Source organism: Nuphar pumila, chromosome 7 (genome assembly GCF_984573655.1).
Source record: "Nuphar pumila chromosome 7, dmNupPumi1.hap1.1, whole genome shotgun sequence".
NCBI classification, from domain to species: Eukaryota; Viridiplantae; Streptophyta; class Magnoliopsida; order Nymphaeales; family Nymphaeaceae; genus Nuphar; species Nuphar pumila.
Genome location: NC_143255.1, coordinates 6570392 through 6642480, shown reverse-complemented (window position 1 = coordinate 6642480; position 72089 = coordinate 6570392). Strand labels below are relative to the sequence as shown.

General features: G+C 36.7%; 2 protein-coding genes and 1 long non-coding RNA gene across 4 annotated transcripts in view; 2 read left to right on the top strand and 1 right to left on the bottom strand.

Moving 5' to 3' along the window:
* LOC149831007 (uncharacterized) overlaps nt 1 on the top strand; it is a 6151-nt gene extending 6150 nt beyond the window's left edge. The window contains exon 3 of the long non-coding RNA XR_016432979.1: nt 1. This exon is cut by the window's left edge and continues 253 nt beyond it. This is a non-coding gene — a long non-coding RNA (uncharacterized LOC149831007).
* Nucleotides 2–26466: 26465 nt separating this feature from the next.
* Nucleotides 26467–26793, bottom strand: LOC149831006 (uncharacterized). The gene has a single exon (XM_090012909.1). The coding sequence runs from the start codon at nt 26791–26793 to the stop codon at nt 26467–26469; it is 327 nt and encodes a 108-aa protein (XP_089869035.1).
* A 25055-nt stretch (nt 26794–51848) lies between these two features.
* On the top strand, nt 51849–54783 carry LOC149831005 (uncharacterized). Of its 2 annotated transcripts, none has more exons than XM_090011951.1 (6): nt 51849–52204; nt 52981–53062; nt 53794–53903; nt 54007–54082; nt 54179–54239; nt 54471–54783. In XM_090011951.1, the coding sequence occupies exons 1-5, from the start codon at nt 52028–52030 to the stop codon at nt 54193–54195; spliced, it is 462 nt and encodes a 153-aa protein (XP_089868077.1). In that variant the 5' UTR covers nt 51849–52027; the 3' UTR covers nt 54196–54239; nt 54471–54783. The 2 variants fall into 2 exon arrangements, with proteins under 2 accessions (XP_089868077.1, XP_089868078.1); XM_090011952.1 differs by having other exon boundaries at nt 54455–54783.
* The last annotated feature ends 17306 nt before the right edge of the window (nt 54784–72089 follow it).

The following is a 72089-nucleotide window of genomic DNA, read 5'->3' as shown; positions in this document are numbered from 1 at the left end:
AACAGGGGAAGTGAGGGGGAAGCGTGGGGGAAGCGTGGGGGAAGCGTTGGGGAAGCGATGGGGGAAGCGCGCTTCCCATTAAAGGGAAGCGCGTCCCCCATTAAAGGGAAACACGTCCCCCATTAAAGGGAAGCGCGCTTCCCAAAAAAGGGGGACGCTTCCCCCCACGCTTCGGAAGCGCGACGTTTCGCGCTTCCGAAGCGCGCTTCGGGGAAGCGCGCTTCCCCTTTTAGCTAGGCGCTTCCGGTAACTCTGGTTTTAACCAGCCCATTTGATAGGAACAAACTATGTGACAGTTCAAGGATGAGACAGGAGCAAATTTATGCAAGTTATGATGTACAATTGATCTTAAAGATCCAATGTCATATGACAATGCTGCAGAATACTGATTTAGTCATGTATAATGTGGCATTGACTTATTATAAGGGTAAAAACATGTAATTATGCAAGGCCAATTATAAGACCTTGTCCATTAGTTTATCTAGACTCTTTTGGCTTGCTTATTTTCTGCACTATGTTGTTGATAATTATTCAAGGCTATGTTGTTGTAAAATATCTTTCTTGATTTCGAAGGACGGTTTGTGTTTTGGCGAGCTTTTTGTTTGGATCACGATGATTTCGTGGTTCCGGTGAGGGTTTTTTCCTGTTAAAACGATTTTATATTTTAAATAGGATTCTTCCAATGCACAGTATTCTTTTTTTGCAGGAATAGGTCACAGGAACTGCAAGGTGTCCTCGGGATGTGTAACATGTGCAGTTGAAAAGAGCATGATAAAGGGTACTGTAATTGTCAATTTTTAAGGATACAGGAAACTCTGATAAAAATTAAGAGATTCTTGTCAAAGTTACTGAATAATGTAGTCGATTCATAAAAAGGTTGATGAATGATATTCATTTACAACCAGCTTGTTACTTGATTCTGTTCTTATTTCTGTTCTTCCTCTTCTGGGGGTTGGGGGTTGGGGTTGATGACATTTTACATAATAAGGTGGAGGAATTTTATATGCTTATATGTAAATTATTAAGAGTAGAAATTTGACTCTTGTTTCTACTGTCTTCTGTTTAACCTAATATATTACAAGGTTAAAAACTATCACAGTGACAAATCTGTGGAGGTTTTTGCACACCAGACTACAGTATGTTTTGACGATTGGCAATCTTTGAATTTTCTGCTCTACCATAGCACGCTCCTCACAAGTTGCTCCTTCATTGCTTCTTTGGACATTGGAATCTCATTTTTATGTGGCTTGAATTTTTTTCTCTCTTTATAATCATTAAACTTCAACAGAACCTGTCTTTTTATAATCATTAAACTTCAATGAAGTCAGTTTGACTCTCGGGTGCCTTACCGATGTGCTTAGGTTGAGAAGGTTGTTTCAATTACTGAATCAGACTTAGACAATTGGTACATAGTGAGATCTCGGTTCTGATCTTCAAAATCCATAGCTTAGGTTGCTAAGGTTATTTCAATTACTGAATCGGACTTAGACAATTGGTACATAGTGAGATCTCGGGTCTGATACTCAAAACCCATCAGTTATTTGCAAGACTTGAAATAACAGAAAAATGAAACCCTCAGGTTTCCTATTCGACTGTGGTGGATCTGCTGCTTCATAATCAATTTAAACCATATAACCAACCTTCTATTATCACTTCCACAGTGAAAGAACTATCATGAAAAGTGTGTACACTCAATCAGCTATAGACTTGCTTTCAAAACCGATATTTATTCTCAGTCAGCAACCTTGCAGACTCCTATCTTTGAGTGCATACTCTGTTAAAGCAAAAGCTTTAATAATATGCAAAATTTTACAGGGCCATTTGACATGAACTAGGTCAGTGAAACTAAATGCCACTGTAATAGCCTCAAATATTCCACGAACTGCTTGCAACAAGACAAGAATGCTTGTTAAATGCATCAACCACCTGAACATGTCTCACACACATCCACTTGTTATGAAACTGATCAGCGTGAAAAAAAATCAAACTTCTAACATTTTGTAACAGCTGCTAGAGAATAACAAAAAGCTTATGGAAGGCCTTAAACTGCAGGTAACGCTTCTTTGAGGTGGCTTTGTTCAACATTCATAAGTTCCCGACATGATTATCTCGATACCTCAACCTAAGCCCATAACTAACACACATTTGAAAATTAAAGCACCATAGATCAGAAACTTGCCTACCCATATCCATAATCAACATAAGGCACTTGAGTCAAATAATCATCATAAATCCCCTTGAAGCATGTGTAGAGAAGCCAACACAGCTGTTACATAATATGCAAAATTTTACAGGGCCATTTGACATGAACTAGTTCAGTGAAACTAAATGCCACTGTAATAGCCTCAAATATTCCACGAACTGCTTGCAACAAGACAAGAATGCTTGTTAAATGCATCAACCACCTGAACATGTCTCACACACATCCACTTGTTATGAAACTGATCAGCGTGAAAAAAAATCAAACTTCTAACATTTTGTAACAGCTGCTAGAGAATAACAGAAAGCTTATGGAAGGCCTTAAACTGCAGGTAACGCTTCTTTGAGGTGGCTTTGTTCAACATTCATAAGTTCCCGACACGATTATCTCGATACCTCAACCTAAGCCCATAACTAACACACATTTGAAAATTAAAGCACCATAGATCAGAAACTTGCCTACCCATATCCATAATCAACATAAGGCACCTGAGTCAAATAATCATCATAAATCCCCTTGAAGCATGTGTAGAGAAGCCAACACAGATGTGCATAGCATTTTGAAACACAGTACCAACTATCAATATTACCTTAGATGATAATACAGTCAAAGATCCATCTGGGTCTCTCATTCAACAGAACAATTCTGATGATATAAGTTCAAGATCATAGAAAGCAACAAGAGAAAGCCAAGTACAAAATTGACGTGACAAGAGAAAAATGCTCCATTCCACTCTCCCTCTCCGATTACTCATCTTGGTTCCCAACAAAACCTTCTAACAGTCGATCGTGGTGAAAATAGTATTCTCTCACAGACAAGGAGAGGCAACTATGGAACATCAGTAACAATGACCAAACACAATAAGGATCAACTTTACATTAGTATCTAGAAGTTCCACAATTAATAATAGCAAGCTCAATTGCCAAGCAAGAGCTTAAACCTGTAAATTCATGTAAATCAACAATAGCAGCCAAACCCAAGAAGAGAAGTACAACTCTTTATAAGATATTCTTGATAACTCTTTTCCACATTACGAAAGAGTTGACAAGTTCTTCATTGAAATGCTAGATTTCCCTCATATACAGTTACCGTAAAACTCTATCTATATGTGCAACCGTGAATCTATACTTTCGCATTAAAGATATTACAAATAAAAGATTTTGTACAAATAAAACTTTATAAAACAAATTTACACTGAAGTTAAGTAAGACCACCATTATAGTTCATCATTTAAACTTTTCATTCCTATAACAAGTTCTTTATGTGATTGAAGCACGATAAGTTTGCTGCATATCTTTGCGTGCTTGTACTATTTTTCTTCATAAATTCTCTAATTTAAATAGTAAAAATTATTCATTTTGGTCAAGCAACGATTTTGAGACAACACTACTCGAAAAACTTATAAAATTTTGCAGTACCTTATAATATTTTATAAAAATATTTAAAACAAGTTTTATTATAATTTTCAATTATATTATATTGTGATAAAGAAAACCTTACATAATTTTGACACGCATAAAATAGTCATCATGCATTTTATTTGTTGTTTGTTACAACAAGTATGAGTGCCAAAATTTCACAATGATAACGTCGATATCACTAAATACTTCTTTTTCGCATTAATGTTGCATAAACAACACTAAACAAAGATGCTTCAGAAATATACTGAAACTGTTGAAACAATCACATAAAAACTCAAGTTATGCATAAAAACAGAGTTACACTAACTATAAAAAAGGTTCTCAAATGATTTTATCATATGAAAAAATAAAGTGCATATTCTTGCCTGGTAACCACGCTCCCAACATTGTTTCCTACTTGCCATCAAAGTTCACGCTAGTTCAACACTGATTTGTCAATGCAAAGGAAATTTTCATTAACTCATTGTATAGTATGCAGTTTGAACTACACACATTATAAAAAGACAATGGATCCAAAGCAATATTAATAATTCAAGTCAATTATGGTCCTATATTGTTGCTCAATTATTGGTTATTTCAAAACTTTATATTCCAATACTACATTCATTATGACCAATAATTTGCTAGTACATTTCCATGATGTGAATATGCAAAATACAAATAAAGTAACACTTATTTTAATATTATCGATATAGTTCTTTATTGCAAAAAAAATGTTGGTCTTAAAGTGTTAGTTTTCTCGTAGGTCCTGCACTTGTCACTACAGGTGAGATGGTCACTGATTGGACGATCACTTTAACATCCCTCACTCCTACCTAAGGGTTAACGGGTACTCGTACCAAACCCTGTAGGGTCTGGGTATGGTGATAAATATGAAGACCTGATTAAGACTCGGTCCGAAACTGAAGGTCGGATTAATACATGGATTTGGGTATAGTTTGTAAAAATTTATACCAGACCCAGGCCCAAACCGACTTTCGATTAAGACCTGCAAATTTTCAATGTAAAAATATTGAAAAATAGTATTTTACTGGGTATGGCCTGAGTCAGGTTCATGTAGTTCTTATCAGGTATGGGTATGGTTACTCTTATGGTGGGTCTGATTAAACCCGGATCGGGACCTAATACCGTACTTGAAAATCGGGGCCAGGTTTGGTCTGAACCAAACCCGACCCCTTGACACCCCTATTCCTACCCATTGTCAGATGAAAATCTTAAAACAATAGTTGACTATATATGCTGACAAAATTTTAATGATAGCAAAAGACAATATTGATAAAGAATGTATTTCTTGATGAAAGATTGTCTGTTTGGGAGTCGAGATGATAGGGCATAATTAATACTACCTACCTCCACAAGTGCTTGGGAACCCCATTTTGAGAGATCAGACTGGTGTTAGAAGTAGAGATGAGATATTTTTACTCTTAATTTTTAATAATATAATTTTTTTAATTAATTATAAAATAATAACTTGGTAACTATTACTATTTACCTAATTAGTTGCTTTAATTTTATGAAAACTAAAAATATAATTAGTTGGGTACATGAAAAATTAAGAACTTATTAATTATTAGTATTTACAAATGAATTTGAGCCAGGCCGAGTGCTAAGCTCTAAACAGGCCGGGCCACACTTAAAGCCCGATGTGCTAAGCTCTAAATGTGCCCAGGCTGGGCCATCCCAATGCCCACCCCTAATTATGAGCTCATAGGTGTCATGTTGCCAGTGAACTTGAGTGGCATGTCTACAATGTAAAACTCTACCAGTACCCCTCCCTGGCAACAGGAGATTGTTTCCTATTTGGCTTAGGACCTGTGGCAAAAGACACACACCCCGGTATCGAACTCTTGACCTCGTTCAACTTCAAAGCCTTCAGTCATCGCACCTGACCAGGTGTGGAGCCCTTGTAGCTTTGAAAAGGTTAATTGATTTTATTTATTTATTTATTTTTTCTTCAAAGGTACCTAAATGAAAACTAAATCCCTATTTTATTATGTCAATAACATTTGCTTGATGTGTTCATGTGAATAGTGATAAGAGCAAGGTCTAATTGATGCAAAATCTATTTCAGAGTGCAGAACAGCAAATAATAGGGACCCTTTCATGCTTCATCAACTCTTGCATCATGTACAAGAAGTCCTCATTAATTTTCATGATACACTAGTGCTCTTTTGCACCATCTCACATTTACTGTAAACTGATAGTAGTATTGGCCATCACGCTGTACTAAGCTTTAAGCCAACATGAAATTATAATATTTTCAATGAATGGTTGATGTTTTGATTGGTCAAACTGGTCTAGTATTGATCCATTTGTTGATATATACCAATGGTGTCCATGTAAAAGAGTATATTAAAGCTAGAAAAGATAGGGAAAGTAATGGTTTTCAAGATTGTAGCAAACCCATTGAATTTGTGCATAACCATTACCTAAAAATGAAAGAACCATAACAAAATAATTAAGTGATTACATTTAAACAAAAAAAATATTATTTAATCTAGTAGTAGATTAAGTCCAACTATCAAAGTTAGGTCTTTTGGTTTTCTCAAAATAAGTTTAAAAATAATCTAGCACAACAAAGTAATTTCTTTAGCTTTTCTCTTTCTAAAGCACGTGAGAGAAGCAAAAATTAAAAAAATCATTCCCTAAAACAGGACAAAAGTAGGTATGATTTGTTCCTTTCTATCCAGTGTGTGTTTACACTCTTGGAGCTAGATACTCCATGTTTAAAGAAATTACTAATCAAATTATAACATAAAGGGTTTCTTATATTATTTTAAGTTTCTTGTAGATCAAACCAATTTTTGCACGTCTATGTAGGGCTGGTAAACCAGTTAGCCGAACAAACTGAACAAAGGGTGTTCAAACTTGGCTTGCTCTTGTGGTGAGCTGAGCTGAGCTCAAGTTCATGCTAAGCGCGAGTTAAACGAGACAAACACGAGCTAGCTTGTTTATAAAAATATACATCTTCTGAGTTTGAAATCAATAAAATTGAGCCGTGTGTCATCAGGAAAGGTTTATGATTGAATGGCCACACTATCATGAGTTTCCAGTCAAAGCAACATCACATGTTGGTAGCAGAAGTGAAAATCAATTTACTCAAAGCAACGTCACATGTCGGTAGCAGTAATACTTGGAAACGGATACGAGCATACCTACACCACAATCACCGGAAAAAGCTAGTATATACGGGTGCAGCTATACTCTCTCTCTCTCTCTCTCTCTCTCTCTCTCTCTCTCTCTCTCTCTCTCTCTCTCTCTCTCTCTCTCTCTCTCTCTCTCTCTCTCTCTCTCTCTTGCTAATGGAATTATTGAGCTGGAAATCATAGGTGTAAATTAAATCCTATAGATGGGATCGACAGGTTTTGTTTAGTGGAAAATAAGATTTGAACTATATGAATGCGACACAAAAACAAGTTTTAAAAGTTCTTCAAAAATCAACACGTCTACAATGCACTAAAATTTCATGAATGAAAAAATTATATTTTTAGATCGAAATAACACGATCCAATCTCTGATCCTTCGCAAATAAACTATCATGAACACATATATGATGAGATAGTCAATAAAGCTTAAACCTATGATTTTCAGTTCAATAGTTTCATATAATTTTGTGCCTTCAATATAGCACCAAATATTAACCCTATATATATATAAAGAGTAATGTTTGCTATCCTTATAGGTATAAAACTAATTAATAAAAAAATGTTATGTTTTAAATTTGTTAAATGTTTTTTATGTATCTAACCTTGCATATGTGATCGAGTTAATTAGTAGAAATCAGTATTTGGATTATGTTATTCCAACTTGCATGTAAGATTTTGCAAGGGTTGAAAAATCAATGGCATACAATGTACCGAATATTTAATTCTCATAAAATCATATTTTTATGTCAAAAAAATACAATATTTCAAGAGTTGGTTCTTACTATTTTGACCTTGTTGAATATATTCATAGGGTTAGATTTGGTTAAAACAACCTCTCACTATGAGTTTCAATTAGGGGTTCTTTACTCTCGAGGGTACCAAATACTTTCACATTAGAACATGAAAACTACCATGTGAACTGAGGTTTTCATGATTATTTTATTCTTTTTACTTAAATCTGATACATACTTGGTTTTATAAGAACCAGCTCTTGAATCATCCATTTATATACATTTGGAATTTTTTAAGGTCTGAAAATCAATGGCTCATAATTTTCCTAAAGATTCAAGCATCTGAAAATAGTATTTTTCATCGAAAATACAAGATCCATGCTATATGGTTGGATTTGCAGAAAAAATATGTTGGAAATGCCTAATTCACATGATAGTTCTCATATTTCTAGTTGCCCATACATATAAGAGAAAAAAAGGGGATTATATATCCTGCCTTCTTTTTCCTTAGGTTACTATTAAGACCTTCCAAAAATTATAGTTTTAGATGTTTATGCTCCATCTGAACCGTTAGATGTGTTTACCATTGTTTACTATTGTTTATTCAATGGAGAACATGTATAATTTCATCAAGTATCTTTATGCTCAGAATTGTATTCTAAAGAGGAAAAAAAAACAGTTGATATTGTACTAAAATTTTCATGATAAAATATTTAAATTTTACATCAAATCAATTTGTAACAAAGCTTGATTTTTAATAAATAAGTAATGATAAACACATCTAATGCTTTAGATCAAGTATAAAACACCTACTCTCATATTTATGTGTGTGTGTGAGAGAGAGAGGGTATTAAAGTTTGCTACAATTGTTTGTCTTTTCTTTTTTTTGATCCAAATGTCTTCATGGATGTGGTCTACATGCTGTTTTTTGTGGGAACTGACTTTTGAATCACCTGAATCTGACTTATGTATAGGTTTTTCATTGATGCAAAAATGAATGGTTATAAAAAGCACCGAATTTACCCCTCAAAAAACGTTTTCTCATGAGAGTTGTTCCCCACTAGATCGAACCTGATGAATACATCTACCAGATTAGATTGAGTCAAAACAACTTGGATCATAAAATTCCAACTAGATTTATACATATGCGTGTGTGATTTGGCGGGGAGGGGAGACAGATTTGCACATGTTTTCCATTAAAATGTGTATGGATTCAGAAGTCGAACAATTATCTAGTTAAACATCGATCTAGTTAGATTGGGCATCATTAGTGTATTGATATATAGGATCCGAAAAATAACCTCCTGAATGGTTTTAGTTCCATGAAATATGCAACAAAGCAACTGAAGCCAACTGGGTCTGCCTAAGCCCATAAAAAAAGGTCATTTTTATTTATCAACTTTCCCTACAAGAAGACAAACTTGTCTTTCGAAAAGGAATGCATTACTTAGTGAGGAGCTCCAGTTCAGTGACGTCTCTCCATTACGTGTCAACTTTATAAGTTCCCCAACAACAACATGCACATCCAACGGCCTTGAATTCTCAGAAAAAATGAGTTTTTCTCTTTGTGATGAAGATTTGCTATTTATGATTCTATACGTGAATGGAACATATTGTCAAAAACCATTTGACAGAGAATCACGAGGACCATGGAATGTCCCTTTCTGATGCTGCTTGGAGGCAGCAGACCACGTGGGCTTGTACAATGCCATTTTATTATTTAAAAAAATGATACTGATAGGGGCCGGCATTCTCATATTCGTCACATAATGAATCAACACCACATGTTGAAGGTGTCTGCCTTTTTAAGAATTATATGTACTCATGGTGAAAATTTTAGTTGGATTCAAGCCTTGGCGGGCTCATGCTTCTTTTCACAAAGAAACATGTTTTTATGGGTTGGAAAAAATGGATACATTCATAACTCATGATTTTTGGATTGCCAGAAAAACATGTATAGAGATCAGTTTTGACAATACAAAAGCCAGTTTCCACAAATAAAAACATGTAGATCACGTATATGCAAAATAATTGTTTGCTAAGTGATTCTCGCTTGTAGTAAACGTAAACATATATATATATATATATATATATATATATATATATATATATATATATATATATATATATATATATATTATTTATAAGAAAAATGGTAGTTGCCTATTACTTTTCTTGCTTACCGCAAGCGAACTGGTGTTTTGGAGTTGTTTTTCACAAATCTGACCATGCAGATATGTTCAGCACAATCGATTTGCTAGGAAACAATACTTGGATAATATTTTTTTGATAAAAAATATAATTTTTAAGATTTAAATATTTATAAAAATCTTAGACCATCAATTTTTAAACCTTATAAAAACCTACCTTCTTTCAAAAATCAAATATATAGATCTAAAAACATATATAGATCAAATATATAGATCCAAGAGTCATTTATCTATAAAATCAAATATATAGATCTAAAAACATGAAAAATCTCTTTCAAAAAGTCAGTAGGCCAAAGAAGTGGTAGGCAGCTACCATCTATATATATCTATATATATATATATATATATATATATATATATAATTTGAGCCTAGCCCACCATACTTCTGAAAGATTTTTTTCATGCTTTTCTCTAATCTAACCATTCAGATGTGTTCTACATGCTTGATTTTATCTGAATGGACTATTGGATTGTGTTATTCCAATATGTGGTTAGGTTTCAATTATTATAAATATTCAAGCTAAAAAAACTCACATTTTTTATCTAAAACATGATCCAAGTGTCATTTTCTAACAAATAAACCATTCCTAACACATTTGCGGGGTTAGATATGTAAAAAACGCCCTAAATTTCCTATTAGCTCATGGTTGATTTTTGAAGACGGTAAAAAACCTGCTTAAATGCCAAACGTTGTAGATCGCATCCATATAAGGTCAGATCTACTAAAAAAAATTCTAAAAAGTATGAAAAAAAATTATTTATACTAAATAGTTTCATGCCTTCAATAGCACCAAACACACACACACACACATATATATATATATATATATATATATATATAGAGAGAGAGAGAGAGAGCAAGGGTGTATCATCAAACACCCAAACTGTCCAATGCAAATCAGACGAATTTGAGCTGCTGATAGCATGCAGCACAAATTTTTTAAGTGAATATACTTTTTAGCGCGGTCTTGAGCGCTGCTAAAGTGTGTTTTACAAAACACCTACACATAAGGTGTGTGTCCTATTCCTGTCCAACAAAAGGGGGTTCAATGTTACCCCCTTTTGTGTGTGTGTGTGTATATATAGTAGAGGGTAGCTGCCTACATCTATCCATCCCTCTTTGCCTACGGGGCTTTTGAAGAATTCTTTTTCATGTTTTTATCGAATCTACCCATACAGATGTATTTTGCATGCTTGATTTTATAGTAATCGACTCTTTGCATCGTCTGATTCATGTGCATGGGTAGGATATAAGGTCTAAAAATCAACAACTTACAATATACCAAAATTTTATGACTTAAAAAAAACTAATTTTTATGTCCAAATAAAAGACATCATCCAAAACATGATTTCTATCAAATAAACTGTGCAAAGTACATCTATAATGTCTAATTGAGAAGATGCAACATGCAACTATGAATTTTAGTAGGTGCTCCTGTGACATTACTCTTATATATACAGCTGCTTAATTTATACATGCTTGATGAAAACGCACTCAGGCTGGTGCGGGTTGGTAACTTGGTTGACATTTTTTTATGCAAAAACGCCCTTTAGTGAGCTTCAAAATGCTGCTAAATTTTTTTTATTTAATACCGGGTGCATTCTCATAGGGGCTTTTTAGCGGTGTTTTAAAGTGGAGCTAAAGCTCTTTTTTGCATCTTTGTGAGTTTTGCACATTTTTGTGCATTGACCATTCATCGCGACTGTCAGCGCACATGCATTTTCATCAAGCATGTATATATGAATTAAGCAGCTCTCACTTTTCCTATATATAAATGTTAACTGGCAATCATTAATGTTGTTAGTGTAATTAGGGGTGGGCATTGGGCTGGCCGAGTCGGCTAATGAAATGAGTTGACCGGGCTATTGATCAGGCCGGCCTGGTCAATGGCCGGACCCATCAATGACTGGTCAGGCCGGCTGGTTGGGAAAACCCTGGCCCACGGCCGACCCATTAGCCCATGGGCCTAATCAAGCCAGACAGGTTCTATTATATATTATATATTATTTATAATATATTATATATATGATGTTATGTATATAACGGGCGGGTTGGCCCGCCGTCAGGTCGGGCCGTCCAATTGGGAAGACCCTGGCTGATGGCCCGCCCATTAGCACATAGGCCTAATCGGGCCGAACCGGGCATATTATAATACATATTATGCTAATGTATTATATATATGATGTTATATATAATATATAATAATGGGCTGATCGGGCCGGCCTGCGACCCAGCCTGTGTCGACCCACTTCGGGCCAAGCCAAGGCCAATTATATTGGCCCATGGTGGGCTAGGCTGGGTTGTCCCATAGATTGCCTACCTCTAAGTGTAATGTTGGAGAATTTTTTATAAATTTTTTTATAATTAATAAATAAATAAAAATAAAATTTTATCTTAATAGTGGTTCAAAATTGTATTAAGTATTTAAATTAAAATTTAATTTTAATTTAAGTTTAAATGCTCATTTAAAACTTAATTGGGTCTAATATGATATTTAGACCTAGTGGAGACCCAAGTATGGAATGCTTCAAACAATATCATCATCGTTCTATCAGTTGCTTACCGATTAAATTAAAGTTGACCTTGATGTTTCTTATTTCGAAAGTATCAAAATCGACTATTTGCATGCCCAAATTAGTCAGTTTTGATTAAATTTTTCAATACAACGAAAAGTTATTTTTTCTCAAGAGAGTTGTTTTCCACTGAATCAAGTTTGTTGAATACATCTACTGAGGTTAGATTGAGTCAAAAACAACTTGCATCATAAAATTCCAAATAGATTTATAAACCCTATATATACATATGCGTGTGTGATTTAGGTGGGGATAGAGAAGTGGAGAGATAGATTTGCAACATGTTTTCCATTAAAATGTTTATGGATTCAGAAGTCAAACAATTATCTGGTTAAACATCTAGCTAGATTGGGTATCATTAGTGTTGATGTATAGGATCCGAAAAAATAATTAACCTCCTGAATGGTTTTAGTTCCATGAAATATGCAACTGAGGCCTTGAACCAGCCAGGGTCTTCCTAAGCCCATAAAAAAAAGGTTATTTATTTATTAACTTTCCTTATAATAAGATAAAACTTGTCTTGGAAAAGGAATGCATTACTGTGTGAGAGTCTCCATTCTCAGAAAAAATGACTTTTCTTTTTTGGGTTGAAAAATTGGCTATTTATGATTCTATGGGTTCAGGAGCATATTGTGAAACACCATTTGAAAGAGAATCATGAGGACCATGGAATGTCCCTTTCTGATGCTATCTGGAGGCAGCAGACCACGTGGGCTTGTACAAAGGCCATTTTATTATTGAAAAAAAGAAAGTGATGGGAAACCACATGTTATTCCCATATTCGTCACATAATGAATCAACGCCACAAGTTGAAGGTGTCCGCCTCTTCAAGAATATGTATTCATCCTGCTAGGTTTATTAAAGAATCAACCCTTTGATCATGTTTTTTTCCGCAATGAAACATGTTTTTTTCCCCAATGAAACATGTTTTTATGGGTTGGAAAAATGAATTCATCTGATTTTTGTATTGCCATAAAAACATGTATACATGTCAGATTCAAGCGATACAAAAGCTAGTTTCCACCAACAACCAATAAAAACATGTAGATTACATATATGAAAAAATTGTTTATCAAGAAGATTGTAAATACAATCGCTTGTAGTAAACATGAACACACACACACACACACACACACATATATATATATATATAATGGAAAAGTGGTAGCTGCCTATCACTTTTTTAGCCTATTGCAAGCATGTTTTTGGGTTGTTTTTCACAAATCTGACCTTGCAAACATGTTCAGCAGAGTCAATTTGCTAAGAAATGATACTAATCATGCTTTTTTAATAAAAAATATGATTTTTTAAGCTTTGAATATTTATGAAAATCTTAAACTATCAATTTTTAAACCTTATAAAAAAGCTACATGATTTTTGGAATAGGACCATCCAAGAGTAGTTTCCGATAAAATCAAGTATGTAGAGAACATTTGTACCAGCAGATTTAAGAAAAACGTGATAAATCTCCTTCAAAAGATGGTAAGCCAAAAAAGTGATCAGCTACCACCTTCTATATATATATATATATATATATATATATATATATATATATATATATATATATATATATATATATATATATATATATATATATATATATATATATATATATATATATAGTAGGGTATATCATCAAACACCCAAAATGTTCAATGCAAATCAAACGAATTTGTGTTGTTGATTGCACGTGCGATCAACAATGCAATTTTTTAAGGGCACATTTCAAAGCGAGAAAGATGTAGGAAAAGTGATGCAAAATAAAAAAAATCCATACAGATTTTCCTACCCTTTCAAACCAGAGAGACTTTTCGCTAAGAGAGTTTTTCTAAAATGTACACTTTTAATAGGAAGCATTCCTTCATGGGCGGTAAAGTTATGTTTTCTATCAAGAAAAAATTTATTTTTACTCTCCACCACCCATTTCACCACATCTCACCACCACCACCACCATCTCACCATCACCACCACCATTCATCTCACCACCACCCTCCTCTTCCTCTTTCATTTTTTCACATTTTCCCTCTCTCTTTCTTGTGCTATACAAACAAGCAAAAGAAAATTCTTTTGGAAAACATCTCATAGGCAAAACTTTCTTTTTCTACGAGAGTTTTGCTTGCTTCCAAACGTATCCTAAATTAGTACACTTTTTAGCGACGGTCTTGACCACCATTAAAGTGTGTTTACAAAACACTTGCGTACAAGGCATACATCCGAGTCTTGTCCGATGAAGGGGGTTTCGACGTTACCCCTTTTCATGTACACACACACACACTATATATATATATATACTAGAGGGTAACTGCCTACATGGATCTGTCTATCGTATTATACAAGTCTTTTGAAGAGTTCTTTTTCATGTTTTTATCAAATCTACCGGTAAAAATGTGTTCTACGTGCTTGATTTTATAGAAATCGACTCTTGCATCGTCCAATTCATACACATGGGTAGGTTATAAGGTCTAAAAATTGATGCTATAAATTTTTTATAAATATGATAAATATCAAAAGCTTAAAAATCTTGTTTTTTTATTGAAAAAACATTATCCAAGTATAGTTTCCTAGCAAATCGACTATACCATACACATATGTGGGGTCAGATTTGCGAAAAACAACCCGGAAACCTCCCATTTGCTCACAGAAGGCTATGGTAGACATAAAAGATAGTAGGCAGATATCCCCATCTCTCTCTCTATATATATATACACACTTATATATAGAGAGATAGAGAGAGAGAGTAATGATAGGGTGCTCCCAGAGCACCTACTTCCACCTAATAAGAACTTCAAATTTTCAAAAGTTTTGAGTTTTCCTCATTGATCAGTCCCTATAGATATCATCTACAATCATTATTTAGTGAAAAACAAGTTTTGGATCATGTGATTATGTCATACAAGTAGGGCTTTTAAGATCTCTAAAAATCAATGACTCAATGTACCAAAATTTCATGACTTACAAAAACTTATTATCATGTCCAAAAACCATGATTCCTACCTATCAAATAAACTGTGTAAAGTACATCTATAATGTCTAATCGAGAAGATGCAACATACAACTATGGTTTCTAGTAAGTGAAAGTAGGTTCTCCGGTGCACTGTAGCATTGTGAGAAATGTAAATATGAGAACTAATGTGTGAACCATAATTTTCATATATTTTTTGTTTTTTTCTCTTGGTTGTTATACGAATCCCGTCTTGAATCATCCGATTTTGATCCATAAATGAGTTTTTTTTAAGGCTTTAAAATCAATGACTCATAATCTTTATAAATATTTAAGCATTCAAAAATCATATTTTTCATTAAAAATACATGATCCAATGGTTGATTCCTAGCAAATTCACCATGCCAGGTGCATCCACGTGGTTGGATTTGCAAAAAAAGTGTTGGAAATGCCCATATTTTTAGTTCTCTTATTTCAATTCTCATATTCTAATGACGCTTTCTCTCCCTCTCTCTCTATGTATAGTGAGTGGTAGCAGCTTAATCTATACATGTTTGATGAAAATGCATTGCGCATAAGATGGACTCTCAGCATTTGTTTTATGTAAAATGCCCTTTAGTGACACTTCAAAACTTTTATTTAATTATGGATACATCCTTGCAAGGGCTTTCACCAGCATCGGTAAAGGTCCCAACGGAACTAAGACCTTTAGTGGCTCTTTGAAAGCACCATTAAAGTCCTTTTCTATGTTTTTTGTGAGCCTTCCCGACGGTCAACACATGCGTTTTCATCAATATGGATTAAGCAGCTACTAATTTTCCTATATATATATATATATATATATATATATATATATATAGAGAGAGAGAGAGAGAGAGAGAGAGTCACTAGAATACGAGAACTAACGTGTGAACCGCAATTTTCATGATCTTTTTATTCTTTTCTGTTGAATCTAACCATACATATGTAATATACATGCTTGGTTTCATGAGAACACGCTCTTGAATCAACCAATTTTGACGCGTAAATGAGATTTTTTTAAGGCTTTAAAATCAATGGCTCATATTCTTCATAAATATTGAAGCATTCGAAAATCATATTTTTTCATCAAAATATGAGAACTAATGTGTGAACTGCAAATTTCATGATTTTTTTATTCTTTTCTCTTGAATCTAACCATAAGGATGCGATCTACATGCTTGGTTTCATGTGAACACGCTCTTGAATCATCCGATTTTAATGCATAAATGAGATTTCTTTAAGGCTTTAAAATCAATGGCTCATATTCTTCATAAATATTGAAGCATTCAAAAATCATATTTTTCATCAAAAATACAAGATCCAATGGTTGATTCCTAGCAAATTCATCATGCCAAGTACATCCACCTGGTCGGATTTGCAAAAAGCATGTTGGAAATGCTCATATTTCCGGTTCTCATATTTTAGTGATTATATATATAGATATATATATATAGAGAGAGAGGGAGAGAGTACTGGGTAGGTGCGAAATGATAGGTGCTAAATGAGTTTCTAGGGTTTTGCATTTTATTTTTTAAATTCTAACCTGATCTATGTACTTGATTATATGGGAATCAGCTCTTGAAATGTTTGATTTCAATACATGGGTCGGTTTTTATAAGGTTTAAAAAATCTATGGTCTAAAATCTTTGTAAAGTTTTTAGGCTGCAAATATCATTTTTTTCATCAAAAACATATGATCCAGGTGTAGATTCCTCATAAATCGACCATGCGTAACACATTTATTTGGTCAAAACTGCAAAAAAAGAGCAGAAACCCCCCATTTAGCACATATCAATTATGCACCTACCCATTTCTCTCTCTCTCTCTCTCTCTCTATATATATATATATATATAGAGAGAGAGAGAGATAGAGAGAGAGAGAGAGAGAATTGGGTAGCTGCATATCATCCTGTATCAGATCGTATCACAAGAAAATAGTTTTAAATTATTTTTTTAATATCTTTTAATTTTATTTTAATGGTTTTAACGTGTATCATGTTTCTGATTGACACCTAATATTTTTTAATTATTTTTTGGCTGATTCAGAACGAGACTTGAGTATCATATCGGGTGGATACACCTGAATCGTTGGCCAAACGATACAGGTTGGATTACGATACTAAAAGTGTTGATAGGTTCTGAAAAAATGACCTCCCGAGTGGTAGTTCCTTGAAAAATGTATGGATGCAATTGAACCTTTGGAACAGTCCGGGTCTGCCTAAGCCCACCAAAAAAGGTGTTCACTTAATTTATTAACTTTCCCTGCGACAAGATAACTTGTCCTTCAAAAACGTATGCATTACTGTGTGTGAGTGGCTCTAGTCCAGTGGCGTCTCTCAATTACAGGTAAACATTATGCATTGCCATTAGGGGTGTCAATGGGTCCGGTTTGGTTCGGACCCAAGTGAAAACCAGACTTAGACCCAATTTTCGGGTATGGTATCGAGTCCAGACCCGGGTCTTATCGGGTCTACTATAAGAAAAAACATACCCGGACCCAATAAGAACTACATGAATAAGACCCGGACCATACCCTGTAAAATAATATTTTTTTATCATTTTTACATTGAAAAATTACGGGCATTAATCAGAACTCTCATCGAACCTGGGTCTGGTATAAAATTTTACAAACTATACCTGGGTCCATGTATTAATTGGATACCTTTGGGTTCGGACCCAGGTCTTAATCGGGTATTCTTATTTGTCACCATACCCGGATCCTATATGGTTTGGTCTGGGTCGGGTCCAGGTAAACCGGACCCGTTGACACCCCTAATTGCCATCCATCCTGTGCACCCAACAAGCATATCCAACGGCCTTGATTTCTCAGAAAAATGAGTTATTTTCTTTGTGATGAAGATTTGCAATTTATGATTCTATACGTGATGGAATATATTGTCAAAAACCATTCGACAGAGAATCACGAGGACCATGGAATGTCCCTTTCTGATGCTGCTTTGGAGGCAGCAGACCACGTGGGCTTGTACAATGCCATTTTACTATAAAAAAAAAAGATGCTGATGTGGGGAAATTGACCACATGGCATTCTCTTATTGGTGAATTGAGAATCAACACCATACGTCCGAGGTGTCCGCCCCTTTAAGAATATATGCCAGATAGCTAAACAAAACGGATAGGGGACGCGCTATCTATGTGTGATTTTTTCTTAAATATAATAAATGATGGGGACAGACACGACACGAATAATGTGGTTAAGACTGTACTCGAGTCATTTGTAGCAGAAGTTTTTTAAATTTACGCGCATACAAATCTATAGTTTTAAAATTTTATGTTAAAATATATATATATAGATATATATATATATAAATATATATATATATATATATATATATATATATATATATATATATATATATATATATAAAACAATATTGCTATGCGCATTCAAATAACCCTTTTGGTAATGACTTTAATCTAAATATGTTATGATGTGCTAGCTAATTAACAAGATGAAAAATCTCAAAACAATGTTTTTTTTTTCAAAATAAATTAAAATGTTCTTTGACACACATTTAACCATGCTCAAGTGCTGTCGAACACAGCCAAACACGTGTCCTCGGTGTGTCACACATGCGTACATCGAACTTCTGTGTCACAGGGACACAGGACCAAAATGCGTGTCCATGTCATATTGTTGAAACATCCATTGACATACTTGAGAATATAAGATTGTTGGATTGTGGGGAGTACATGAGCACTTCAACCATTTGGCACACCTTTGCCAGGAAGCTTCAAATTGTGTAGTCTAGATCTGGGAATCTTGTAAGAACACCTTATCCAATAATGAAGATATATTGTGATCAAAGGTTGCCACCTTGGATTCTATGTTACTGAATTAGAGAGAGAGAGAGAGATTAGGTGGGTGGGGCACATGGGATATATATATATATATATATATATATATATATATATATATATATATATATATATATATATATATATATATATATATATATATATATATATATATATATAGGCATGTGGGTTTATCCAAAGAGGGGAGATTGCTGACCATGGGAAATAATTCTCTCCAATTGTGGTCGATTATGAAATAGGAGATCACCCCAAAATTTCAGCAAACCCTTGGTGGCGATGTGCAGCCGAGCATATCCCCATTTTCCCAACTTTTGACTCCACTTTTCATGAGATATTCTACAACTATGTGGTGCAACTTGGGAGGCTCTGAAACCCATCCATAAAGTCGGAAACTACTCGATAAGTAAACACTGTGGGACCTCTTTGACACTTGTGGTTGGCTGGGTTGGGGCCCCACAAACCACTTTCAAGTTAGGAATCTTCGTACCATGATGTTGAAAGTGCTGAGATGAATTCCTGGCCAGGAAAATAGTGATTTGCAGGGAAATTGGAAATTATCTAGAACCCTCAAATATTGAAACATAAGCATGCAGCTTTGGTAAAAGTTTGGTTGCCTTTTTACAAGAACATAATTTTACAACTTGCACATTATGCAGTCAGTATCAAACGGAGAGTATCTTATTCTCTATTATGCAGATGCAGAACACGAGCTCCACCAAAAGTTTAACCTGTCCCCTTGATCGCTTCGTTGGAAAAAATGGGAAATTTCTATTCAGAGTCCCAGTTCTGCTTGGCATTCCAAAAGGAGTCCCATGCTTTCCAAAATGACATTCCAAGACATAACTTTTCTCTGAATCTGTCAAATAGACTCAGTGGGAGCAACTTAGGTTACCCGTTTGCAATGCATGATAAAATTACTAAACTGCACCTGTTTCATAGTAAAATAAGCAAAACACATTCTTTCACAAGATGAAAATAATATTTTATACTGAATTTAACCTTTGAAATTCATTTCAGGCCTATATTTGATAGTTTTAGTGACAAGTTTTGCCATAAGGTGTCTTTCTAGATGACATGAGACTTGTTTTGAAATACCAGGCGAAAGATGAGACCCTAAATGGAAATTTTAGCCATCATAATTTACTTTAAATTTTTAAATATATCTCCATGTAGTAGGGCTACTTTAAATTTTGAAGTAGTATTTTATCAATAGCTCGTTATTCTTTTATTTTCATGTAAAGATCATTTCCTTTCAGGGTTGTTATCCTACTTCGCTAAGGCTAGAGATGGGAGTGTAGATGGTATTTAATGAGGTTGTAATTAATACCACCTTTTATCTGATTTTTCAAAAGAGTGATGTTTTCTATAAAGACATTTCAGAACCCAATTTTTAATTGGAAATGACAAATAGAGACCTAAAGTTAATTTCATGGTTAACAATCATATAAAACATCGTTTTCAACATTTGTGGTGAAAATGAGTGTTTTTCTTATGTTTATTATACGTCAGAAGCAATTTAATAATTTTATTATACACAACTTATGGTTAAACTGGGTTACTCCAACTGAGGTCTCAATTTGACATTTTCAGTGAAAAAGGGGACCTGAAATGTCTTTTGAAAAAATAAGGGATCCTTTTTGAAATATACGGCAAAAGATGGGTATCCAAATATAATTTTTTCCTGAAAAAAAAATGCATACGCAGCTTTAGAAAGGTGGGATCAATCACAAATCTCACCCTCAGAAAGTCTTGGAAATATACAAAATATATAACTATATAAATTTTTAATATAAAAAATTAAAAACTTACTTTCATTGAATTAATATCATTGTGTAATATGATATCTAAATTAGGTGATTTTTTTTTGAAAAATATGGCATTTCTTAGTACCATTGCATGATAAAGCCGTGATGTTTTCAAAGTATCAGAGATGTTTATGAGACATGGTAGGAATATCACTCTGGGTAACTTGGCTTTTTTCAGGCACTAACTGTTTTTTTAATAAGAAGTAAACTTGATTTTATTAAAGCATGATAAAATAGAAGCTTAGGGCGTTGAGGTATCGACCCTGGCTTTACAAGAAGAGCAGGGCAGACAGAGAAGATGGGTCGAATCCAACCTAAGTCTGTAGCCACCAAACATAATACCACCTACTTCTAGGCTGCAGATTCTGGTTAAGAAGTAGGTCTCTAGCAAAAGATTATGGGCTCACTGTTAGGCGAAAGGCGAAGCTGCTGCCAGTTCAGGCACTAACTGTTACTGCATGAAACTGATAGGAACATATGATACAAATATCTTTTGCCAAAAAGGACTCCCACCATTCATTTCAAGGGGTTAACTATTCATTTAACTATAAGGATAAAATCATTACGCCAAGGCAGTCTATATGACAAAGCTCCTACATGTAAAGATCACTACTTCCTAATACTTGCAACTTTTGACGAGGAATGCAATAATAAAGCAGTGACTAGGCTAGGATTTTCATTAAGATATAATCGTGATTTTCTAGTATTGTTTGTTTATGTGGATTGACAAACACCGTTAATTGTGTTCTAACTAAAATTTCCTTTTTTTCAAGTCATGCAAATATTCTTGCAATTTGAATGTAAAAATATATAGTTCTGTTTTTGCTAGGCCAAGAGAGACCCCTCTCATCACCTAATGCACATTGGCTGGCCTCCCGTTGGTAAAATCCTTGAGTTCCCTCTTTCCATCAGAGAGTACACCCAACTTTGAGCTTGTGGCAAAGCACACTCCCTATGGGTTTCAAGCTTGTGATATCCCAGCAACTTGGTCACGTTCACAAGTCATCCTTACCAGATGAGCGTAGCCTTGTGAGCAAAAAAAATACTAGTTTGTAATAACATTTTAGCACAATCTGAATAATCCATTTTTATTTGTTCCAGATGCACACCACAAATGTAGCACCAACGAGTAATCTCATTGTTCTTAGCATTACCAAGCAAGCTGGCCCAAAAGGGCTTCCGTCATCTGGTAGGGGCAACTTGTGAATGTCACCAAGATGATGAGACGTCACTTTCAAAACCCACTGATGGCGTCCCTTACCACAAAGTAGAAGCTGGGTGTACTTCCTGATATGCAGAGAGGATCTCAAGGGTTTTACCAACCGGAGGCCAGTTAATGTGCGGTCAGGGGTGGAGGTTCCTTTGGATTATCCCCCCCCCCCCCCCCCCCAAAAAAAAAAAAAACAAAAAACTAACCTGGCCCTACAGATTGATTTACTTATGTAGATTCTTTTACTTTAAAACAGACATTGAACCAACAAATTTAAATATGAAAATATATTTTAAATAAGAACAAATATGAATGATAATTACACCAAAATATAAGCAAAAAAAAAAAGAGCCTTTTACTTATAAATTGACAGATGAGCAATATGATTTGTACTAAATGAACTATGCTAAACCCATAAATACAAGCCGATCTAGCTACTTGAAAACATGTGCAGGTTGTATAAATAAATAAACAAAAAGAAAAAAGGCACAAAATATGTATTAGCTAAAAGAGTTATATGTTACCAACGGGGCTCAGCATGTCTGGTAGGAGCAGCTAGTGCACGTCACCTTGTGTTGGGACGTTACAGGTTCAAACCCCAATGATATAGTTGTATAACTGGTAGGGGTCTGCCTAACCCCAGCTTGCCTTAAAAAAAACGAGTTATATGCTAAGGACCCACAATTGTTCTATCTTCTTGGTCAGGAGACACCGTGGGTTGTCACCTTGCATGGGATGACCATGGTTTGATCATCTCTTGCCATAAGGTTGAAGCTAACTATACTATCCGGTGCAGGAGGACTTCAAGGGTTTTACCGACTGGCTGCTAATGCTCGTTTGGTGCTTGGGACACTGTTTTCCGCTGCTATTGACAAAAGTATACCCAGGCTAAATTAAGAATGTATTTTCATAATTTGGGATGTAGAACACATAGCTTAGCCTTTCCTTTTTAATAATAATAATTCAAGTTGTAATAGAGACATCATCTTTTCATTTTTCATTTGATTTAATTTAGTAGATGGAAAATGTAAATCTGGATCACCAAAAAGAAAAGCTTGCATAAAGTTGGTAATCTTTGGAGCCCTGCTTCATGCCTATCCAACTGATGATAAGATGATGAGAAAGCTTACTTTTCGTTTTGATACGGATACGCATCTTCCACAGTTGACTCACCAACTTGCATGTATTTACCTTATCTATTGGTATCCATATATTCCTTATCGTATCATGCATGAGAACGCTTAGATTTAGTAGTTTAAGTTGATGTGGAAAGATGACTTAGAACAGTGTGAACCGAACAGATATGTCTCTGTGATGCCATACGTTGGTCGGTCTACTTTTTCTGTTCGTTTGGTAGGCACCACTTGTGAATGTTACCAAGTTGCGAGGACGTGACCTCCGGCAATGTGTGCTGGCACAAGCATTGTTCTGCCGTATATTGGGCGCATAGCAGACCAGACCGACCCGAACCAAACCTATAGTGTCCGGGTATGGTGGTAAATAAGAAGACTCAATTAAGATCCGAGTCCGGACTCGAAAGTCTGATTAATACATGGACCTGAGTATAGTTTGTGAAATTTTATACCAGACTCGGGCCTGACCCGAGTTTCGATTAAGACTCATAATTTTTCAATGTAAAAATGATAAAAATATGGTTTTTTATTTTTGTATAACCTGGGTCTGATTCATGTAATTTTTATCAGGTCCGAGTATGATTTCTCTTATGGTGGATCTGATTCAACTTGGGTTCAGACCTGATTTCATGGTAAAAAGTCAGGGCCAAGTCTGGTTCCACATAGGTCAGAACCAAACCCGACCCTTTGACAACCCTAACCCTGCATACAAGCTTCTATTCACTGAACAGTAATCCCCGGACAAACCCCAACCTTTGAGCTAGTTGATGGCTATTGAATTGAAGGCTGCCAACCGAAGCCTTTGTCACACCTGCATGGTTGGAGAACTACATGGTTAATGTACCCCCATGTCAGTTGTCAACTGGTTCATTCACTTTTGGTGTGTGTTGTACTCTGAGGAGATTTGACAGATTTTGGTTCACATTTTGCACGTTAAGGACACTAGGCCCCATGCATTTCTGCGGGCCCCCACAACCTCCTGCTGAGACACGGGATTCTATTTTATCGAAGAAAGATGACCACGTTTCCACGGGAGCGCCCTTCATTTCTGTGGAGAAAGACTCCGCACATGATGATGAGCAGAGACTCTTCCTTTAACACAAACGTGTCCCAAGGGCCCATTTGCATACCGTAGAAAGCTGAAGGTTTCTGCAAAAATACACAGTATTCTATTCTATGCCTTTCCACGAGTCCCACCATGGTGATGGAAATGGAGAAACCTCCTTCCGCACTAAAGGAGACCCCCAAAATTAAAGCCACCCTCATCTTTCCACAGCAACGTTTCCTGTGTGGGGTGTCGGACTCGTTTACCATAGAAGGCACTCCGTGCAGAAGGTGACACTGAGTCCCTTGTTGTGCAATCCAAACTCGCCATAAGGTGCTATACAAAACATAGAAGGCAGTATCACAGCATCCATTCTAGGGCCCAGTGCAGAGAGGGTGGTGTATGTTCCCCCGGGGGGTTCGAATGAGTGCCACGTTGGCACTCATTCGTCAGTTTGGGTGTGTACGAAGGAATATTGCGGATCCCAAGATATTCCTCCGTACATAACTCCCGAATGAGTGCCAACGTGGCACTCATTCGGACCCGCGAACACGCGGCCCCATGTTCGTGGGGGGAACATACAACCTGCTCGCCCCAGTGCACATGCAGGTGAATGTGAAAATCAGTTCCTTATATGTGTGCCTTAGGTGCATACCTCTTTATGATAGGAGGAACCCTAAAAATATTTGACACACCATAAATTTAACTTGGTCATGTAGTGCCATCTGCATCTTTTCAAGTTGATGCACGCATGTTCTCCCAATGTGCGCATCATGCGTGCCTGGCTTAGCAGAAGACCCATAAAAGCGGAAATCGATGTTGAGAAGAGAAAGCTATGTTTCTCCCCATCGGTGAATCACACGATAACAAGTAAAACAATGCAGTAAAATTATTATTCAAAAACTGAAAATCCCTGAGTGAAAACTTCAGTTCTTTAAAAAGACCCATTCCAGCGTATCAGCAGGTGGTTGATCACGCTAACAACGTTATTTGAAATTCAAACAAAAAGTAAATCAAAAATTTAAATTCAAATGCGCCCTTGATTTGCTATGTGCTGGCCTCAGTTGGTTGCAACTCCTGCATCCTCACTACTGGCTGAGGATCCCGCCATTCTTGGAGTGTCGTTGTTGCTGGCTGGGGCTCCCACAATCCCTAGAGTATCAGGATTCACCGATGATCCTGCATCAAGGCCCCTCTCGTGAGAAGAACTCGCCCCTGAGTTCATTTGGGGAATATTGGGTTTGTAATACTCATACATATCTTGAACATTGAATGTCTTCGAGATATGTAGATCTTCCGGGAGGTCGATAATGTAGGCATTATCGTCGATTCTCTTGAGGACCTTATGGGGACCCACCTTCTTTTGTTTCAACTTGTTGTATGTTCCGGTGGGGAAGCGTTTCTTATGTAGGTGCACCATGACGAGAACACCTTCAAATCTTTTGAATCTTCGATGTTGGTCCGCGATGTGCTTGTACTTAGTATTTTCGGCATCTAGCTTTTCCTTAATTTTTGTATGAATGGAGGCAATCTTGTCAACCATATGGTCGGCTTTTACATTATCACTTGGATATTTTGGGAGAGGCACCAAATCGAGTGTGTCACTGTGACCGACCATATACAGCCTCAAACGGAGTCCTTCCAGTCGACCAATTTATCATGTTGTTGAAGGCAAATTCGGCCTGTGCTAAAGCATGGTCCCACTGTTTTGGTTTCTCCTCGGCGAGGCACCAAAGCATGTTATTGAGTGTCCAATTCACCACTTCGGTTTGGCCGTCCGTTTGAGGGTGACACGTACTACTATACTTTAGGGTAGTGTCAAATCATCGCCAAATAGTCCTCTAAAAATGGCTGAGAAATTTACTGTCACGGTCGGATGTGATGGTTTTGGGGACTATATGTAGGCGAACCACTTCTCGGAAGAAGAGGTTGGCTATGTTGACCGCATCGGCTGTCTTTTTGTACGGTATAAAGTGACTCATCTTCGAGAATCGATCGGCCACCACAAATATAGAATCCATGTTTCTTTGTGTGCGGGGCAGCCCTAGGACAAAGTCCATAGAGTGGTCTTCCCACGGAGCTTCGGGGACAGGAAGGGGTTTATATAGTCTGGTATTTTGTGCTTGTCCCTGAGAGACCTAGCAAGTGTAGCACTTCCGAACACAGTTGCAGGTGTTCTTCTTGAGTTGTGGCTAGTAGTACCTCTCCTCCGCTAGGGCTATGGACTTGTCACGGCCCACGTGTCCCCCTAGGCCTCCATAGTGTAGCTCTCTTATTAGTTGTTCTCGGAGGGAGCCTTGAGGTATGCATAGGCGATTGCCCTTGAAGAGGAACCCGTTCAATGTATGAAAATCGCTCGCTCTGGTCTGGTTAGAAGAACATTTTTTCCAGATGTCTTGGAAGTCTTCATCTCCCTCATATAGATCCTTGATGTAGTTGAAGGTGACTACTTCTGACCTCATGGTGATGAGCAGGGAGGCTTTTCGACTCAAAGCATCGGCCACTTTGTTCAAGTGCATGGCTTTATGTTTGATCACATAGCTGAATTTCTGGAGGTGCTGGAGCCACCGGGTATGCATCCAATTGGTGTTCTTTAAGCTATCGAGGTACTTCAAGGCTTGGTGGTCAATATACAATAAAAACTCTCTTTGAACGAGATAATGCTCCCAGTGTTTGAGGGCTCAGACTATTACATATAGTTCAAGCTCATAGGTCGACCACTTCATTCAGGCGTCACTGAGTTTCTCGCTATAGTAGGCCACGGGTGAGACTCTTGGGAAAGAACAACACCAATGCCTATTTCTAAGGCGTCACAGTCCACTTCGAAGAGCTTGTCGAAGTTTGGTAGGGCGAGCACCGGGGAGGTGGTGAGTTTTTCTTTGATGGCGTGAAAGCTATCTTCGGCTTCTTTCATCCACTGGAATTGGCACTTCTTCATGCAATATGTTAATGGTGTTGCGATGCTACTGAAGTTGTGCATGAACCGTTGGTAGAATGTAGCTAGGTCATGGAAGCTACAAATCTCGGTGGCATTCTTCGAGGGAGACCATTCTTGGATGACCTTTAGCTTTTCTTGATCGACACAAATGCCAGTGTCGCTCACCACGTAGCCGAGGAAGATGAGGTTATTTGTTTTCCAGAGGTTAATGAAAAGCTTGGCCTCTTGGAGGGCAGTGAAGACTTGCCTTAGATCTTCCAAATGATCATCTTTTGTCTGGTTGTACACAAGTATATCATCGAAGTAAACAATCATAAATTTTCCAGCGAAAGGTTTGAGTATGTGGTTCATTAGCCTCATGATGGTGTTGGGAGTTAAAAGTCCGAACGACATCACTAGACACTTGTAGAGGCCTTCCTTTGTCTTGAAGGTGGTCTTCCATTTGTCTCCGAGTTGGATCCTGATCTGGTGATAGCCACTACAAAAAAAGATTTTGGATAAGAGCTTAGCCCCTTCTAGCATGTCGAGCATGTCATCTAGGCGAGGAATGGGGAAGCAGTATTTGATAGTGATTTTGTTGATTGCGCGGCTATCGATACACATTCTCCAGCTTCCATTTTCTTGGGGGTCAATAGCACAGGGACCGCGCAAGGGCTCATACTGTTCTGAAAAGTCCCTTGCGAATGAGATCCTCTACCTGGCCTTGTAGGATATCATGTTCTTTTGGTCTCATCCGATAGTGTCATAGGTTTGGGAGGCTGGCACACAGGACGAGGTCGATCTGGTGATGGACGTCTCGCATGGGAGGTAGGCCGTCAGATAGCTCATTGGGCATGATATTCTGAAATGCCTCCAACAACGGTTTGACGTCTTGAGGGACATCCGAAGAAGTGGTGTCCAGTACTTTCACTACTAACACGTACGTCATCCCTGCTTCCTTTAGAGCCCTTTCGAAGGAGTGATAAGTAAGCAAAATGGATTGCCCTTTTGCTGTGGACGACTCCGACCGAACCCCTCCGGACATGGGTCCGAGGATAATTTTATACTCGTCCTTGTAGAAGGCGTAGGTGTTGCCTCGTCCCTTGTGAATGACATTAAGGTCGAACAACCAGGAACTGCCTAACAGGATGTGGCAGGCATCCATCTCCAGGACATCACAAGTGATCTCATCAACGTAGATGTGACCAATAATGGAGAGAGGAATCTTACAATGATGGGTGACGATGATGTTGTCGATGTCCTTCAACCATCCGACCTTGTATGGTGTAGGATGTTGCAAGTCGGGTAGTTGAAGTTTCTCCACCACAGTCTTAGAAGTGATGTTCTCACTGCTCCCGTTGTCAATAATGAGGTCGCACACCTTATGATTGATGGTGCATCGGGTCCTAAAGATGCGGTGGCATTGAGAGTCAAGCTCTTGCCGAGGGGCGAGCATCAATCGTTGTAGAACCATGGTGAGGTTGTTTCCTTCGTCCTCATATGTGATTTCTTTGTTGGTATAGTTGTCCTCCTCATCGATATCACCTTCGTCTCCTTCGCCCTCCGCGAGGGCCACGACCTTCCTTTTCGAGCATCGACTGAAAATGTGCCCTTCTTCTTCACATTAATAGCATTTTGTACCACGTGGTTGCACATATGGGTTTGAGGATGGGATTCTCATAGCGTTGGTCCCCCCTACCGGTTTACTAGGACCTGCCTCTTTACTCGCTGGAACCAGGTCTTCTTGAGGGGAAGCTTTGCTTCGGTTCGTAGGAACGTCACCCATACCGACAGGAAGAAAGGATTTTCTGAAGGAAGGATTCCTCGAACCAGGCCGTTCTAGTTGCTTCTCCACTCGGTTGACATGTTGAATAGCATCGTGGAGATTATAGATCAGATGTAGGGATACCTTGTCTTAGATGGGCAGCCAGAGTCCACCAGTAAATCAAGCAACCTATTGGGCGTTCGTTTCTTCCAGGTTGTTACGCATTGAAAGGCAGTAAAACTCGGTGGTGTAGTAATTGATTATCCGCGAGCCTTGGCGACAGTTGTGGTACTGCTGGAATAGTACTTGATCATAGTCCGAAGGAAGAAAATAAGCTCAAAGGAGATGTTTCATATGGGCCCATGATCAAATGGGTGCCTTGCCTTGTCGCGCACGGGACAGTTGGTGTTGTTTCCACCATGCAGATGCTCCACCCTTGAGCTTGTAGGCCACGAGTTTGAACTTCTTGTCATCGATGGTATCCATATAGTCGAAGAAACGTTCGACTTCCAACAACCAATCGAGGAAGTCTTCGATATGAAGGTGATCGTTGAAAGTGGGTAGATCTACCTCCATACTGAAGTCTCTCTCGTTCTTAATGTGTCGATTGCCTCCATAGTGATTGAGTCTGCCATAGTAACCTTCGAACTGATTTTGACCATGGCCACCCCCGTAGTGGTGGAGACCATTGTAATGGTCATGTGGGGGCTGGGGTGTTTCATCTTCGCTTGAGGAGCCATTGTCAGGTACTTGGTATGGTGTATGGTTCATGGTCCTTGAATGCGGTCTAGTGGGAAATATAGTTGCTTGATTTCGAGGGGGATGCTCGGCGCCGAGGTTCGAAATGTCCTCATTATGTGGCACTGGTTCGGCAACAAGTATCGTGGTAGGATTGTGGTGCAGGATTTGGGTGAGACCGAGTGATTGAGTTATTCTGGCAAGGGCTACTTGGATCTCATTCATCTCCATTTGCATTTGCCTCTGATTAGCTTCTAGGGTTTCAAGAGCGTGTACTCGTGAAGCAACGCCTAGAGAGTGGGTGTCCCAGGATTTGTGACTGGCTGCCATAACGAATCTTGGTACTTGCAGTGGTGATGGCTCTGATACCACTTGGCATAGAGAAGACCCATAAAAGAGGAAATCAATATTTTCTCAGTAGAGAATAGAAAGCTATGTTTCTCCCTGCCGGTGAATCACACGATAACGAGTAAAACAATACAGTAAAATTATTATTCAAAAACTAAAAATCCCTGAGTGACAACTTCGGTTCTTTAAAAAGACCCATTCAAGCGTATCAGCAGGTGGTTGATCACGCTAATAACATTACTTGAAATTCAAACAGGAAGTAAATCAAAAATTTAAATTCAAAAATGTGCCCTTGATTTGCGACGTACTGGCCTCAGTTGGTTGCAACTCTTGCATCCTCACTGCTGGCTGAGGATCCCGACATTCTTGGAGTGTCATTGCTGCTGGCTGGGGCTCCCACAATCCCTGGAGTATCGTGATTTTCCGATGATCTTGCATCAGTGCCCAATGTATCCAACACCTATATGTGGTTGCAGACTGCTTGTGGAGATGTCACAACACGTGTCATAGTATGGAACATTGTCAACACTTTGCAAAGCCAGTTACGAAAAGTCATTTGTAAGAAACATCACTCTTGGGGCAAGGGTAAGTTTCAATAAGTTTTAGGAGTTTTATGATGTTGGCAGGCAGAGCCATGTCTCTGATCCTGTGTGGTTTTTCTGTGTAAATATAAAAAACGTAATTTTTGAACATGCACAGTCTGACATGTCAATACAATGTTGATCATTATAGAATGAGAAGCATATGTTGTTAGTTGAAACATTTTTTTAGTTTGAAAGGCACTGGAGTTATGCAAACTCCTACCAGTTATGCAACTATACCATTAGGTTTTGAACCAGCATTGTCCCAACACAAGGTAACATGCAATAGTTGCTCCTATCAAACAAGCAGAGCCCCCCTCTGTTGGTCTCATTGGTTGAAACATGTTGATGCAGAGCATTCAAACATTAGCGAAGAACAGAAGACCCAATCCGGATTGCAAGACCCGTGACCCCATGTCAAAATTGCTCATTTTGAGGTCAAGGGGTATTTTGATCATTTTATATGATTTAATTTTCTAAGATTTTTACTTCATTTGTCTCAGCAAATTCATTTTGTATAATATTGGTTTCATTCTTGTGATTTTTGGAACCATGTTAAAAATATTTGTATTTTTTATTTTATTTTTTTAGATGTCGGATTCTATGAATCCGGTTAGGCTTAATGCCCGTTAGAATCTATTTGTAGCACTAAAAGGTGTAAGAGGTAAAATGGTAGTTTTTTTATTTTATTTCATCCATGGATCTGGACATTGGATCCAATTTTGTCTTGAATTTTGGAAGTTCGATCCATCTAAGTTGGTGCCCTCCTATTGGTCAACTCTTTTAGAGTATCATTGGCCGAAGTGTAAGGTGACTACTTAAGATGCTATTCAAAATTCAACCACCTCTCCAAGCTCTCATTGGTGGCCTCTTGAAGTGCTACCCACTTTAAGCCTCTTATCAATGTTTGTGGCTCTCATTGGTCAAGATTAAGGTGTAATGAGATAAGAGGATTCAAATCTTGTTCTTTCATTGGTCTCTTGGAAGGTGACCTCCAAAAAGCCTAATGAGCGGTCATGCTACATTGTCTCCAACATATAAAACTTTTTTAGCAAAAAAAGATGGAGGTCTTTTGGTTATTTTAAAGATATTTTTTAAAAAATACAAAATGAAGGAAATTGAGAGAGTCCCCTTGAGAAGGTCAACCACTTTGGAGGAACCCTAGTTAGGATTTGTATGAAGAAAACCTTAGCTGACCTAAGGTGTTATTCTTGTTTGAGCTTGTTGGTGGCTGCCATTTTGGTGGAGCACCATTGCTGCAACAAATTGCTATTGTTGCTGATGTGAGATTGACGCGATCGTGTTCATGGCCTTGTTAGTCATGAGAAGTTTGCTGGTTCAAGATTGGTAACCATTGAAAGGTTACTTCTCCTTCCTTGTCAACTTGTAGATCATTGTTCGTGTTGGTGTTTGGCCAACTCCTCCTTTGCCAATTTGGCTAGAAACTTCTCTTTTGTTGATCTTGTATTTGAACAATTGTTAACGGTGGTTTTGTTTCAGATTGCTAGATTGTTGATTTATATTGAAAATGTTAGATTTAATTGGTGTTTTTTGATAGTTCATTTTGTGAGAGTTGTTTCAAATATTATTGCATATTGAGTTGATGTTGATCGAACTGAAGCTGGGTTTAAGAAGGAAGAGATTAGTTTCATTGGAGAACTTGATTAAAAGTGTTTTCTCTGCAGGTTGAACTTAAACATCTAAGTAAATTGGGATAAATTAAGATTTGGTTTGTTTAAGGTTTTATTTATTCTCGGTTTGGATTTTTTCTTCTACCTCAGTCTCAGTAAACCAATCATATTTTCTTAATATTAGTCAGTTTACATAGTTCTTGGACTCTTTCGAAAGCTGTCAAATAGGTCAACAACTTTTATGTTTTAACCATTGTGTGATTCAATTTTCACTCTTTTCGAAAACAGACTTGAACTTATGCTTCAGTTTATGTGTGCTTGATTTTTTGAGTTCTAGCCTAACTTGACTCGCCTGTGGTATTATAAGCAAAACTCTCTCATTTGTGATAAAAAATTGCATGGTTTATTTCATCGAAAAGCTATCAACTTTTTCGACAATCTTCATGATTTGGTTGTTCTTGATTTTTGCTGTCAAAAATGACTTAGAACAGGAAAGACAACCACTCAGGTGACTATTTTGTCCTTTGTTAGTCTGCCTCATTGATTAAATCATATTTGGACTATATAAAATAAAAAAAAAACTATTTATATTCGGTTGAAAACATAATTAATTTATCTAAAACTTTTCTGTTTGCACTAGTGGAATATTCAGTGCATACTATCTCTAAAACTGGACATAAACAGTCTATTGCTTGCCTGCCCTAGGACCATTTCCTCGTAGAATTTTTTATCTCAGTGTTTTATCGATATCTATGCAACCAGAGATCCATTTTAGGAACTGTTGGAAAGATCATTTTGTCTTGCATCTTTCCCATGTTAGGCATTTTCCCTGATTATGAGTTCTTCAAGATTAAAATCTAGCATAAACATAATTTATTTGTGAGCAATTTTATTTTTTAAAAGAAGCTTCTGCATTTTAGTAGTTTTAGGATGTCTGTTGTGAACCAACCACCATTATTGGTATCAGAGCTCAGTAGAATCTGTTTTCATCCTAGTGTGTCTCTTGGGTTCTTTCATTATATAGGAGCAAATGAGTGATTATAGAGCATGTTATTTGAGGTCTAAAAATTGTACCTTTTAAAGAAAGAATCGAGACTTACAAAACCAAGTCATGGAGCTAACTCTAAAAGATTTTGATGTCACTCTAGAGAGAGCGTCGATCCGAGCATGGTGTGCATGGATCTCGAGGATCTTATAGCCAGTATGACTCTGATTGTTAGTTTAATCTGCATTCGTGTGTGTATTTGAACAGGATTTTGGATCTGCCTAGGAGATCCAAATGGGACTCCGATATTCAATATCCAATATCCAATGTCGAGTTATGTAATCCTTTGCATAGGGAACCAGACGAACCCTTCTTATCGTATCGTCTCTGATCCAACCCCACCTCATTTAGGCCTGCTAATTCTATGGTTAGATTTGAAGTTGCCTCATATGCGAGTTACGAGGTTGAAGAAAACATAATTTTTTATTGACTTAAAATCTTACTTCATTAAGAAAATTGTGAAAGTCATAGAAAAAAGCGAGGATCTAGAACTTGGTTAGGATCTCGAGGAGGAGCCCCAATGCAAAGAGGTTGATCCTATATTTGATATTTTCATGAAAAAATTCCTAGAAGAACCTTCTCATGAATTTTTTGGTAATCTAATATTCAATGAGGTCGATGAGGAAGATGAAGATTAACCTTCACCTGAATTTGAGGATGTTTATATGTGTGAGATCGTTGGCGAACCTATCTTTGACGAAGATGAGGTGTTCAAAGAGTTGTCCCAAATTTCTTTGCTTTCTGAAATAGAATGTCATGAAGAACCTTCTCGTGTCATTTTTGGCAACCTTATGTTCATTGAGGATCATGAAAATTTTCTATCCTTATGCAAGGACAAACTCATCTGTGACAATTCGATGTTCAAAGAATTTGATGTGGACATCAAAGAAGAAGTCTCATCTGAATGTGAGGATTCCATAGTTGTCAACAATGACCTCACACATGTTATTATTGAACTTGTCTTCGAGGAAGATGTGAAAATTGAAAAGTCCAATCTTAATATTAAAAATTTGATCGAGATGTGTCATTGAGCATTTAGGAATTAAAATTCTCATATTGAGTCATTAGAGATTCATCATAGTCCTAAATGCATGTTGAACACATTAGATATTGTGAGCATAAAAGCCCTAAAATTTTATTATGATAATCAGGATTTGATTATAATTGAAAATAAAGCGCACATACAATATGAGTTGCATCAGAACTTAGATGATTTAGGACATACATCGAGCAGTGCAATTGAATCTAAGAAAAATACATGTAGTTTGTTTGAACTGTTGATTTTTAGAATGTATTTCCTTGCTAGTTTTAAAAAAGAAATCACATCATTTTTGGTATCATGTGGTGAATTAGCAAGAAATTTTATCTTTTAAGTGAGATGTTGAATAAAAAAAAATTGTGTTGATGATCAAATTTTTTTTGAAACTATTTATGCATTATTTCAAGAAAAATTTGTTAAATATCGTATGATAGATGACTTGTGTCAAGATAACTTTTTTGCAAATTCCATCTTTTGTTGAGCTTAAGCATAGGTAAAATATGCTTTTGTGAAAATTCAAATTGGGGAAATTGGGTAATCTCTCAACTTGACAACCTTATTTTTTCTAACATGCATGAGCATTATTATTATATAACTCTTGGCATTATATGTTGTAAACATGCTTATTCTCTCAAATATCTAACTTTGCTTGCATTGCATAGTCCATCTCTTTATTTTAAGGATAGATTTTGCATTGATTTTATTTTAAAATTTTATAGAAATTATGGAGTTTTGCTTGAGAAAAACAAGGCTTCAAGGATGAAGCCTTTTGATCCAAGAGGGGATGATACAAAACGTCCAGATATTTGTGAGGAGCATAAGACCCAATTTGGATTATAAGACCAGCGACCTCATGTCAAAATAGCTCATTTTAAGTCCATTTGGGATTAAGGGGTATTTTTGTTATTTTATGTCATTTAATTTTCTGAGATTTTTGCTTCCTCCGTCTCAGCAAATTCATTTTGTAATATTGGTTTCATTCTTGTGATTTTTTGAATCATGTTAAAAGAATTTGTATTTTTTTGTTTTATTTTTTTAGTCATTGGACTATACGGATCTGGATAGGTCTAGTGCTCCTTAGGATCTATTTGAGAAACACCACTAAAAAATAAGTGGAGGAGGTCTAAGGACGTCTCTCTCTCTCTCTCTCTCTCTCTCTCTCTCTCTCTCTCTCTCTCTCTCTCTCTCTCTCTCTCTCTCTCTCTCTCGTCCATCCGTCGAGAAGCAAGGCCGACAAAGAAATGCCTATTATCTCTCTTTCTCCCTCCTATTTTTCTTTCTTCTCCTTCTTCGTTTCTTTTCTTCTCCTTCTTTGAGTAGGGTTTCTATTGATTTGATTAGGGTTTTTCCTCTTCTATTTTTGTTGATTAGGGATTCGAATTAAATATCTTTAACCAAGGCTTTTGATATTTAATTTGATTAAGGCTTTCTTTTGATTTGATTAAGTTTTTTTCTTTGATTAGGGCCTTGAATCAAATTTTTTTAATTAGGGTTTCTTGTAGTTAATTTGACTAAGGCTTTCCTTGTATTTGATTAGAGTTGTTTTTCTTTGATTAGGGTTTGCATTAGGGCTTTTTATATTTAATTTTATGATTTATTTATGGTTTATTTTTCTTATAGTTTAAGGTTTTTGGTTTATTTATGATTTATTTATAGGTTTTGCATTTATATATAAAAAATGTGAATTGTCCAAGTTGTCCTCACAATGTAAAAATCAAATGCCGAACACAAGGAATGCAACATCTTGTCCAGGTGAAACAATCGTTCAATGTAATACAAATGTTACAAAATATACAGAACATGTATTATATGTGTTATGTTACGTTGTTTCGTCTAATCTTACACAAGTAATCAAAGACAGTACCCTCAATGTGATAAATATCATGAGATTTATGAAAATATCACAAGATTTATTAAAATATCATGAAAATACCACAAGAAATTACACTACAACAAAGCAGTAGATTAGCGACGACCACATTCCGTCGCTAATCCGTCGCTAATCCGTGTTAGCGACGGATTAGCGACAACGCGGCGACAGTATGCTTACGTCGCGAATATTTCGACGCTAACTGGCGACGGAATAATTCTGTCGCCAAGTCCGTCGCTAATTGCGACGGAATAACGAGCGCTATATTCCGTCGCCAATCCGCCGGTACTAAACGGCGACCACGGCGTGGCGACGGATTTAATTCCGTCGCTAAGCCGTCGCTAGATTAATATGAGTAGCGACGGAATCATCCGTCGCTAATCCGTCGCAAAAACGAAAAAAAAATCAAAAAAAAATTATTTAAAAATTAATTACCGAGAACTGTACAATTTATATTTCCTGTACAATTTATATTTCCTGTAAATAAAAAACAAACCATACAAAAAAATTCATATAACAAGTATCTATAATAATTAATCGTTCCACCTTAAAACTAAGAAGTTTAATTATTTACAATTCAACAATTACAATTAGGAAAAATAAAAAAACTAGAACTTCTTCAACACAGTCCTCTAATCATCGCCAAGATTTTGTGCGTCTTCTTGTTCATTATATTTATTTGTCCCTTCAGCTCCACTACCCTGATTATCGCTAGCAGCCTACACAAGAAAAGAACAGTCAGTATTGATAAACAAAATATAATGAAATAAATTACACACTATATGTGATTCTATCATGTGCTCATGTGTGATCTAAGGCAATAAAAAAACTCTATATGTGATTCTATCATGCTCATATGTGTGCTAAGGCAGTCAAAAAATTGAATATGCGATTATAGCATGTTCATATGTGTTCTAAGGCATATAAAAAAACTCTATATGTGATTCTACCATGCTCAGATGTGCTTTAAGGCAGGCAAAAAACTATATATGTGATTCGATCATGCTCGTATGTGTGCTAAGGCAGTAAAAAAATTGAATATGTGAATATAGCATGCTCATATGTGCTCTAAGGCAGGCAAAGCCAAAAATTTTATATGTGATTCTATCATAAATGATATATAACATGTTCATATGTGTTCTAAGGCAGTTAAAAAACTCTATATGTTATTATAGCATGTTCATATGTGTGCTAAGGCAGTCAAAAAACAGAATATGTGATTATAATATGCTCATATGTGTTCTTAGGCAGTAAAAAAACTGAATATGTGATTATAGCATGCTTATGTGTTCTAATGCAATCAAAAAAACTTTATATGTGATTCTATCATGCTCATATGTGCTCTAAGACAGACAAAAAGTTAAATATATATATATATATGTGATTCTATCATGCTCATATGTGTGCTAAGGCAGTAAAAAAATTGAATATGTGATTATAGCATGTTCATATGTGTTCTAAGGCATCTAGAAAAACTCTATATGTGATTCTACCATGCTCAGATGTGCTTTAAGACAGTCAAAAAAACTATATATGTGATTATACCTGAGAGGGACCTGGAATCGAAGATCCCCTATCCTGAACAGCGGCCTTGATCTCATTTCGGAGAAAGGGGGCGACGGTGTATTGAAAGTAGTTATTCAGTGATTCATTAATGATCTCGCGTACATCATCACCGGAAAGAATAGTCGGCTGCTTGGAGCTTATGTCGGCGCAAGAAGTCGGTGAGCCGTAACTGGAAGAACCAATAACTGGTGAAGTGTTCATATTACTCCCAAACCCGAACACGCGACCTTTTTTGGGTTCACCTGCTGCAGTCACCCATGCTGTAGGATCAAATGATGGATGCTGAGTAGCGTCTTTGCCATATCGCTCTACCATTTGTTGCTCATATGCCTCCTACAAAATAATGTTTAAAGTATTCATTAATAATTAATGATAACATTATGATGACTTGCATATATATTGTAATGATTATTAATAGAATTAATACATACCGTTGTCGTTCTCGCCTTCTCTGATATGAAGACTCCCGTGGACTTCCGTTTATGTGTTTCTACAAACACATCCTTATATGGTACACTGCCTCCTTTTTCTGCTTCCTGCGAAGTTAAATGACAAAAGATTTAGTACACAAATTTGCAACAATACTTATAAAATTAATATTATATATTGATGAGTTACCATTTTCTTTAGGTGGCTCCCAAATGTCTTAGATCCACCTTTGTGTAGATGGGCTTCGGGCATCTTCGATCGATTTTGTGAAGCCTTCGCAGAGCGATTTTTAAATGCATCTCCCGCCCACATATCGCACATTTCATCCCAGTAATCTCTCCTGATAGTAATAGGACCATGGCCCTTCCACAGTAATGGATCATCTACTACGCCAGATGCTTTTTTTGCTGCAGTCTTCATAGTGTGCAGCATGTCTGCAAATCGATTGGCAGCCACCTTCTGCCACACCTTCCTTGCATCATTTTCTTCCACCGTAGTTGCAAAGCGATTCGAAGCCTACAAATATTTTCAGAAAGTTAGTAGACATTGCTTAAATAAATTAAATATGAAACACATTAACTATGAGGAACAACTGTATACCATGAATGAGGACCACAATCTGTCTAATACCTCCTTTGGGTACTCTTTCCATTGAGTTCCAATTCTGGTCTTTTACATATTAATTTTAAATCCATACGGGCCTTCGGATTATCCTTCGTTTTTCCTTTAATATTCATTACTGTATTGAACACATTATCAAACACATTTTTCTCTACATGCATCACATCCAAATTATGTCGTATCAATAGGGTCGGCCAATACGGTAGTTCCCAAAAAATAGATTTTTTCGTCCAATTGTGTTCCTTCCCAAATCCACGGAAGGGTGTAGGACTGCGGGCATCTGTTAATACATCTGGAAAGTATCGCAATCTTCTTAAAATCTCTATGCCAGACAATCTTGAGGATGGACCTTCCATTTCAGTTGTGCCTGCTGTAAATGCATTCTTTTGACGTCGGAACGGATGATCGCTGGGTAGAAATCGACGATGGCAATCAAACCAGCAAGGCTTCCTTCCATGCCTCAATCTAAAAGCTTTGGAATCCTCCATGCAGTACGGACAAGCCAACCTCCCATGTGTGCTCCAACCAGATAACATACCATATGCAGGGAAGTCACTGATTGTCCATAGAACAGCGGCCTTCATGTTGAAATTTTGTTTTTTGTGGGCATCATACGTGGTAACACCGTCATCCCACAGTACTTTTAATTCATCAATCAATGGCCTTAGATATACATCAAGATTTTGGCCAGGTGAGGTCGGACCAGGGATCAACAGAGACAAGAAAAGATTTGGACGTTTCATACACAAGCTTGGTGGAAGGTTGTATGGAGTTACAAATACTGGCCAGCATGAGTATGGAATTGATCTACCCCCAAATGGATTAAATCCATCTGTACATAGACCGAGTATAACATTTCGCACTTCCATTGCGAAGTTCTGATGAGTACGATCAAAGTGCTTCCAAGCTTCAGCGTCAACAGGATGCGTGATCTTGTTTTCATCGTGTCGAACTTTATTTGCATGCCATCTCATGTGTTTAGCTGTCTTTGAAGACATATACAATCGCTGCAATCTAGGAGTGATAGGAAAGTAGCGGAGCGACTTGTATGAAACTTCCTTTGATCTCGTGCTACCATTGCCTCTTGTCTTTGGCTTGAACCGAGGATGCCCACATGACGGGCATGATATGTCGTTTTCCTGCTCCTTGAAATACAACATGCAGTGATTTGGACAAGCATCAATCTTTTTGTAACCCATACCTAGAGCGTTGACCATAACTTTCGCACGATAGAAATTTTGTGGCAATTTCTCATCTTTAGGCAACATACTCTTCACAATCATGCACAGACGGTCAAAACATGATTGACTCAAATTATACTCGAACTTCAAATTCATTAGTTGAAGAACTGCAGACAAGATAGTGTGACTCTCACAACCGTTCCAAAGTGGCTCATCAGCATCTCTAAGTAAATCATAAAATCTACTAGCTGCATCGTTTGGTGATTCTTCATCTACGACAGTTCTTACATCACTAGAACTCATAGCAGAACCCAGTTCTGTTCCTGCAGCATCAAATATCAAATTCGTATATGGATTATCGTGCACCACATTCACCCGTGCATCAAAATCGTTTCTAAATTCTTCTCCATGAAACGTCCAGTTCTGATAATCACTCACAAAACCCTTCCTGTATAGGTGATGTCTAACGCCATGAGGTTCTACAAATCGATTATTCTTACAAATCTTGCAGGGACACCTAATCCGACCTGTGGGATCTACCGTACTGACACTTGCCGTTGCAAATTCAATAAAACTGTCGACACCATCCGTATATTCATGCGATAACTCATTGTCTACTATCCTACGGTACATCCATTCACGGTTTGCAGTCATTCTGTCGTATGATGTTACGAATAGTATCCTAACCAGTTAAAAGAGAACCATTAGAATACTATGATGAAGAAAATATCAAATTTATCATGCAATATATGATGTCATACAATCACAAGAATTATGATGCATGCATTGATAACTTAATATTTTCATGTGCAAACTATTCATGACACGATACATTCATTTGAAGCATGCTTTCAGTATACAATTTCACATGGAAGACATAATCAAATTGAAAGTAACTACATGTAAGCATGGATACAATCACATCAAACATTGCAATACATCGAAATAATTCATATCAAACAAATATCAAACATATACCTGCAGCAAACACACTTCAATATCCCACTAACTACTACCATGCATAGCATGGACTCCGTACTCCAAAAATAAGAACACTTCCATATTCATACATTAAAATCATGCTCAGCATGATCTCCCAACTCCAACAAAGTAGTCCTAGATATCAACAACTAAGTGAGTGTGTGAACAATAAAGTGTTATATTCAATAAATTAAATAACATGTGATGCGCTTGCATCACTTACTCACCACGGGTATTTACCCGATTTGCATTGTTTTTGTCACTTACTTACCACGGGTGGCGGGGCACAAGCGAGTTCTGTTGAGAAATCTGCAAAAAAAAATGATGTTTTAAAATGAAGTCACCATGAAATTATTCGACCATATTAAATCATAAAACCTTAAAATACAAGAAAATAAATTATAAATAAACCAAAACATCATAAACTATAAGAAAAATAAACCATAAAATTAAATAAAAAAGCCACAATTTAAACCTTAATCAAACAAGGAAAAAACCTGCCCAAATCAAATACAAAAAAATCCTTAATCAAATTAACTAAAAAGTATTAATTAAAAAAATGTGATTTAAATCCCTAATTATAGAAAATAAAAATAAAAACTCTAAATAAATAAAAAAAACCTAATCAAATTAACTATAAAAGCCTTAATTAAAAAATTTTGATTTAAAGTCCTAACCAAATTAACTAAAAATCCTTAATTAAAAAAATTATGATTCAAATCCGTAATCATAGAAAATAAAAATAAAAGCTCTAATCAAATCCAAGAAAACCCTAATCAAATTAACTATAAAATGCCCTAATTTTTAAATTTTGATTCAAAGCCCTAATAAAACAAAATCAAATAAAAAACCCTAATTAAATTAACTACAAATAGCCTTAATTTAAGAAATTTGATTCAATTGCTTAATAAATGAAAATCAAAATAAAAAATCCTAATCAATGAAAATCAAAGAAAACTAAACAATAAAAATAAAATAAAAACCCTAATTTCTGAAAAAAGAAAAAAAAGAGCAAGAAACCAGGGGGTCGACCCCCGGTCGGACATCAAAAGGGGTTGACCCCCTGCCGAACAAGGCAGGGGGTTGACCCCTGGCCGGACACGGCAGGGGGTCGACCCCGGCCGGACAAGGCAGGGGGTTGACCCCCTGCCGGACATCAAAAGGGGTTGACCCCCTGCCGGGGTTGACCCCCTGCCGGACATGGCGGGGGGTCGACCCCCCCCCCCCCCCCCCCCGGCCGGACACGGCAGGGGGTCGACCCCCTACCAGGGTTGACCCCCGGCCGGACACGGCAGAGGGTCGACCACCTACCGGGGTCGACCGCCTGGCAGAGTCGACCCCCTGCCGGAAAACGCAGGGGGTCGACCTCCAATCCATTTAAGGTGAAATACGTACCTGCGGTTGCTCCGGGCAGCGACGGCGGCAGCGGAAGGTTGACGGAGATCGACTTCCGGCGAACGGTGGGGGCCGGCAGAGAGGTCGACGGGATGTATAGGGCGGCCGAAGGAAGAGGGCGGCAGGAGGGAGAGGGCGGCGGGCGGGAGCAGCGAAAGGAGAAAGGAAAAAGAGGGCTGGGATTAGGGGTAATGCGACATTTAGCGACGGCTTAGCGACGGATTAATTCCGTCGCTAAGCCATCGTAATTCAAAAAACAAAAAAGGCGACAGAAAATATTTCGTCGCCTAGGCCGTCGCTAGGTTGCGACGGAATTTTAGCCGTCGCAATTCCGTCGCTAACTGTCGTATTTATTGCGACAAAACATTCTCTCGCACAATCCGTCGCTAAGTAGCGACGGATTTTGCGAGGGAATATAATCTGTCGCTAGTTTCGTAAAATTCTACAAATATAGCGATGGATTCATTTCTCTCGTTAATCTGTCGCTAAGTAGCGACGATATAACTCCGTCGCTAAATTCCGTCGCTAATCAACTATTTTTTTGTAGTGTTACCTGAAAGTTAAAAACCGCAATTTCTTGCGATATTTTTTAAAATCTCATAGTTTTTTGCTAGAAATTAACATAAATATTGCATTTTAAACACAATACTTATGTTTGCATAGACTATTTTTCATAAAAAAAACCATGATTTTTATTTTTAAATATTTTTTATTTATATTTTTTATAAAGAAATTGTTTTTATTGCCAAGATTTTTCAAAAAAAAACTCTATTTCTTGAGAGCTTTTGGCAGTCAATATTCTGTGGTTTTTAACTTTTATCACCACGGTAACTGTGCATACACTCTCGCCTCATGTTATGGTGTACGTTGTCAAACGTGCACATTGCTGTGACGAGCAAGGGTGAGGATCAAGCTCGATGGGTTCCCATGGTAGGCCCATTTTTGGGCAAAAATACTAAGGCTAAGCACAGAGACACTGCATGTACAGATTTTTATAGTTGGCCAAGGTTTTTTTAGACTTTTTTTTGTAGTCACCAGAAGCATACAACCATATGATACAATACAAGGTAAGAAAGCAACCAAGCGCACAAAGACAACAATTTATGCGGTTTAGCGAAACCACATAGTCCACTAAGGGAAAAATGAGAAGATCTTTATTATGCCGAAAAGTGTAAGAGATTACATAGCATTTGAAAATAAGAAGAAATATAAAATGAAAAGCAAATCTTGTGGCACCATGCCTTTGCAATACTCTTCCCTTAGCATGTGTCCTCATTATGTCTAAAATAAGTTGTTTGTTGTAGATAAATTTGACAATCATTATAGCATCAGACATAATGCTAAAAACACAAAGGCAATTTATCAATATCTTTCATCAAATCAATTTCATGTGCAGCACATGATTTTTTGAATATGTTGGAAATATTTTTTAATATATATATATTGTTAGTGTTTATGCACCTCAAGTAGGTTTAGATGATTCCATTAAGCATCAATTTTGGGAAGATTTAGATGGAGTAGTACAAGAGACATCTTATGGAGAAAAGCTTTTCATCGGCGGTGACCTTAATGGACATGTAGGCATTAGTAGGGATGGATTTGAGAATATCCATGGAGGCTATGGTATAGGAGAAAGAAATGAAAGTGGAGAAAGGATTTTAGATTTTTGTTTGTCCTATGATATGATCTTAGCAAACACTTGGTTTAGGAAGAGGGAGTCTCACCTAGTAACATTTAAAAGTGGGGTTAATACGAGTCAGATAGATTTTTTCCTACTTAGAAAGAGAGATAGGGGTTGTTGCATCGATTGTAAGGTTATACCAGGAGAAAGTGTAGCTACACAACATAGAGTCTTAATTTTAGATCTTAGAATTAGACAATGCCGCAAAAGGGATAGACATAGGATAGATCCTAGAATTAAGTGGTGGGCACTGAAAGGAGCTAAACAAGGAATGTTTGTAGAGCAGGTAGTTAAGGAAGTTGATTGGTGTCTCGAGGAGGATTCAGAATCAATGTGGAATAAGATAGCGGGTGGTATGAGAAAAGTAGCTAAGGAGGTATTGGGTGAGTCTAAAGGCGGTGCACCACTAGGTAAGGATACATCATGGTGGAACGAGGATGTCAAATTAGCTATTAAGGTTAAAAGAGAGTGTTATAGAAATCTAAGTAAGAGTCGTGATAATGAGAATTTGGAGAAGTATATGATAGCAAAGAAGGAAGCTAAAAAAGTTGTTCGAAACGCGAGGGCTAAGGTATATAAGGAGGTTTATGACAAGTTGGATACCAAAGAAGGCGAGAAGGATATTTATAGGCTTGCAAAGATGAGAGATAGGAAATCGAAGGATTTGGGTATGGTTAGATGTATCAAAGATGAAACGCAAAGGGTTTTAGTCATAGATGAGGAGATTAAGGAGAGATGGAAAGATTATTTTGATAAGCTATTTAATGATAGTCATGCTCAAGATCTTGGAGACTTCTCCATTCCTTTTCATGAGATAAATCGTGACTTCATGCGCAAGATTCAAAAGAAAGAAATTGCAGAGGCTTTGAAGAAAATGAAATCAAGAAGGGCAGTTGGCCCAGATGGTATACCTATCGAGGCTTGGAAATGCTTGGGAGAGAAAGGTTTAGAATGGTTGACAAATCTTTTTAACTTGATTTGGCGAACAAATAAGATGCCTAATGAGTGGAGGAAGAGTACTTTGGTGCCTTTATATAAGAATAAGGGTGATATACAAGATTGCACAAACTATCGTGGTATAAAACTCATGAGTCATACTATGAAACTTTGGGAGAGGGTGATTGAGTCTAGGTTGAGGAAGGTTGTCATGATATCGGAGAATCAATTTGGTTTTATGCCTGGAAGATCAACTATGGAAGCTATACATCTTCTTAGACAACTTATTGAAAGATATAGAGAGAGGAACAAAGATTTGCATATGGTTTTTATTGATTTAGAGAAGGCATACGATAGAGTACCTAGGGACGTTCTCTGGTGGACAATGATGAAGAAAGGTGCTTCTCTCAAGTACATTAGTATAATTAAAGATATGTATGAAGGAGTAGTAACCAATGTCCGCACTTGTGGAGGGGTGACAACCAATTTCCCGATAACGGTTGGGTTACATCAAGGATCTGCTTTAAGCCCTTTCCTATTTGCAATAGTGATGGATGAGCTTACGAGATCAATTCAAGAAAATGTACCGTGGTGTATGTTGTTTGCTGATGATATTGTTTTGATTGATGAGTCTAGAGCTGGGGTTAATGCTAAGTTAGAATTATGGAGACAGACATTGGAAGCTAGAGGTTTTAAGTTGAGTAAGAGTAAGACTGAATATATGGAATGTCGGTTTAGTAAGCAACGAAGTAGTGATGGGAGTGTAGTGAAGCTTGGTGAGCAAGATATACCGGTGAATGATTATTTCAAATATTTGGGATCCATCATTCAAAAGTATGGAGAAATTGATGGAGATGTAAATCATAGGATAAAGGTTGGGTGGATGAAATGGAAAAGTGCTACTGGAGTGCTGTGCGATCGTAGAATGCCATTGCGGTTGAAGGGAAAGTTTTATAGGACGACTATTAGACCCGCTTTACTATATGGTACGGAATGTTGGGCTGCCAAGAGACATCATATTCAAAAAATGAGTGTAGCTGAGATGCGGATGCTTAGATGGATGTGTGGAAATACAATAAAAGATAAGATTCGGAACGAAGAGATACGTAAGAAGGTAGGTGTTGCACCCATTGAAAATAAGATGCGAGAGAATCGTTTACGGTGGTTTGGACATATTCGGCGAAGGCCTAATGATGCTCCAGTTAGAAGGTTGGAGAAATGGGAAAATATATTAGTTAAAAGAGGTCGGGGTAGGCCTAGGAAGACTTGGATGGAGATGATAGGAAAGGATATGAATGCTTTGAACCTCACCGAGGACATGGCGTTGGATAGAAATGATTGGAGGAAAAGGATTCATGTGGAAGACCCAAAATGAATTTCTTTTTTGGTTCATATCGCTGACCCCAATTGTTTTGGGATGAAGGCGTAGTTGTTGTTGTTGTTGTTGTATATATATATATATATATATGCAGCCAATACCAATTACCTTGATCCAACAAGTCAATAACTTTAACCCGACGAACCAAAACCATTCGAGTGACAGACATAACTGTTGTGATTTTTGAGGCCCATACACAGTATCACATTAGGTCAGATATGATATTGATGCAATTAAAAAACACAAACAATAACAATAAAACAAATAAATAAATAAATAACTACAAGACAAAGATTTTATGTGGTTTGGCAAAACCACCTACATCTACAAGAATGGTATGAGAATTATTGTTAATATAATCAATAACTCATACAAGAGAACAAATAAAGCCACAAACAAGAACAATCATACTTATCATTCGACCTAGCAAGAAAATCGATACTAGCCGCCCAAACCTTACTCTTTATCACCAAGAAGAAGTTGATGTACCTTCTTTTTGTCCTTCAACTTTTTTTTTTAATACTCAATAAAAACCCAAAACATCATAGAATCACCCAAGAGAGCAAAACCATTATCTTTCTCTCTTACATCTCCTAATAAAAATACCAAAAGAAATATACCTTTGTTTTTCTCTCTCCTTCAAGTCAAGAAGTGTCTTTCATCTTTTTCAAAAAAAGATACACCCACTATATATAATTACTAAAAGTAAAATCCTTATCCATATAAAAACTTTATATGGTTCTTATTTTCCATATCATATGAGATTCTAAACAAGAGTTCAAAAAAAAAACTTATTTATCCAGCAAAATGAGTCATAGTTCAAGTATTGTCCTTTTGCACACAAAACCTAAAACCACCACGTGGTAAGAGGGGTCCTGTGTCAAACCGAAGGCCCAGGGTCGAATCCTTTTGCCACATGGGGCGATTCTTTTTTAGTAGGGGTATGCCTAATCCCAACTTGCCTTTCAAAAACAAAAGTTTTAAAACCTTCCTCTCTCTTCCTTATTTTCTCTCTTTTTTTTTCTTTTGGTTTTTCTCTAATAAGAGATCCCACTTTGGAACCACCTCCCTCGTATGGGTTTTCAATTGCCAACAACTAAAGTGGGTTTCCAAATTGCCCTCACACAGGTAGGGGTGGCAATCGTGTTGGGTTGACGGGTCAGCATACCTCAACCCGAACCCGACCCATTTATTAAACGGGTCGGCTGTGGCAAACACGAACCCGGCCCGTTTAATAAACGGGTAACCCGACACGACCCGCCAACCCATTTAATAAATGGGTTGGGTCGTGTAAACGGGTTCTCAGGTTCGCGGGTCGGGTTGGCGGGTTGACCCACCCGCCTAACCCGTTTATTAAACGGGTCAGTCAGGTTGGCGGGTTGGCATACCCCTAACACGAATCCGACCCGTTTAATAAACGGGTTAGGTGGGTCGACCCGTTTATTAAATGGGATTGTTTTTTCCAAACCCGAACCCGCCTAAGAGGCAGGTCGGGTAGTGTCAGGTTTTGCCACCCCTACACACAGGTAATTTTCAAAACAAAGTCTCCAATACGTTGCTTTGGGTTTCCTTGGAGCCAAAGAAAAAGGACACCAAGTGGGTCCCATGTGCCAAGCCAAAGCCAGAGAGACACCCAACATTTTCTCTAATGACATATGAGGTTTCTTATACAGGTCACCTAAAAACCCAGTATGCTCTTTGCGCAACCTGGTTGTTCATTCTTGGTCGCTTAATGGAACTCATGCCCGTTCAAGTTATGCTTTGCCTCTCTGGGTTACGAGATGTTCATGAGAATCTACATGCTTTCGCACGTCACTTTGTGTTGGGGATGTTGCAGGTTCAATACCCAATGGCATAGTTGTAGAACTGGTAGGGGTATGCCTAACCCCAGCTTTGTCTTTCAAAAAAAAGAAAAAGAAAAAACACAGTAAGGAAACGCCTTTTTTTCATTATAAAAAAAAGTTAAACCATGATTTATTGAGCAATCTAATTAATGAACTGTGATTAATTGGTAAATAAAAGTTCTCATATTTAATCCTTATTATATGTTTTTATATAGTAAAGCATGATTTTTGAAACTTCTCCTTTGCCCCACTCTCAAGTAAACCATGTCTTGTGTCTCACGAAAGTCAGGCGACCAATTGGTGGAGGGTGAAATTTTATTGCTCTGTATAAGACCCTTATTATACAGTGGCGTAGCCAGACATGGTATTCTTTGAATTTTTATTCAGTCTCACGCTCGCCACTCTTTGTTTTAAATACGGGCTGCATGTTTGTTCAAGGGAAGGACAATCGGTGCACATATAATACATGAGAGTATAGGGGTGGGCAACGGCCCGGGCAGCCTCATGGGCCAAGCCGACTTGGCCCATATAGGTCGGGTTTCAGTCAAAGTTTTAGGCTCAGGCTCATTAGCTACTGGGCCGAAACCCAGCCCGTTATATACGTGAACTGGCTCCTGGTTGGCCCGTAGGCTACAGGACCTGTTCGACTGGTTTGATTTATTTATTATTTTTAATAATATAAAAATTAAAAAATAATTAATTTTATGTTAACTTGGTAATTATTATTTATTTAATTAGTTGAATTAATTTTATGAAAATTAAAAAGATAATTAGTTGGGTACATGAAAAGTTATTAATTATTTACTATTTACCTAATTAGCTGTATTAATTTTAGTTGAAAGATAAAGATAATTTATGTGACTGGGTTTGTAATTTTAATTAGAATAACTGCAATCATTTAATGCTTTATGTTATTTTGAAAAATTGATAGTAATTTTATTAGTTCAAATGTTATGTCATGGACAAAATATTGTTACCAACTTTTGATTTAGATACTTGAATATTATCATATGTGAAATTTTAAATTTTATGTTTTTATTAATTTTATTAAAAAATAATCTATCAATGAGTTTGGGTCGGGCCGGGTCTGATTGGGTCGGCCCACTCTCTTTGTATCGGTCTATTGAGCAGGGTCATGGCTCTACAAAACCCAACTCGTTAAGAACATGGTGGAATTTAAAACCCATCGAGCTAAGCTCTAAATTAGTGTGAGCGGCCAGCCAGCTCGATGCCCACCACTATATATGTGATACACATGCGTAGCATGTTATATGTCCCCCCCTCCCCCCGAACACGCAGGTGCATCTTTGGGGGTCCGAATGAATTCCATGTATGTAAGCACATGAGGCACGTATCCCCGTGTATGTCAGCATCAGTTAGCATCGAAGTCAGGTGCGATTGCAAAGACTTAAGTACATATTCTTGCCATGAAATGATGATTTTAGGAAAGGATAAAAATGTCCTTCATTCAGAAATGAGAGAATGATCTTAACTCTTTAAAGTCCAAACATTATGTTTTTGCCCTAAGCAGTAAATTTCTCTGCTATAACAGGAGCTCTTCGTAATATTTCACCCTAAATGCTTCATATCACCCTTTGACAACACACGATATGTTGTAACAGAATCTCTCTTTGACGACACACCCTTTACCATCATCTGTTGTCGCTGAAGCACCATTTGTCGTCCTCTACTGTCGTTGGAGTATCATTTGTCATTGTCTATTACTGTTGGAGTACCCTTTATCGTCGTCTGCTCATGAGAAATAGTTGAACTATCAGAGAAATCAACATTCTGTCTATTGTTCATCATGATACCAGGGTGCAAGCGTCGAACTGAGTAGACAAAGAATAACGATTTACAAAAAAGATAATTGTGGCAGCGTCAAACTAAGTAGACAGAGAGTAGCGATTTATAACAGAGATCAGATCAAAGAGTAGTGATTTACAATAGAAATCATATCAAAGAGTAGAGATTTACAGTAGAAATCAGATCAGAGAGTACCCATTTACAATAAAAATCAGATCAGAGAGTAGAGATTTACAATAGAAATCAGATCAGAGAGTAGCGATTTACAGTAGAAATCAGATTAGAGAGTACCAATTTATAATAGAAATCAGATCAGAGAGTAGCAATTTACAGTAAAAATCAGATCGAAGAATAGCGATTTATAGTAGAAATCAGATAAGAGAGTAGCGATTTACAGTAAAAAACATATCAAAGAGTAGCGATTTACAGTAAAAATCATATCAGAGAGTAGCAATTTACAGTAAAAATCACTACTCTCTGATCTAATTTCTACTGTAAATCGCTACTCTCTGATCTGATTTTTACTGTAAATTGCTACTCTTTAATCTGATCTTTATTGTAAATCGTTACTCTCTTATCTGATTTCTATTATAAATCATTACTCTTTAATCTGATTTCTATTGTGCATCGCTACTCTTTGATCTAATTTTCACTACAAATTGCTACTCTCTGATATGATTTCTACTATAAATCGTTACTTTCTGATATGATTTCTATTGTAAATCGTTACTCTCTGATATGATTTCTATTGTAAATCGTTACTCTCTGATCTGATTTCTATTATAAATCATTATTCTATGATCTGCTCTCTGTTGTAAATCGTTGCTCACTGTCTACAACTCGACGCTACCACCATTATCTCTTCTATAAATCGTTATTCTTTGTCTACTCAGTTTGACATTTGCACATTGGTATCATGATGAACAATAGACAGAATGTTGATTTCTCTGGTAGTTTAACTATTTTTTACGAGCAGACGATGATAAAAAGTGTTTCGACGACAATAGATGATGACAAATGGTGCTCTAGTGACAACAAATGATGACAAAGAGTGCTTCGACGACAACAGACGACGACGAAAGGTATGTCATCAAAGAGAGCGCATGTTATAGCAGATGATGCGTTGTCAAAGAGTGATCCAGAATATTCATCGTTGAGTTCATTTTCTACTGTAAAGCGATTCTATGTGCAATTGAGGATACATCATCTTTAAGCAAACAAACTCATTAGTAATGACAACTCACTACACTATTTTCTTCAGACTGAGGCCGATTCTTAAAGACTCTAGCAATGGTGCACTCTTGAGAATATGCTTCACAAACTTCAGCTCAAACATTGTTTCCTTGAAAGAGTCGATGAATTCCGACTCAGGCAATGACAAGAGTCGTGAGAATGTGCAAAACTATTTATAAGAAGATATTTTTGTCAAACAAATATTTATTTTATAAGAAAACATTTTTGTATCTATCTTTTTTATATGTTATTTTATTATAAAATCAGCGTAAGTAATATTGACATATGAATTATCACGGGTCCTAAGATATTCCTCCCTACAGAAGAGAACACACAAAACCCTCCCATACACACCAGAGACATTGAGAATGGGACGGCATGGGAGAACCCAAGTTCCTATAAAAAGAGAAGTCAAAAAAGGTAACTTTCAGCACATGGACAAAAGTTGGATAGGATTCTTAACCTCATCCGTTATAAATTGTGGAGTTTCCCATGCAATCTTCACAAGGGAGAAGAGTTGCAAGCGGTAGTTTACATTGATAGGAGAGAGGGACAGAGGGAGACTAGTCTAGTGTAGAAGTGTGGCCGTTGGGGATTGAGAGGAGTTAGCAGCAAAGGGTGAGAAGAAAACAGAGAAAAAAGAGAGTTGGGGTTTGTTTTGTTGGTTTGTGGTATAAGTATTGGGTTGTGTGGCGTTTTCTTCTCTGGTTGGTTTGGGCAGTTGGGGTTTATTCATTTTGGGAAGTTGGGCTTTTCGATTGTTGAAAAATGGAGAAGAGCGGCCATCACAAAGTTGGGCAGGGCAAGGGCCAGGGGCAGAGCAGGAGCACCAGTTCCATCTCTGACCTCTTTGGTGACAGGGATTCCGCTGCTGCCGCTAGGAATGGCGTCTTCCACTCTGTTTTTAACACTCCCTCATCGTCGTCGCAGTGGTCCTCTGCCAAGGTGGACTGAGGCCCACCTCTCTCTCTCTCTCTCTCTCTCTCTCTCTCGTTATCGCAGTGGTTGTCTGCCAAGGTGGGCGGACACCTCTCTCTCTTTCTCAATACCACCATCATCTTTATCGAAGTGGTCCTCTGCCAAGGTGGACGGAGGGCCCCCCTCCTCTCTCTCTCTCTTGTGTATGGCGGCTCCTTTTTGTCTAGTCAGAAAAGAAAAGTGGGTTTATGCCACCCCTTTTGTGGAAATTTGTTAAAAGTTCATCGTCCAGTTCATGGGATTTGATGCTAGCAATTGTTTCCATGAACGTGTTTATTTGTTTTCATTTTCTTTTTCTTTTCTATGGCTTTCTCTAATTTTTGTTGATTTTTTCCCTCTAATAGATGCGGCGAATTGCAATGCTCTTAATTGACTCCGATTAAAGTCTTTTTTTATGTGTCCATCAGATTTTCAGCTGTGTGTTTCTTCAGAATCTTCAGATCAAATCGAGTATATTTGCTTGTTTTAGGAGACAAACACGGGATTATTTTTCAGATGGATTATATCAGTATCCAATAATCCAATCTTCTTTTTCTATTTTTTTTATTTTTGAAGTTATGGATTTTCATTCTACTGTCTGTTTTATAAAATTTCTTAATCTTTTTTTTGTTAATACTTCGGTCCATATTCGAGTGGTATTCTGTTTCTCCTTTAATAGAAAATCGTGCTTCTGCCATATCTTTACTTACCTGCTTATCTCATATGTGAGTTTGGATCTTATTTTGGTGATCTTCTTTTGACAGGGGACTGGAAGCTCTCATTATGAAGCTTCATGGAGAAAGCATAACGATCAGTCTGTGGAGAAGACCAAATATACTTCTGCTGGTGCATGAACAACCCTGTTTTATACCTTTTTTTCTGTTGAATTGTTGATTTTCATCACAGGATGTGCCTATACTTCGCTGCATCGTGATTTATTGACAGATTTTTTTTATGTACACATGGTTGTTAAAATGTCTATTTTATAGATTTGTCTGATACTCCATGGGTGTCTTCCTGTTGGTCTAGCTATAACAAAGCCTATGTTTCTGTGGCATGAGCATGGCATCCATGTATTAGAAATTCCTCTGTCCATGAATTTGATGTGTACATCCAAGTAGTTGAGACCATATCTGAAGTTTCTGAAAGGAGGGTCTTTGAAAACAAAATTCTTTCTTACATGGCATTGGTTAGTGTAAAAGAATTCCTCACTCCTCAGCATTTGTAGTAGGGTGTGGATGCACTTATGTATACTTTACTACAAGCATGGAAGCACTCATTTTTTTTATCTTTTCTCTTGTTCCCTGCAAGGCACCACTTATTTGTTGGAGGTAAATTATTAAGAAATATCCATCTTTCCACATGGGCTCTAGCTCTTCTTTCAGCTATGCTACTAAATTATCAATCTGGTTTCAAAGTGACACTATCTGTATGTTATACTTCTAATATTTTAACCTTTTCAAGGATTGTATTTGAATGACTGTGTATTCAGTTATAATATGTATTCTGTGTTTATTCATTATTGTTTTCTTGATTTTCTTTTTCTTTTTTGTTCTAAAAAATGAACCAAAATTCAGAGCACTTGGAGGCAGTTGAGCCCTTCTTTCTTAGCTCATCTTTGTACTATGGTGGTCAGGACATTTGTGTTCCTTCACCGACTCCCCGATCCTCGGGGACCTCAAACACTGTGAGTGTCCCATACAAAAATCTATCAACATAAACTAATAAATGATTAGTTCTAATGTTTGATCATCTTAAACTGATCATTTGTTGTCATTATCAATTCCCAGTTTCCAAAAGACAGTAGTGAAGACGACCCAAATTCTGATAGCCCAAACAGTGCTTCAAGAGGAAATTGGTGGCAAGGTATGATTGAAATAGATGTGGAAAAGGACATTTGTTAATTTCCATAGTCGGTCATGGCTTTCTAATGGCTTTCCCAAACATCCTTTCTACTTCCAGGTTCCCTGTATTATTGAACCATATGCATGCCAAAGTTCTAGGAGATGCATGCTCTGCAATGGTAATCCTTCTGTACCAAGCTAACTTTTTTCTTTCCATTGCTCATTATCTCATAAGGAGATGTGTTTGCATACATACTGTTTTAAATTTATTTCCTTGTTTCTTTCAAGATTTAATCAAGTAATACAAAAATGTAAAGAATAATGCAGTTTGCACACTTTCATAATATGTATCTGCACTGTTATTTCTCCTTGTTGATAGCTCTGTAATTTACAGTCATTCTAATTTTCAGGGGCATGTAACTACTTGGTTGGAGAAGGTACATAAAGTATGTGAAGTTAAAGACCTTTTAGGCTATATAGAAGCTCTGCTGTCTGGTTTGGGATATGTTAAAGCTCTGTCTTGCAGTTTGCGACGAGTTGTGTGAAACACAAAAGCTACTAAATATCATAAATCCATAAAGCGTTGGCTCTAGGCTTAACTTCTGCTTATAGACTTTTATGTAACTAGAGGTTGTAAATTTTGCTTTTTCGTTTGTGTATATTTCTTCTTATGTTGCAAGCATATGGATATAAGTTTGGCTGTGACATGAATCTAAATTCTTAGTTGGCAATACCTCTTTCTTTTAATTGTACATACTTTTCCTTTCCCTTTTTGTGGCGAATACCTCAAATACGGAAAGGATGTCCTCACTCACTATGTTTTTTCTTTGGATAGTCCAAAGTAAAATCCCCCATCACCAACTGCACATTGGGTGGCCTCCTTTTGGTAAAACCTTTGAGGTTCTTCCTGCCCACCAGAAAGTACACCCAGCTTTAACCTTACAGCAAGGTAAAACCACCTTATTAAGATTGAGGGTTGTTGCTTGCCCAAGAGCCTCTGGCCTTGTTGGACCTTTCAAGTGCTGTGAGCATTGATTGGGCATCTGTTCCTACACGGTGATCATCTTGGGTTCAAATCTCATGATGATTATCCCCAGCTTGCTTATGAAAAAGAAAAAGAAAAAAAGACTTGTCAAATGGTTGACAAGGGGTAAACTATCTTGATTACAAATTCCATGTCAACGGAATTCCAAATTAACTCTCCCCTTTCCAATCCTCAATGAACACCATGATCTTGGCCCCTCAGTTTTAAAAATAAATGACCAATATGAAGAAGCTTTCTTTTGATAATTCTTCTGCACAACAAGGATTTGGTAGCCGTGAAAGATGGTTGGGTTTGAAAGACTTGGAAAGAAAATGCCACTTACAAGGTCCTCACCATAAAGACCTCTACAATCCATGGGATCTTCACATGGGTGCCACCATTGTCCATGTCACTTTCATTATTATTTTCAACATGAATATTCAACACATTTGACCGCATTATTTTATTAATCTAAATAATTTTGCTAAAAAGAAGTTTGGCAGGTTGCCATACTTTTTCTGCCCTAAGCAGTCTCCAACTTGCCCTTGTTTAGTGTCATAAAATTATACATCAATAATGTGATGTGTTTTTTCGCCCAAGGTTTAAAAATCCCTCGAGTCAACCCAGTTACTAGGTTGACTCAGTTTTACTAAATACTTACTGAGTTAAACTATCAAAAATGAACAAAACTGGGCTGAGTCAGCCGAGTTTTAGCATTACTGGGCTAAGTGAGCTCATGATTCGACCAACTCATATATATATATATATATGACTTAATTATATATATCATATAAATATTAGGGGTGGCAAAACCTGACACGACCCGCCAACCCGCCTCTTAGGCGGGTTCGGGTTGGGCTTAAGCCAACCCGTTAAATAAACGGGTCAACCCGCCTAACCCGTTTATTAAATGGGTCGGGTTCGGGTTGGGGGTATGCCAACCCGGCTGACCCGTTTAATAAACAGGTTAGGCGGGCGGGTCAACCCGCCAACCCGACCTATCAATCCAACCCACCAACCTGACCCGCAAACCTGAGAACCCGTTTACCCGACCCAACCCATTTATTAAATAGGTTGGCGGGTCGTGTCAGGTTACCAGGTCGGGTTTGCCACAACCAACCCGTTTAATAAACCGGTCGGGTTCGGGTTGAGGTATGCTGACCCGCCAAGCCGACACGATTGCCACCCCTAATAAATATTATGCATATTATACATAAAAAGAAGGTTATAGATATATTAATAAAAGTATACATTAAAAATATATAATATAATATAATATATATATATATCATATATTTTATTTAAAATATGAAGTTAATAAACTCGACCGAGTCACACGAGTCAATCATGAACAAACCAAGTGTCACTGGATTTCAAAACTATGGTTTCACCATACATTTTCACTTTATCATACCTAGGCTCCACAACTTATCCTCGTGTAGTGTCCCTTTTTTATTATTTTTAATGGAAAATTAAATAACAATAGTGTGTCATGTGCCTGTATTGCCGTGTCTGTGACATAGCTTCCTCTTATACACGTGGCATGCCTGTGATGGGTGATGTGAAATAAGACTCACGCCCTAATGTTTCTAAAGATCTTGCTCATTGTGTAAATCCTATTGCCAATAAATTTGGAATCTTTTTTTTCTTAAGTTTAATAACGTGGTGAAATCTGCAGCCTGGTAATAGGTAGATTATAGATCGACCTTCAGATGAAAAGTACACCATGGCAAGGACCCTTGCACCTAGAGTCTAGGCCGTTGGCTTATGCATGAACAAGGTGACGTTCACAAGATTTGAACCTTAATTGACCACCTATATGATAGCCAAGGCCCAACCCCACTGTAGGGATGGCAGTGGACCGGGGACAACTGGCCCCGCCCTGCCTCACCCCGTCTGGACCAGGGATGAAGGGCATAAAATGGGGATGAAAGCGGGGATGAAGGTTAAAATCTATCCCCGTGCAGGGATGGATGCGGGGATAGACTTACGCTTTCCCCCGCCCCGCCCCATCCCCATCCCCATCTTTCTCCGCCCTGCCTCGTCTCCAATACTTTAAGGAATGACTATAGACCAAGGGAAAACGGGCCCGGCCCTGCCTCACCCCTGTTTCGATCGGGGATGGAGGTTAAAATCCATTCCCGTGCGGAGATTGTGGCGGAGATGAAGGTTCAGATTTTGAAACTGAGTGGGGGTGGAGACCTTGTCTTCCATCCCACTCCACTGCCATCCCTACCCCACTATGCCAACCCCCTTAGGGTCAAACTTGTGGGACCTTGTTATGACATTTTATAATGTATTACATGATTGGATAGAACCTTGTCAGTGTGTTAGTGGGACGCTATTCTGACCATGTATCCTTGGTGATACGATCGGTCACGGCCATACATACAATACAAGTAATGATACTATTTTAGTATTAACCGTTTTTATATATGAAAATAATAAGAAAATAGCATTTGATTGATTAAAATATTAAAAAAATCTGAAGGACACGCTTTATTCTTTTAAAAAAACTTTTGAAATTTGATGCAAGAGCAAAGCAAAGTGAATCGGGTCTAATAGAGTCCATTCGGATTCATTTTAGTTTTAAATTTTTTATGGCTTGAATCTTTATATTTAGATATTGGGTCATTGTACCTTATTCATATCTTTAAGATAAGTTTTATCTATTTTAGAAAGTTATCAAAATAGGTAGTTTGTTTGATTTAGAATTAGAAAATTTTCATCTATTTAGAATTAGAGAAGCATGACCCCTCCCTAGGGCAAGGGGTAAGCGCATGGAGTTTTACGCTGCCGGGACAGTGACTGTAAGTACAGCAGGAAGAGCTAGCACGACTAGGTCTATGCTCCTGAGAGTGGTTTCTTCGTGTAAATATTAAAAAATGATTAGTCTTAAGCGAAAAAAGCTATTTGCTAATCACACCATTACCACCAATAATGTCATCCAATAATTCATGTCAATTATCAATGCAATGTTTTTTTGTTGTGATATGATATAGGAACATGAAAATCCCCAGCAAAATCTGATTGTTTCTTTTTGGAAAGTGCATGCTCATGCACACACACACACAAAATACCCAGCCCAAATAAGGTCCGACACGATCCAGGTTTGGGTTTAATAAAATGGCACCAATAACTGGTCAGGCGATCCAATTAGTGGATGAACCCAACATCCAATATTAAAGATCCGGCAATGTATGGCATAAAATATTTAAAAAAATGACTTTTTAAACAGGTCTGGTTCTTTATGTATGTAGGGTCCAAAAGTGTGGCTATAAGCTTTTATAAGTGGAACACCGAGGGGACCCACAAGGGCACTGCCTGAACCTAGGTATCCCTTTGTACAACATAGAAGACGTGCCTGTGGACAGGGGAAGACCTCAAAGGCTTTACCAACTGAAGACTTGCAAACGTGCCATCAGTGATAAGGTTTTCCCTTAGCCTAACCAAAAAAAAGTAAAGCCTCAATAATGATTTTAGGTCAACTAATTATTTGTGTTTAGTTGTGGGTCCCACTCGGGGTTTTTCAATCTTCGGCTTCCTTGTCATAAAAATAAAAAATTATTTTTTGTTTATTGTAAAAATAAATAACATGAAAGATGTGAAATTTTGAAAAGTATAGCCCCCATCAATTATATATATATATATGTGTGTGTGATTTAAAGGCAAGCTGTGGTTTTGCAGATCCCTACCAGTTATACAACGATTCCATTCCGATTTGAACTTGCAACGTCCCAACATAAGGTGGTGATTCCATGGCCATCACATATGAAGGGTGAAGATTTGATTAGATTGCCATGACCTGTTTTTCTATTCTTTTTCTACATGGCAGGATTTTATGAGACTTCAAACATCAATATCTTATGATGTGTAATATTGTTCCAACTCATAAAATCGTGTTCTTTGTCAAAAGAACATGACAGAGACAAAGTGCTGCTGCGGCAGGTGTCCCGCATGTGAAATGAAGTGACGTCGAGGTCTTTGGGGACCAATTTTAACAAAGCTCATGAGACAAATGAGTCGAACCTTTTTCTTTATATTTTTACATGAAAAAACCATCCAGGATCAAAGACCTACCTGTGCTGGCTCTGCCTGCCATAGTTACAATCGCTGTCCTGACAGCATAAAACTCTATGGGCTTTCCCTCACACCTCTAAAGAGTCTCCACACTTCGGCTTGCCCAACGAGTGATGACCATGACATTTAAACCTAGACTACCCGTCTAGCAGCCTAGGTCCCATCTTACTATGCCAAACCCTTTTGGAGAAAATGAGTTGAACCTAAACCTCTTGGGGTTAGACTATGGTCTTCTGGCAAAACACTGTCTGGCATGTCTAGGGTTTAACCAGTGAATCAGATGGGCTAAACCTTCATGGATTAATTTTTGTTCTTTCTAATGGAATAAGAGTGTTATTAGACAATCTGCATCTACTCTCTTTTCATAAGTAGAAAGTTAAAGTATCAAATTCATATACCAAGTGAATCACCTTGCCTTCGGTCTTGTAATATTTACAGAATATGCAAACACCTGATGTGATGTGTGACCACATACATGAGCTAAATCATATCAAGTGACACTTCCACCGACTTAGATTTATGTAACAAAAGTAAAAGAAGACAAAAAAGGCAGTGTCTTATATGCATCTCCTAACATGGTTTCATTAACTGAGATGAACCAGATCAACTGTGCTGGCATAGAGTCTCCCACTATAGAGTCTGTGTCACCCACACAAACCGGATGATGATAAGCTAGAACATCATCAAACTACAATAGGGTCTATTTACTAGGGAACCAAAAACAAAAACATATCACAGTAAATCAAAAGTTAATTAATTCTGAGGTTTCATAGTTTTTTTTTTTTGTTTTTTTTTCTTAAATCTGATAGTACAGATGTGATTGGCATGCTTAGTTTTAATGGGACCGGCTTTTGAATAATCTGATTGTAATGCATAACTAAGATTTTTTAATGCTTGATTGTATATATATATATATATATATATATATATATATATATATATATATATATATATATATATATATATATATATATATATATATATATATATATACTAAAGTCTAAAGTAACATACTCAAAATTCATATGTGTAAGTTTTATTTCATTAATTTGACCTAATAGGTGTGTTCAACATGGCCCATTTACTAAAGAGTGCACTATTGATGAAGTAATTTTAAAGCAAAAACTTACTTTTCTCAATTGTGGAATTTTTGCATAGTGTGAACCGTTGAATTCTGAAACCTTTAAAAGACATGCTTATAATACATGTTTTTTACCAAACAAATCATATAGGTCATATTCATACTTGATCGATAGAAAAACCAAAAAAAAAAAAAAAGTGATGGAATGGTTGTTGGATTCTGAGATCATGGTATGTGCAGTGTGGGATGATAACTTGAGAGATAGAGGAGAGAAGAATGGTAGAGAGGAAAATATTAGAAAACAGCTTGCGTCAACATGATTCATCCTTGGTCATTGCCTTCAGTGCGGAGGGGTTGGAGATTTATAGTCTTCCTCTAAATAGTTATTTTTTCCAGTCTTGAATGAAGATTTTAATCTCATTTAATACTTTTTAATAAAATTTTAACTCACGTCCTGTGAGTAATGAGCCCACCATTGTGGGGTTCTTTAGATTTCGCAAAGAGACCTTATGGCCACACTGGATCTAACATCTCTCACTTAGTCATATGAGACGAACAACTATATTATATCATAATCAGTGATATATAGCCTTTCTTGACAAAACCATGCACCAAATAATTATGCACAATTCCTTAGGTTATATCCGTATTTAAGTATGATGTTTTTCTTGCATGTTATATGTTACTTTTCTACCATCATATGGGTTTTTCATTATTCATTTTCAATTACCAAATTTTTATGCAAGCTATATTCAAGTATGAGGTTTTTGTATATGCTATCGTAGCTATGCATACTAATAAATTGTATATTTTCTTGAAAAAAGATCTAGTTTTTAAATTATAAAATTTTATTTTTTGTAAATTGTTTAATCACTAAAAGAGCCTGCACATAAGTCAGATTTCATTGATTTAAATATCAATTTTCACTAAATAAATGTATATCACATTTTTTTTTTGGAAAGGCAAGCTGGGGTTAGGCAGACCTCTACTAGTTATACAACAATACCATTGGGATTTGAACGTGCAACGTACCAACACAAGGTGACATGTACTAGCTGCTCCTTGCGATGAAGCAGAGACCCTGTTGATCACATCTATCAAATCCTATTTGCTGAAAACAACTTGCATATCAATAAAATCTTAAAAAAAGGGTATGAAGATAGGGATGACATAGGAGATGACTGAAACCGATTTGGCCATATTATGCACAATTGGTTGTGGGCTTGAAAAGAAGGTTCTGCCCTTTCGGTCTCAGGTTTGACTCACACCCAAGTATGAGGGTGCCTGCCACTGGTGGGCTCTATAAGGGCTTGGGTGTGATCAGTGACCACACCTGAACATAACCAACAAGTGAATACATGCAATATGACCTGATCTGCCCTCCACGACGTAAATGGCATGAGAGAGAATAGAGAGAGCAGTCCTAAACGGTAGGAGAGTTCGTCTTCACTTTCACCACCACCTTCTTCCTTGCGATTGATACATTTATATGTGGAGTGATAAATTTATTATATACCTATCTTGAAGAGTTCCTTTAAAATGCAACCCTTGATTGACACGATATGTGCTACTAGGGATGCACACGAGCTGTGTTCAAGCCGAGCTAAGTCTGGCTCGGCTAAGCTCGAGAAGAAAAACTGGCTAATCAAGCTTGGCTTCAGCTCGAGCTTAACACAAAAAGTTTCAAAGTTTTTTTTAAAATTTGTGTCAAAAGTGTTTTTTTAAAGAAAAAGTAAAGGATTTGAACCAGGGCAACTTTCAAAAAAGTTCAAAGACTTACCCACTAAGCTAAAGCCTTTTTCTGTCTTCTAGGAAAGAAAAATGATATACATATATAAAATATAATTCTTTTTATAAGTATGTGAACTGAGCTGGGCTACATGTTCAAGCTCGGATCGTTTATGTGTCTCGAGCCTAAACCTTTGCTCAAGCTTGGCTCATTTAATTTTTTGAACGAGCTTGAGCTATGCTTAAACGGGTCAAGCCCGAGTTAGGTCTGCTGGTTGTGCATCTCTATGTGCTACGTATGGTAGAACAGTACAAATTGCTACTCGGTGGTGCCCGGTATATATGTACGAGGACGGATCATGTAATTTCATAGCACAAAAAATTGATCATATTCAATCTTAGCCACACAAGGATACGTGTAGATACACATAAGAAACAAAAGGAAGTAGAGTTGAATCTGGATCTGAAATGTACGTGTTAATACTGGATACCGTAAAAAGCAAAAGGAAGAAACAAGCCCTTTACATGTTGAAAAAAATGCAATCATATCAGATTTTGATCTGAATCTAAATCGGATACAGCCAAAGACACTGATCCAACTCTGAAAATAATCCAATTAAATATATATATATATATCAGACTATACATTGGGTTCTTATTTTAACTAGATATTTAACAGCCCAACTATATGTCCGGGCCTAGATAAATCTTACTTTTAAAATATACAACTAAATAACTAAATGCTAATAACCTTTTTATAGTTTAATATATATATTTAAAATTTTAAAACCATATAAAGGACAAACAAAATTTTAATTACCTTATTATTAAACATAGCAAGAATGCCAATTTAGGAAAAGTAACACGCATTTAATTTTTGACAGCTGTTACCCTTCTATTTTTTGAAAATTTTCAAAAGCCCACCTAAGTTTGTCTTTTTAAAAAAGCACCTAAAAATATCATGGTTAGTTAAAAAGATCGGAGAGATTCTTCCGTCTGCGGTAAATGTGTTGCAGAATTACCATTTTACCCTTAACAACGAAATTTGAAAAAAGCACCTAACTTTTATTTGATATTAAAACACACCCACGTTTTCAAAGGTTAAGCAATTGATGGTGATTGCAAATTGCTAGGACGAGTTTGGATAGAAAAATTATGAACAGAATGCAGGGAGGGGATCAATTCTAATTAAGCCCCAATGTTGTCTAAGCTTAAGATCCATCAACCCATATTTCTAATCATGAGCTAAACAATTTCAGGCTATGAAGCAACTCAAATAATGGACTACTCTAGGAGTAAAATGAGAGAGTAGGAAGCAAGATAGGCACAGGTTTTTCTCTATTTTAAAACCATGGTTTGTATTAATAGCTCAGCAAGATCATACAAGGGAATAAACTCTGGATTCAGAGCATGCTATCATTCATACACAGCTTTCAAATGTCTCAAACCATATGTAATATCTTATAGGCCCCTCCAATGCAAGAGAGAGAGAGAGAGAGACGAAAGTAATTCAACATTACCACTCGTGAAGATCAACAAAATGTTGAACCCATGAACTAAACAAGAGCAAAGCCAAAACAAATAAAGAAAGCAGAAGAGAAAAGAACATCAGACAGATAAAACAGACTCACACCGGAGCCGCTTGCCCAGATTGCGGCAAAGGAGAGGTAGCGTCAATATGAGGGAGTGGAAGATCACTAAGATGCATACGCAAGATCGCATAAACATCTACCAAGATTTTATGCACCAGGTTTTGAATGTTAACCGGAATTTGACGAAAATGAGCATCGTTACGCGTCATCCAAACAAACCACCAAGAGGTAAGCAACCACGTGCGCCAAATGAACCTTCACCTCTTGCTGTGCCTAATACAAATCGGCCTCAAGATCAGATCTAGCGCAAGAGAGAGAGAGAGAGAGAGAGATCTTTATTGATGGATGTTGCAGCCTTGCAGGGCATGTTGGAAAAGCATTGACAGCGAGAGCTTGAGGACGGAGGGAAGCCAAACGCAACTTGGTAAGATGCTTGGGCTTGTCTGGCAGGAGCAGTTAGTGCACGTCACCTTGTGTTGGGACGTTGTCAGTTCGAACCCCAAATGGTATGGTTGTATAACTGGTAAGGGTCTGACTAACCTCAGCTTAGACTGAAAAAAGAAAATTGTTTTGGGCAGGTGGAAATATATGGAAGTGGAGAGGCCAAGAAAGAGGCAAAACAAATGGACAGGTTGAAGGGTTAATTAGTCAATTTTCCCTCTTAACTCGTCTTGGATTAATTAGTGATAACACAGGTTAAATGGACAGAAATTTGATTTTGATTAACGGTATAAAAAAATTAGGTGCATTTTTAAAAAAATTAAGAACTAGAGTGTTTTTTTATTAATGCCCAAACTTTAGGTACGTTTTTTAAAAAAAATCTGATAAGATTTAGAATATGACAGGACTTAGGATTTAGGATTAAGATTTAAGGTTTATGATTAGGATTTAGGATACACTAACAAATAATATGCCAATTTGTATCGGATATCTGACCATATCCAACATGTTTTCAGACCACAGACCAGGAAGGATGACATATTTATAGAGAAGATTGGGTTATAAATATCACCATGGATTGATGATATAGATTCTCAGCCAATGATTACACTTCAATCAGCATATACACGTGGGCCCCAAACTGACAGCACATCATTGCTCTTAGATTGTGAAACACGGATGCCAGGAGGGCTGATCAATTTCAAGTTGCAAAAAATCGATTCACCCCTGAATCGGCTAATTTTTAATAAATATTAAAAATACAAAAGATAATTTTTTTAATACTTTTAATATTATTTTATTTGTTTTAAAATATGTGACGTTCTGATTGACATGTAATATTTTATTATTATTTTTTGACTGATACAGAACGATTCAGCTTGAGTATCGGCTAGTTGGATCTCCTTCAACTAGATATTAGGCTTAGACCCAACGGGTAGTTTGGTCAACCTGAATTAACCAAAAAACAACAAAATTAATAAAAAAAATAAAAATAAAATTTGCAAAAATAGTAATTTATGATGACTAAAAAAAGAACATATTCTAAGTATACATTATGTATAATAATATATACTTGATTGAAAATTGGCTAAAGATATAATAAATAAGTATATATATATGGTATACTTTGGATATAATAAAATACAAAAAAAAAAACTATAAATACACTTTAATATACTTAAGTATATAATACAATGCATATATCCTAACACTCCCCCCACCCCACCCCCCCAACACCCACTCTCTCAAACTTACAGTGGACAACAGAAAGTTTGCAAAGCTAATACAAGGGACAAGAATAGATCCTCAAAAGCTTCAATTGATAATCTTTATTGTGAGCCCTTCAACAACAATAGATCTTCCAAAGGAAACTCCATGATCATTATTATAAATCCAATCTACAAATCTCCAAAGTGTTTACGCAATTCATAACTTTGTTTAGATCCTGCATTGTAATAACAACACAATGTGACAATTATAACAAAAAGATTATAACCCAAATATAGTCAAAATTCAAAAAACACAAAAAGGATAGTTATATAGGATTAGTTAAATACACGTATATATTAAAACAAAATAAATAGTTATATTATATATATACACACATGGAGAGAGGATGGCAAAAGAACACCAAAGGCACGAGAAAATAAATTATATAGAAAATACAATAATTAATATAAATCATAATCATTTAAACAATCACAAGAAAAAATATTTAAAAAACAAGTACAAGAAGGCATAAGAGATATAATAAACCCATCAAACAAGAGTTATAAAAAATAATTTCAAATCTTCAGTAATTTTAAAATAACCAGTCACAAAGAAATACATTTCCAAAGATAGACACAAAATATTAAATTACTAGAGACAAAAAATAATCACATATGAATATTAGCTATCAAGAGTCAACTCACCCAATAACAAAAAATTGTGAGGTATACCCAACTCACCCCAATAATCAAACATCTTGAGCTCCACAACAATGAGGTATACAAAACTCACCTCAAAAGGCCAAAAAAAAGAGATGATGCATTAAAGAAAAAAATTTGTGATGGACTAAGGGCACATTTGGAACACTACAACAAAGCAGTAGATTAGCGACGACCACATTTCGTCGCGAATCCGTCGCTAACATGGTTAGCGACAGATTAGCGACAACGATGCGACAGTATGCTTACGTCGCGAATATTTGGACGCTAACTGGCGACGGAATAATTCTGTCGCCAGGTCCGTCGCTAATTGCGACGGAATAACGAGCGCTATATTCTGTCGCCAATCCGCCGGTACTAAACGGCGACCACGGCTTGGCGACGGATTTACTGCCGTCGCTAGATTAATATGAATAGCGACGGATGGTTCTGTCGCTAATCCGTCGCAAACACGAAAAAAAATTAAAAAAAATTATTTAAAAATTAAATACCGAGAACTGTACAATTTCTATTTCCTGTACAATTTATATTTCCTGTAAATAAAAAACAAACCACACAAAAAAATTCATATAACAAGAATCTACAACAATTAATCGTTCCACCTTAAAATTAAGAAGTTTAATTATTTACAATTCAACAATTACAATTAGGAAAAATAAAAAAAATAGAACTTCTTCAACACAGTCCTCTAATCATCGCCAAGATTTTGTGCGTCTTCTTGTTCATTGTCTTTATCTGTCCCTTCAGCTCCACTACGCTGATTATCGCTAGCAGCCTACACAAGAAAAGAACAGTCAGTATTGATAAACAAAATATAATGAAATAAATTACACACTATATGTGATCTAAGGCAATAAAAAAACTCTATATGTGATTCTATCATGCTCATATGTGCTCTAAGGCAGACAAAAAGTTATATATATATATATATATATATATATATATATATATATATATATATATATATATATATATATATATGTGTGTGTGTGTGTGTGTGTGTGATTCTATCATGCTCATATGTGTGCTAAGGCAGTCAAAAAATTGAATATGTGATTATAGCATGTTCATATGTGTTCTAAGGCATCTAGAAAAAACTCTATATGTGATTCTACCATGCTCAGATGTGCTTTAAGGCAGGCAAAAAACTATATATGTGATTCGATCATGCTCGTATGTGTGCTAAGGCAGTAAAAAAATTGAATATGTGAATATAGCATGCTCATATGTGCTCTAAGGCAGGCAAAGCAAAAAAATTTATATGTGATTCTATCATAAATGATATATAACATGTTCATATGTGTTTTAAGGCAGTAAAAAAACTCTATATGTTATTATAGCATGCTCATATGTGTGCTAAGGCAGTCAAAAAACTGAATATGTGATTATAATATGTTCATATGTGTTCTTAGGCAGTCAAAAAACTGAATATGTGATTATAGCATGCTCATATGTGTTCTAATGCAGTCAAAAAAACTTTATATGTGATTCTATCATGCTCATATGTGTTCTTAGGCAGGCAAAAAAACTTTATATGTGATTATAGCATGCTCATATGTGCTCTAATGCAATAAAAAAACTCTATATGTTATTATAGCATGCTTATATGTGCTCTAAGGCAGTCAAAAAATTGAATATGTGATTATAACATGCTCATATGTGTTCTTAGGCAGGCAAAAAACTGAATATGTGATTCGAGCATGCTCATATGTGTTCTAATGCAGTCGAAAAACTTTATATGTGATTCTATCATGCTCATATGTGCTCTAAGGCAGACAAAAAGTTATATATATATATATGTGATTTTATCATGCTCATATGTGTGCTAAGGCAGTCTAAAAATTGAATATGTGATTATAGCATGTTCATATGTGTTCTAAGGCATCTAGAAAAACTCTATATGTGATTCTACCATGCTCAGATGTGCTTTAAGGCAGGCAAAAAACTATATATGTGATTTGATCATGCTCGTATGTGTGCTAAGGCAGTAAAAAAATTGAATATGTGAATATAGCATGCTCATATGTGCTCTAAGGCAGGCAAAGCAAAAAAAATTATATGTGATTCTATCATAAATGATATATAGCATGTTCATATGTGTTCTAAGGCAGTAAAAAAACTCTATATGTTATTATAGCATGCTCATATGTGTGCTAAGGCAGTCAAAAAACTGAATATGTGATTATAATATGCTCATATGTGTTCTTAGGCAATCAAAAAATTGAATATGTGATTATAGCATGCTCATATGTGTTCTAATGCAGTAAAAAAAACTTTATATGTGATTCTATCATGCTCATATGTGTTCTTAGGCAGGCAAAAAAACTTTATATGTGATTATAGCATGCTCATATGTGCTCTAATGCAATAAAAAAACTCTATATGTTATTATAGCATGCTCATATGTGCTCTAAGGCAGTTAAAAAATTGAATATGTGATTATAACATGCTCATATGTGTTCTTAGGTAGGCAAAAAACTGAATATGTGATTCGAGCATGCTCATATGTGTTCTAATGCAGTAAAAAAAACTTTATATGTGATTCTATCATGCTCATATGTGCTCTAAGGCAAACAAAAAGTTATATATATATATATATATATATATATATATATATATGATTCTATCATGCTCATATGTGTGCTAAGGCAGTAAAAAAATTGAATATGTGATTATAGCATGTTCATATGTGTTCTAAGGCATCTAGAAAAACTCTATATGTGATTCTACCATGCTCAGATGTGCTTTAAGGCAGTCAAAAAAACTATATATGTGATTATACCTGAGAGGGACCTGAAATCGAAGATCCCCTATCCTGAACAGCGGCCTTGATCTCATTTCGGAGAAAGGGGGCGACGGTGTATTGGATGTAGTTATTCAGTGATTCATTAATGATCTCGCGTACATCATCACCGAAAAGAATAGTCGGCTGCTTGGAGCTTATGTCAGCGCAAGAAGTCGGTGAGCCGTAACTGGAAGAACCAATAACTGGTGAAGTGTTTATATTACTCCCAAACCCGAACACGCGACCTTTTTTGGGTTCATCTGCTGCAGTCACCCATGCTGTAGGATCAAATGATGGATGCTGAGTAGCGTCTTCGCCATATCGCTCTACCATCTGTTGCTCATATGCCTCCTACAAAATAATGTTTAAAGTATTCATTAATAATTAATGATAACATTATGATAACTTGCATATATATTGCAATGATTATTAATAGAATTAATACATACCGTTGTCGTTCTCGCCTTCTCTGATACGAAGACTCCCATGGTCTTCCGTTTATGTGTTTCTATAAACACATCCTTATATGGTACACTGCCTCCTTTTTCTGCTTCCTGCGAAGTTAAATGACAAAAGATTTAGTACACAAGTTTGCAACAATACTTATAAAATTAATATTATATATTGATGAGTTACCATTTTCTTTAGGTGGCTCCCAAATGTCTTAGATCCACCTGTGTGTAGATGGGCTTTAGGCATCTTCGATCGATTTTGTGCAGCCTTCGCAGAGCGATTTCTAAATGCATCTCCCGCTCACTTATCGCGCATTTCATCCCAGTAATCTCTCCTGATAGTAATAGGACCATGGCCCTTCCACAGTAATGGATCATTTACTACGCCAGATGTTTTTTTTGCTGCAGTCTTCATAGTGTGCAGCATGTCTGCAAATCGATTGACAGCCACCTTCTGCCACACCTTCCTTGCATCATTTTCTTTCACCGTAGTTGTGAAGCGATTCGAAGCCTACAAATATTTTCAGAAAGTTAGTAGACATTGCTTAAATAAATTAAATATAAAACACATTAACTATGAGGAATAACTGTATACCATGAATGAGGACCACAATCTGTCTAACACCTCCTTTGGGTACTCTTTCCATTGAGCAACTGGTCCTGGTAGATGTTGAAGAAGTGAATTTCTAATCTCCTGTACTACTTCTTGTGGCTCAAACCTCGTGTTGCACATGAATTGTTATACAGTAAATATCAATATAAAATATTTAAAAGATATGCAATAATTGAAAATAAAATACTTACGGTCGATTATCGATATACACTATTCGAATGAGTCTTCTTGTGCCAGCCTGAGAAGACCCTGTTTCCTGTGTTGGCTGTTGACTTGTGCGATCAACTGGTGTAGGTGGGTCGTGTACAGGCGCAACATCATTTGTAAAAAAATACATTAGAAATTCTCAGGATGCACATTTGAACTAATCAATCATCCAATTAGTTATATGATATACCTATCATAGGAGCCCGTGAAGATGAAGGCTGAGCCTGGCTACTACTGGATGAGCGACCACTATAACCTCCACGAACCATATTCTAACAAATAACATGTCATACAATACATTCAAATAATTCACATCAAGTATTACAATGCATTCAAGTCATTCACATCAAGCATTGCAATGCATTCAAATAATTCAAATCATTCACATCAAGTATTGCACTAATTCAAATCATTCGTTAATTGCATAAATTATAATACATTCAGATAATTGAAATCATTCACATCAAGTATTACAATACATTCGAATCATTCGTATCAAGTATTAATATACATTCAAATAAAATTTTTAATCATTCACACCAAGTATTGCAATACAACTCACATCAAGTATTACAATGCATTTAAATAGAGGTTTGTAGTATAAGATTTTGCTCACTAGCTTGAGAATTCTTCCTCGTCACTAGTTTGACTTTCTTCTTCTTCTTCTTCTTCTTCATTGTTTGCCCATCCACTTGGTACATCATTTGGATCACATTCCTCTATGAATATTTCATCGGTCAATGGAGATATGACATGCATATCATGCGCAACATCGTGACCATAAGCGAAGTCATAGACATCATCTGATTGATAGTAATCACTGTCTTCAGCTAACTCATCTTCCTGTAACTGATCATACTCGGGGTATAGTTTGGATTTCACCTTGCAAACTGCCCACCATTCATTTCTATCTGACTTTTTTATACTCGGATATGAAGTATAATAAACTTGTTGAGCTTGCGAGGCTAATATGAATGGTTCATATGTTCCAAACCTTGATTTATGATTCACCTCCACAATGCCTGAAGCTTTGTCGAGTCTTGTTGCAGTTGGATCAAACCAATGACACTTGAATATCGTAACCCTGTTATTCATGCCTAAGTAAGTCAACTCCATTATTTCCTCTATAACACCGTAGTAATCATGTTCATTTTCACCGTAGCTACTACCCTTGACACACACGCCACTATTTATCGTTGATTTGTTTATACCGTAGTCTTTTGTATGGAATCGATAACCATTTACGATATACCCGTTGTAGCATTGCACAACTTTGGTCGGACCATTTTCTAAATCACATATTCCTTGATCTTTAACATCACCATTGCGAACCTACGCACAAACATAAACAATGATTGTGATCATGATCAATTAAGTAACTTAGTGTTGTTTATAAGTACAAAATTTATGTTAGTTTCTTTACCAACTGTTTCAACCACTCCACAAACTTAGTTTCAAGTTCTTTTTGTACTTCTGCATCAGTGAGATGTGAAACTTCGTTTTGCAACTCCAGATCAAATCGTCTGTAAACCACAAATACTTATATTACCGAGCCATGTATCCACATATAGAACATAAAAGGATTTATAATTGAGTTGCATATACATATACTTACTCGATGTATGGATCGATCGCTGAGCAATTAAAAAGAATATAAATGTGTGTTGCATCTTGCTCTCGATCTGTCAATAGCCTTGATCGGCAACTACCAAATGCATGCCCAAGTGGTTGAAATATCGACAGTTTGTCAGCTACAGTTACTTGTTCTCCATCATCGTTACGGGGCGGGCATGTGTAACGTGTTGGAATATGAGGTTCGAAGTACATAGATGTGAAATTTGAAATCTCTTCTAAAGTGTACGCCTCACAAATAGAGCCTTCTACTCTTGCTTTATTACAAACCTTTTTTTTTAGGTCGAACATGCATCTGACAAGAATATACATTTCAAATTTTAAATATCTGTCATTAAAGAGACAAATATAAAAAAACATATACCTTTCAAATGGGTACATCCATCGATATTGCACAGGGCCACCAACCCTTAGTTCATATGGCAGATGTATGATCAAATGTTCCATAACATCGAAAAATGCTGGC

Bases quoted from the DNA above. Each gene is read 5' to 3' on its own strand.
- LOC149831006 (XM_090012909.1), bottom strand. From the start codon at position 26,793: ATGCACTTGAACAAAGTGGCCGATGCTTTGAGTCGAAAAGCCTCCCTG.
- LOC149831005 (XM_090011951.1), top strand. From the start codon at position 52,028: ATGGAGAAGAGCGGCCATCACAAAGTTGGGCAGGGCAAGGGCCAGGGG. The intron at 52,205-52,980 runs GTGGACTGAGGC...TTCTTTTGACAG, and splicing joins CGCAGTGGTCCTCTGCCAAG to GGGACTGGAAGCTCTCATTA. The intron at 53,904-54,006 runs GTGAGTGTCCCA...ATCAATTCCCAG, and splicing joins CCTCGGGGACCTCAAACACT to TTTCCAAAAGACAGTAGTGA.